The 72089-nt window shown below is 44.6% G+C and overlaps 3 protein-coding genes across 3 annotated transcripts; all 3 read right to left on the reverse strand.

Annotated features, from left to right (window-relative positions):
• Nucleotides 1–4604: 4604 nt before the first annotated feature.
• LOC123449259 (wall-associated receptor kinase-like 14) lies at nucleotides 4605–13661 on the reverse strand. The gene is made up of 3 exons (XM_045126405.1): nucleotides 12251–13661; nucleotides 8322–8402; nucleotides 4605–6168 (listed from the first exon to the last, which is right to left on the reverse strand). Exons 1-3 carry the CDS (start codon nucleotides 13035–13037, stop codon nucleotides 4871–4873), a joined length of 2166 nt encoding a protein of 721 aa, XP_044982340.1. The 5' UTR covers nucleotides 13038–13661; the 3' UTR covers nucleotides 4605–4870.
• Nucleotides 13662–14828: 1167 nt separating this feature from the next.
• On the reverse strand, nucleotides 14829–20596 carry LOC123449260 (conserved oligomeric Golgi complex subunit 6). The gene is made up of 11 exons (XM_045126406.1): nucleotides 20217–20596; nucleotides 20058–20110; nucleotides 19605–19752; nucleotides 19368–19475; nucleotides 18655–18722; nucleotides 18108–18231; nucleotides 17854–18000; nucleotides 17429–17689; nucleotides 17065–17349; nucleotides 16208–16351; nucleotides 14829–15486 (listed from the first exon to the last, which is right to left on the reverse strand). Exons 1-11 carry the CDS (start codon nucleotides 20430–20432, stop codon nucleotides 14971–14973), a joined length of 2070 nt encoding a protein of 689 aa, XP_044982341.1. The 5' UTR covers nucleotides 20433–20596; the 3' UTR covers nucleotides 14829–14970.
• Nucleotides 20597–21439: 843 nt separating this feature from the next.
• On the reverse strand, nucleotides 21440–28106 carry LOC123449261 (nuclear pore complex protein NUP133). Its single transcript, XM_045126407.1, has 8 exons — nucleotides 27818–28106; nucleotides 27485–27609; nucleotides 25608–27386; nucleotides 24519–25234; nucleotides 23494–23652; nucleotides 23034–23352; nucleotides 22523–22590; nucleotides 21440–22222 (listed from the first exon to the last, which is right to left on the reverse strand). The coding sequence occupies exons 1-8, from the start codon at nucleotides 27991–27993 to the stop codon at nucleotides 21677–21679; spliced, it is 3888 nt and encodes a 1295-aa protein (XP_044982342.1). The 5' UTR covers nucleotides 27994–28106; the 3' UTR covers nucleotides 21440–21676.
• Between the last annotated feature and the right edge of the window lie 43983 nt (nucleotides 28107–72089).

Raw genomic sequence — 72089 nt, forward strand, 5'->3', positions numbered from 1 at the left:
CTGACTCGCGACCAAGTGAACGAGAACATAAGGGGTCGTGCGCTTAAAGGAAGGAACTTGTGGGCTTTAGGATCCATGCAAGGCCCAAGAGTTGAGACCACGATGAATGCCTACATATAGTGGAGATGCGGCATACTCATTCAGTGGATCGCTTTAGCATCGTCATTAGGGCTTTGCAAGTGTTCCAAGTAGCCACCTCTACTCGTTGCCGACTGTGTGATCGGACCTAGCAGTTCGCCGCATGGTGACCCTCCTGCACGCATGGATATCGTTAGAGGTGGTGCACTTGCGCCGCTTTGGCGAACATGTATGCAGGATCCGGCGACCGGTTGTTCGAGGGAGATCATACGAGGAGGAGACGACTCTGGACGCGTTGCCCCAACTCTTCTTTCGCTGCACAGCACTGCATGTCTAGTGGTAATAATCCATGATACACCTCCGTAGCATGTTCCTGGATGTACTGTAGGTAGGGTATTTTGATTTGCAGTCGATGCACCCTACCGTAGAACCCAAGAAGTCTCCGTGTCTCAAGGCTTGTGACAAGGTGACCCACTATCCCCTTTTTGTTCCTCTTTGTAGTTGATGTGTTATCTGCCCTATTACATATTGTTGTTGAAGTAAGAGGCTTGGAGGCTATCAAGATTTGTAGAAGGGCGTCGACTACCTCACACCTATTATTTGCGGATGATTCCCTACTCTTCTTTCGGGCTACTACGGCTTAAGCTTCGATTGTCAAGGATGTGTTGAACACTTACACTTTATATATGGGTCAACTTATAGACCCCTCGAAGTGTTCCATCCTGATTTCCGACAGTTGTCCGGGTCCAGCTGCCGAAGAAGTTAAACAAGTCTTGGGGTGACACAACAAGAGTTTGAACCGAAGTATTTGGGCCTTCCGGTTCCGGAAGGAAGAATGCATAAAAGGTGGTTTGAATCATTACAATCAAGGATGTGCAAAAGACTTCTTCAATGGAGTGAAAGGTATGCCTCTTATGCAAGTAAGGAGGTTTTAATTAAGTCTATCGCGCAAGCCATTCCAGTGTATGTCATGAGTATCTTCAAGCTACCTTTCTTTGTTTGTGACGATCTTTCTAAAATGATGAGACAATATTGGTGGGAGTGGATAGCGGATGAAGGAAGATGGCATGGACGTCCTGGGATAAATTATTGTTGCCAAAATCTAAAGGAGGTATTGACTTTTGCGATATGAGGGCGTATGATCAGGCTTTGCTAGCCAAGAAAGCATGGAGGCTCAAAACAGCCCCTGAGTCTCATTGTGCATGGCTCCTACATGCAAAGTACTACCTATATGGGAGTATAGTAGACATAGTCTTCCCTAGCAATGGTTCGGCCGTATGGAAAGGAATTGAGCATGGTTTGGCTTTAGTGAAAAAGGGTATGCTTTGGCGGGTGGGAAGTGGTGAACACATACGGGTTTGAAGTGACCACTGGATTCCTCGAGGTCCGCCATACAAGCCCATTGTACCGAGAAGAAATTGTCGTTTGGCTAGGGTAGTTGAATTCCTTGATGATCATGGTAATTGGTGGGCTCGTCTTCTGCACCAGTACTTCTGTCAGGAGGATGTAGATTCAATCTTGAGGACCAGAACATCCCCTCGGAAACGAGGATTTTGGTTCTTGGCCTTGGCATAGGTCTGGTCAGCTCACAGTGAAGAGTGCATATTGTAAGCCCTGAAATGGAACCACCACAGTCCGGCGATCACCGGAGACAAAGGTGGGAGAGGTGAAGGGGAATCACATAGGAATTTCACGCGCACAAACACCTCCGCCGCACAGACGGCGTTTCTCTATATTTCTTTAAGCACGAACTCAACTACCTCGGTCGATACACAAGGGGCGGGGTTCTTATACGCGCGCACAGACGCGCCGCGCCGTGCTCCCGACGCATGATCCCACGTTCCCACGCCCCACAATCCGCGCGCCCGGTGCGCACGCACGCACCCGCATGACTGGGTCTGGCGCTACTGACGTGGTCACTCCTCCGCTCCGGTCGCTCTAGCACAACTAACACACGCACGCACCCCCTAGGACGCACACACACACACCCTAGTAAGCCCAGCTGGGCTCTGTCACGCCCTTGGCACGCGCACGCACACGCACTCGCGATGCAACACTCCGACGCCCGAACGCCTCACACCAGCTGCGGCTTATTTGCTCCAACATTCACCTGTTGAGCCGCGGCTCGGAGGAGCCCTGGACCGTCGAAGTCGTGGCCGACATCTGCCACCAGTGCATGCTCCTCTGCTGGCGCCTTCCACGGCTTGGGACAGTCCGCTTGAAGTGGCCGCGCTGGCCGCAGTTGTAGCAGCGGCAGTGCCTCTTCTTCCAGCCGCCCGAAACCGTGTTGTTGTCGTCGTCTCGTCGTGGTAGCCACCACCGTCCGTCTACCTCCGCCGCGCCGCCCATTGCTTCATAGTGAGCATCAGTTGTCCTTTCGCGCGCTCGCCGCCGACCTGTGCTCGCCGACGTGTTCGCTCCTAGAACGCCTTCAGGCGGCCGAGCGCCTCGTCGAAAGCCATCGCCTCGACATCGCAAAACTGCTCGATGCCAGCAACCGCGGCGTACATCCGGTCTGGCACGGTGTCCAGCAGTTTCTTCACCATCGCCGCATCATCCAACGAAGCCCCGAGCATCGCGTACCTCGTCGCTATCCCGTAGACCTTGTCGGCGCACGCATCAAGCTCGTCGCTGTCATCCATCCGCAGGCGATCAAACTCGCCGCGCAGCGTCGCCAACCGCGCGGCCCTCACCCGATCGGCACCGACGAAACGGACTTTGAGGGAGTCCATACCCCCCTCGACGTCTGCTTCGGTGCTACCTGCATCAACACCTCCTCCGACAGGGCCCCGAGCAGCATCGCCTGCGCCGTCTTGCTCATGCCGGAGTTCACCGCCACACCATCCGCTCGCGCCACCGCACCCCACAGCCCTTGGCATCAAGGATCGCCTCCACCTTGATCGCCCACGATGTTTAGTTCGTCACCATCACCTCCAACAAGGCTCTGATTCCAAGTGTAAGCCCTGAAATGGAACCGTCGCAGTCCGACGATCACCGAAGACAAGGTGGGAGAGGCGCGGGGGGCGGGGGCGAGTGGGGGGAAAGGATCACACAGGAATTTCAGGCGCACAAACACCTCCGTCGCACAAACGGCGTTTCTATGTATTTCTCTGAGCACGAACTCAACTGCCTCGCTCGATACACACGGGGTCGGGCTTCTTATACGCGCGCGCATAGACGCGCCGTGTCGTGCTCCCGACGCACGATCCCACGTCCCCACGCCCCGCAGTCCGCGCGCCCGGAGCGCACGCACGCACCCGCGTGCGACTGGGTCTGGCGCTACTGACGCGGTCACCCCTCCGCTCTGATCGCTCTAGGCCAACTAAGACACGCACGCACGCACCCCCTAGGACACACACACACCCTAGTCCCGGTTGGGCTCTGTCACGCCCTTGGCGCATGTACACGCGCACGCACTCGCGACGCAACACTCCGGCACCCGAACGCCTCGCACCAGCCGCGGCTTATTTGCTCCAAAACATATAACTTTGCCATGTTAGACCATTATGATCAATTCAGCCCTAGAGCATCAAGTTCGGCATCGTGTGGTGCAAGATCCTCATGGAAATTAGTGTGGGGTGCAGCATAGATGAGCTGAAGAACAGAAGACATATGGGGACAACAGGACATTGCAGGTTGTGTGATCGTGAAAAGGAATCTTCATTTCGTGTGATGTTGGAATGCTCTAATGCAGCGAGGTTATGGGACACTATGAATAGACACTGGCCGCTACCAAATCGTACAGATATTACTTGCACAGGTGACCAATGGATCTTCCATCTCCTAGCTGAATCTCAGGAACATGTTAGTAGCAGAATTATCATGATGTTGTGGCGAACTTGGTTCCTTCGGAAACGAACTGGAGCACGGTAAAACCATCCCGCCTCTTGAGGTGTCATGCTCCTTCTTTTATCAGCTACTATAATACTTTCAATCAGATTTTCTTAAGTGTGGAAGAGATTACCAAGGGTAAAGCTCCGGTGTCGGTTGACAGTCGGAGAGTTGGAGTGCATCCAAGCCTAACCAAGATCCTGAACAGTGACCAAGACTTCCCGTGGGCTCTTTAGCCCTATCGGTGGATGGCTCCTTTAACATTTCAGATGGTTCGGAGGGCTCCGGTATGATTCTCCGTGATGATAACGGGGGTGTGATCTTCGCTGCATATTGTAAAATTTTCCAGTGCAATGAAGCTCTGGAGGTTGAGGTTGAACTACAAGCAATGGAGGAAGTGGGCTCTTTAGCCCTATCGGTGGATGGCTCCTTTAACATTTCAGATGGTTCGGAGGGCTCCGGTATGATTCTCCGTGATGATAACGGGGGTGTGATCTTCGCTGCATATTGTAAAATTTTCCAGTTCAATGAAGCTCTGGAGGTTGAGGTTGAACTACAAGCAATGGAGGAAGGGCTCAAGCTGGCAACTGAGCATTCATCCTCTACAATTAGTCAATCTAATTGTTCACTCGCACTGAGAGTGCTGTCTGGTGATTCTTTTGATAGGTCTGCGTACGGCCATTTGGTTAGAGATATTAAAAGTTACTTGAATGATAGGGTTGTTATTCCAGTTAAGATTTCCCGTGAACAAAAGAGTTACAGATTTTGTGACGAACTATGATAGGAGGGGATAGCACAGCAGGTTGGCTGGGACATCCCCTTTAGTCGCCCAAGATTGTAGGTGTGTTATTTTGAAATAAAACCCTGTGATTCTTCGCAAAAAATAAGAAAAATTACAGCTAAACTAACAAGGATGGCATGGATGTCAGGAGGAGCATGTCATGCCATGTTTCAGTTGAGTTCAGTGAAGCGAGCTACAGTTCCCGAGCAGGCTATTGGAGGAAGGGGAGCTCCTGTCGCTGAACCACCTCTCCTGGACGGACACAGGGGAGGACCCCACCGCGCCCTTCTCCGTTTCCCGCGCTGCCACCGCCATCGTCGGGGCAGACGTCGACAATGCCTCGCCCCTGCTTTTCTCCGGCCCCAACGACTTGTCCGTGCCGCGCGACGGCGCCGACGAGCAGAGCGACGACGTGGTCGACATGAACGCGGCGTCGTCCGTCGACGGCGCCCACCCGCTGACCTGTATCTGCTCCAGCTCGTCGGCGACCTCGGCCATGGACGGCCTGATCTCGCTGTGGAACGCCAGGCACCTGAACGCCAGCTCCGCCACCTTGTGGATGGACGTGAGGGTCCACGCGTCCCGGTGCAGGTCCAGGAAAGGGTCGACGATGTCGTCCACGCAGCCCCTGGCGATCTTCTCGACGGCGAGCTGCGCCAGGTTGACCTCGCTGGGGCCCCGGCTGAAGTCGACGGCCTTCATGGCCGTGATGATCTCCACCAGCACCACGCCGAAGCTGTACACGTCGCTCTTGTCGGAGAGGTGGAAGTTCTGGTGGTACTGCGGGTCCACGTAGCCCGGGGTGCCCTGCGGCGCCGTGGAGATGTGCGACGAGTCGACGGAGGTCATGCCCATCCGCGACAGCCCGAAGTCGGCCACCTTGGAGTTGTACTCGTGGTCCAGCAGGATGTTGCTGGACTTGATGTCGCGGTGGTAGATGGGCGGGTGCACATCCGAGTGCAGGTACGCGATGGCCTTGGCCGTCTCGGCGGCCATGCGGAGGCGCACCGTCCACGGCACGGCGGGCCGGCCGCGCTCCCGCTGCAGGTGCTGCGCCAGCGTGCCGTTGGGCATGAACTCGTAGACCAGGATCTGCTGGCCCTGCTCGATGCAGCAGCCCAGGAGGCGGACCAGGTGGCGGTGGCTCACCGAGGAGACCAGCTTCACCTCGTTCATGACGGAGTCCAGGCCGCCGTCGGCGTTGTCGCGGTGCTTGATCCGCTTCACGGCCACCAGGCGATTGTCGCTGAGGCGGCCCGCGTAGACCGTGCCGTAGGCGCCCGTGCCGAGCCGATGGTCCTCGGAGAAGCCGCTGGTGGCGCGCTCGATCTCGCGGTACGAGTAGAGTGGCACCGCGCAGTCCGCCTCCGACAGGAGCCGCTTCGTGCTCTGCTGCGACCGGATGGACGCCGAACGGCGCTTTAGAATGTGGCACACCACGCAGCTGATGCCCATCACCATGGCTCCAAAAATTATTCCTACAGTACGTGCAGAAATGTCAGCAAAAACCCATAAACTTGACAGAACTAAGAGCGCGGTACCGCGGCGCGTTAAAAAAAATTACAGCGTTGAAATAACGTTTTAGCGTGTTGAACTGCTGTTTTGTTTTATCAGAAACACTATAATATTGTGCATCGCGCTATCGCTCGTCTGTTGAAGAAGAGAACGACGGCACCAGGGAAGTTTCAGATCTGGCGATTGGTGAGAGTCACGCGCACGATTTGCTTGTCCAATGCACTGGAACGGACGCATCAAATACCCAGTGTGCAAATCAACTTTTTTCCAACGCACTAGCGCTGCTTATCGTGCATGGGATTATATACCAACCGTTGAAACGCAACTTTCAACGGCGTGCATGTTATATAGCCTTCTTTTTTAGCATGCGGTTTATTTAACGCATCTGTTGAAGATGCTGTAATACAAGTACAAAATAAAGGACTGCAGTTTTGCAGAAAAGTTACAGAAAAGGTGCATGGAACGCAAACTATTAGGGCGAATGTTGGAATTATTATGAAATTTCATGATAGGTTAAAACGAATCCTTAGGAATTTAACAACGTACCCCTGATCAAAATACTTCTCTTCTAAATTTTCTTTTCTTTTGAGATGTCTGTACGGATTTGTTTGGTCTACACAATTTATTTATACAATCCAGGGAGGTTTTATTCTAAATAAATCCAAAGAGGGCCTCGGGAGAATTTTGTCTTTTTAAATCACACCAAGGGAGTATTGGGCTATGTTCAAAGCCCATAAATGAACGAACGGCCCAACCTTGCTAGAGTGAAGTACGACCCATCTTCAGAAAACATATTTTAAACAGTATGGTATGCACGCATGATACCCGAAATACTCCCCCCTGTTTCTAAATTAGGGATGAAAATGGAGTGGAAACTTTCCGCTTTTCCGTAGGAAAAATGAAAACGGAAAGGAAATATGAAAGCGGAAATGGAAATTTGCAAAACGAAAATGGAAATGGAATTTTTAATGTGAAAACGGAAACGAAAACAAAAGAGTGTTTTCCGGTGGAACATATGTGGAAATGGAACTTTCTGTTTCCGTGAATATGAAATTTCCCATTTTTACTATAGGCCTACGGCTGCTTTGTAGCCCAACCATCAAATAACACACAATGACACAATGAGCATAATGTATCATTTGAGGCCCAACTTATACTACCATATATGTACTCAGCTAGACCCTATACACAATTGTCATGTAGTAATACAATACTGGGATATGTTGCTAACATAATCAAATTATTTTGTAGACATGTTAGCAATTCATTAATTCTTGTTGTTGTCTGTATTACTCTATGATTCAAGGGGTTTTAAAGTTCCGGTCGACGCCCACTTCCATTTCTGTATCTGTTTTGTATTCGCTCCGTGTCTGTTTCCGGTAGTATTTGTTTCCGTATTCATTTCATGGGTTTCTGTATTCGTTTCCACTTCTGCAAAACAATATGAAAACAAATGTGATAGCACTCAGTTTCGTCCGTTTCCGCTCCGTTTTCATCCCTATTCTAAATATAGGTTTTTTAGGAATTTTATTAGAAAACTACATACGGAGCAAAATGAGTGAAACTACACTCTAAAGTATAGCTATATACATCCGTATGTAGTATCCTAATGAAACATTTACAAAGACTTATATTTAGAAACGGAGGGGTAGTATTTACGGGCGGGAGAGACTAATAAGCCCACAGAAATGGAAAGACTGTCCTTTGCTCGGCCTACATACATGTACTCGCAACAACGGGCTGGAAATCCCTCCAAAAAAAAAAAATGGGCTGGAAACATGCACAGATATGCGAGTGGGTGCCATTTGTTTTGCCTGATAATTCTCAACAAAAAAAATATTGCTTTGCCTAATAATTCTCAACAACAACAAAATTGTTTTGCCCGATGGTAACCACTGGTACACCTTTTTTTAATATAGTTGGAACAACAACTTTTCTTTTTTTGAGAACGCAGTACAGATGCAGTCGCTCAAAAATTTCAACCGGTCAGACATTTCCGAGGATGGTATTGTGACAGTGCAGTAAAAGGGCAGCGCTAAAAAATAAATAATGCAGCTTTTGGACGAGTACATAGAGTAACTTTTGTATCTGCTTATGAGATGCATGAGCAAATTACCTGCCATTATAAGAGCAACGAGGATGATCTTGCCACAATCTCTTGATAGGTATTTTGAGGGGTTGCACTTGGACTTGGAAACTGTGTAACCATTGAACACACAAGTGTAAGATTGACGAAAAGAGGGGGAAAGGGGACTGGCAACAATATCAAGGGTTTGGCTTCACATACTAATATTTATCAATTTCAACATAATTTAAGAGCCAATTTGAAGAGCTCTTCTTTCACAAGATTACATTTGGCATGCATGAAAAAAAAATCCAAGACCAAGCGCCTACCAACGAGCTACCTAGTTAGGTACTCTCGCCGGCGAATTTCAAATATCAGACGATGTCACACTTCATGCAATTTTATCCGGCAATCAAAAGGCATCTCGACTATCAATAGAATACTTGCTAGTCAACAAAGATTAATATTTTGCAAAGAAAAAATATTGGCCAATTTCACTGTCTGTATTTCACGAGAGGATCTCCGGAAAATTTAGTGATGCATGATTTTTACAGTATGAATGCAAGATGATTCTTCTCATTGAAAAGAAAAAAAAGAATGGCCAGCGCCATGAATCAGACGGGTGATATTCCTCCACCACCATCCTGCTCTAAGTGGCAGATCTAGGAATAGAAATTATACACATACGCAACATCATTGCAACATTAACCACCACACTCCCAGAAAAATTCATTCGAGAATATTGCAGCATTTCAAATACGCCCACAGAACAAAAGTTCTATGTAAGCAACAAATCTCCATTCATTGAGACAAAAGCAATGATATGTGCTACCATACTCGCAATATGAAAAAATAAACATAGGCAACATATGTGAACAACACAAACAACAAAAATGGAAAACATTTGCAACATCAGAACAATATGTTCCTTTGTCAAGATGACCGTGTGTGTACGCAACAAACAATATATGTGATTGCAGCGGTCGAAGCAATATAGGCAACATGATAAAGTCTCGCATTCACTAACCTCTCACCATTAACAATGAAAACACCGTCACTCGTACATCCAAGATTGCCGGAGCCGCGAGAGCTAAATCACACAACCTGGTACCCACTCCCCATACTCACAGTGTCTTCCCGATGTTGGTGGTGCAAACTAAAGTTGCAGCATGGCCATCCATGAAGTGTTGGAGGCACTCAAGTGAAGGAAATTCTAGAAGGAGATGCATTGTCGGCGATAGAGGCACTCGGAGGAGATAACGACGACAGACTCGAAGAGAGGGCAAAGAGATCTATATTCTGGATTGAAAAAGAATGAGGACAACGCGATGGGGGAGAAGGAACTGGAAGAGAAGTACCTCTCGAGAGAGTACACTCAGAGAAAAGACACTAGACCAAGGTAAAGTCGATTGATGGTCAATTTGATCGATCATTTCCTAAAAAAAATTGACATGGGAAGTCGGCTGAGAAACAAGTGCAATCCACGCGCATTGACAATGCAATAAGATGCAACAAAAAGAAGCACCATCTAAACACGCAAAAGTGAAGATTCCCGCTATCACCAACAACCGTTCTGCCCTCCATGCAAAGGCCGAGGGTTATCCTTCTTTTGAACCAGCGCATCACGAGGTCCTCGTGTCACTTGTGATGCTTAAAAGCAACTCCAACCGGATGACCCATTTCGTCTGTTCGTGTACATTTGGGTCGGCGCGTTTGGGTTGTCGTGGACACAAAACATAGCCAACTTCTCGATCCAAAACGACGCATGTCCGCTTTTTATCTGTCCGTAACCCATTCCAGACACAAATTTGGACCAGATTTGCGTCCGCGCGGACCAGGGGATGGACGGGCGTGATGCCCGCGGGATGCATGCCCTTCTCCTCCCCTGGCCCGTCCATCGGTGGCACACATCCACCATTTCCACCAAAAAAATCCCAACCACCTCTCCCCGCGCGCGCCATGGACGACGACACGCCAACCCTCGACGCCGCCGCCGGCCTTGCCTCCCTCGCCTTCGTCGGGAGCCCCAGCCGGCGAAAAGGGTTGGCATCGGACAAGAAGAAGAAGGTGTTGACACCCAAGGAGCGCGCCAAACAATCATTGAGGAGGAAGAACCGCCGGAATCTGCAAGAAGCCAGGAACGAGGCCGTGGCCTCGTCCTCCCTCGCCACCGCCTTGGAGAAAGAGGCCAACATCGTGAAAAATAGTCAGCTCGTCCACGAGGCTACAAGGCAGACCCTGCTGATGCTAGGGTTAAACCTTGGGCAGCACGGGCTCGTCGCGGCCAGCACCGGCTCGTCGCCCCTTCTCCACCAACTTCCAGACTCGTCGTGCATGTCCTTCACGCCGGCGGCGCACGGCTTTCAGCGGCACCACCCGCGGACCTCTCGTTTGTCCTACTCTATGGGTTGTGGTTCACCGGAGGTGAGTGGTCGCACCTGGCACTCCAGCCCCCGCGAACATCGACCTCAAAGAGTGCATCGCGAGTTCCACGAACGCAGGAAGTTTAAACCATACCAAATGTAGATCAAGCGTGGGTGGGTATCTCTCGACAAGCGTTGGAGGGTGATACAACAAGAGTGCAACAAGTTTTGTTCCACTCTTGAGAGCATCAAGGCCCGTCCCGTGAGCGGCATCGTCATGAAAGACATGGTATGCCGACATGTTTGTTTATATTGATTGTCCCGTATCTTGACTACTTTGGTATATTGACATGCTTGCTCATTTGTAGGTCTTTCAATCTTTGGAAGCATTCAAGGTCCACTATGAGGGCAAGTCTTTCAACCTCACTCATTGTTGGATGATCATCAATAGAGAAGAAAAGTTCAAAACACGATACGCTTCCATCAAGGCGCGTGGAGGAAAGGAAGCTGTTGAAGAGCATGGTGAGGGGGAGAAGCCGCGGCCACGTGGGAAGACCGACTCCGAGAAAGAGGACAAGCGTGAGGCGACGTCCCTTGCCTTGCAAGCTACTTTGCAAGGCATGATCGTCAACAAAGACTCAAGGGAGGAGAAACGTCGGCAAGACAAGGAGGAGCAAATTAGGGATTTCATGAAGATACAAAACAAGAAGCTCGCGTTAGAGGCGGAGAAGCAAGCAAAGATGGTAGAGATCGAGACCACCAAAGCAGCCACCAAAGCAAGAAAAGTCCGGCTAGCTGGCATGATGAAGGGGGTCGAGATCATGAAGGTGGACTTGAGCACGGTCTCTTCGAGGAAGCGGTCTTGATTCGAAAAGATGCATGCCGACATGTTCAGCCTCGAAGATGACTGATCCATGCCGCAGTGTGCGGGCATGACCACGATCGAGATGACGTGATCAAACTACATTCTCATTTTGTGTGTTTCATGTGTGTTGGCCCGCTGGCAAATGCGCCCAGCTGAAAAAAAAGTATTCTTTTTGTAGGCTGGCATATATATGTCGGGCGCTGGCATATGGCCGGCGTGAACTCTTAACGTTGACATGGCCGCGGGCCAATTTAACGTCAAAAATTGTATAATGAAAAATGAATCATCTCACATACGGTCGATCCATTTACAAATGAAGACGGATGAGCCGACCTAAACGAACAAAACAAGCGTCCGTCGGGAGTTGCTTTGACACGTCGCCGGTTAACGGGTCGGGAGAAACGTGAGATTCAGCAATGTGCGTTTTAGTCAACGGTGTGAAACGTAATGGCTACCAAGAAAGCGGGCGGAGCCACCTTATCCGTGAGATATATTTTTTCAGAGAAGTCGGTGGGTAGAGCCGTTCGCGGTTTCACTGAACTTGTGGGGATATGATAAATTCTTTCCCGTCTTCAAGGCGCCAATGGTCCACAATTCTAGGTACGCAGCCGACGCCGCGGATTATTAGATGCGTGGTCAACGAGAGCGAAGGAGCAGAGTAATGGCTAGTCTGTCTAGCTCGCACAATTTGACTCGCCAAATGCAGAAGGAAAATAAAGAAAGATGTAATACCGTCCAGCCATTGTACTGACCTTCCCGGCAACCGGTGCCGTCGACGAAGCCGTCGCCATGGAGTCCCTCTGGGCAGTCGCACTGGAACCCTTCCGGCCGCGTCTTTGTCGCCGGGAACTGGGTGCAGTTGGCTCTGCGGTCGCACTGGCAACGCCCCGGCACCCACCAGTCCAGCTCCAGCGCGCCGAGCAGCAGCGACGGCCCCTGCGCTTCGGAGTAGCTCACCGCCGACACCAGCCCGGTGCAGTTGTACCTGAGAATCTCGCTTCTGTTGAGAAGATGGTGGCCGATGGTGTTGTTTGTACGAAGAGGAAGGCCGCTGGCGTTGCTGGGACGTTGAGGCAGGATGCAGCGGATGGACTCGTTGGCGGTGCAGTGGGACGAGGGCATGTCCATGTAGGGGTCCGGCGGCTCGCTGCTGCAGTTTTTGATGTGGTCGGCCTCGGAGCTGCTGCAGGAGCTGACGACGAGCGTGTTCCCCGAGGCGGGCGCGTAGCTGTCGGAGAAGAGCGCCTCGATGGACGCATTGAACGACCGAGAGCAGTCGGGATGCAGGTTGAGGATGAGCGCGCGCGGCGTGACGTTGCGCACGAGCAAGCCCAGCTCCCGCGCGCCGCCGAGCCACGCGGCGCCGACGCCGTCGATGCCGACGTCGCAGCTGAGGCGTATCGTGCAGCCGCTGGAGAAGCCGAACGGGTACGGCAGCGTCATGGCCCCGCAGCTCCGCACGCAGCTCCCGTTGCCTTCGCCGGTCGCGGCCGCCGCGTGCAGCAACACGGCGGCCAGAAGCAGCGCCGCGCCCCGCATCTCCGTAGCTGGCTAGCTATCTACCTAAGCTTATTTTGCTTCCGAGCTCCGAGCACGCCGTCCCTCTCATCATAGATTTGTTACTAGCTAGTGAAGCAAGCGAGCGACGCTCGCTCTTGCTGCTCTGTGCTGTGCTGCTGCGGCGCGGGAAAGGGAAGCAAGCGAAGCAGGCTTGCGGGAGCCGGGCGAAGGGAGGGGGGGTGATGATCGATCGACGGTGTATGTATGTGGTGGTGCGTGCGCTTGCGTCCCCGCCGCGTCGGCTGTCAATTTTGCTCCTTCATTGCAGTGGAATTCCCGCATTAAAACCCGAGACCAGCGACCAACCTACTCCTACTGCTCCCCATCCCGCACTGCACACACAAACACACTGGCACGCAGCTCATCGCTGCTACTACTACTACCCCGGCCGTCTCGTCTAGCTAGCTAGGCCCCAGCTGAGAATCCAAGTAATCACTCCGCCAGCAGTTCATCCTCTCCTCTCGTCTCGCCGTCATGGGGAGGATGCGGGGCCGTACGTCGTCGTCTGCGTCCGCCCGCAGCTCACGGGCACCCGTTCCCACTGCCACGGTCACGGCCAGCTTATTACTCTGTGCGTTCTCCGTAGATGATCCCTCCACCGTGGACCGGAGACCTCGGCCTCGGGTGGCCGCCAGCTAGAGCCCGGCCCACCCTCTCCACACGCTGCGCCCACTTGCCGTGCGCCGCATGCCAACGGACTAGAAAAATCCCGGGCCAAACGACGACCCGCGAGGTCAGGCGACGCAACTGGTCGTTTTCTTTCCCCGGAAACCGTGTAGTGGAACCACGCACGTATGCTCATGCGGTCATGCCCTTAGATTATACTGTACTGTACTACTCCTATAAGAGGTGACAAGTGACATAATCTAGTAACAAGGTTTTCAGGATTAGAAGAAACTAAGTTTTAGTACTCTAGGGGCGGCTAGATGCACCCAACGTGGTACGTAAGATGGTGGAGACACCTAACCATGCAACTATCTGCTTAATACCACGATCTAATACGTTCGTGGGGAAATAATTAATTAAGGTCAACCTACTCTGCGGCACTGATGAGCAGCTAATGGATGGGCTGTGCGGTGTTCAACCAAGCTGATGCTGCTAGTAGTATTAATTACAAGCCACGCTACTCCAAAGTTGATTTGACTGGTACATATGCTATCATATTTTCAGCTGCCGAAAATGATAAAAATTAAGGAAAACAAACAAATGTACTACACTGCCGACAAGCTTGAACAGCTTTTCAACCATACCTGGATAACCTGTCCCTGATAGTATTAGCTATTCCAAGAAGCAGCCTTGGATCCTGATTACCGGCGGCTGCTGCTTCCACTTTCCACACCCGCCAAAGTTCCGAGTTCCGCTCGTCGCCGCAGTCAACCGCCACAGCTTGCATACGCCAAATCAGCGCGAAAAAAGGACATCAGATAGGAGGGGCCACAGAAAAAAGTTGCTTCAAAACCAGCAGATAGCGTTGAAAGTAACAGAGAAGGATACAATTAACTCCGACGTTTTGCGGAGGGTTACAGCGGAAAAGGAAAACAGTGGCATTTTCTACCAATTTGCTCCTGAGAAGCCTCTGAGACGACAATTGCTTGACTCTGCCCAGTTGGCAAGCTGGATTGCGGTTTTTCGTCGTCGCTTTCAACACTACAGAGGCAAAGAATCGGAAATACTGGAATGCTGCTTCTCTTCTCTGGTAACACGACTGGCGTCATTAATCTGACAATGGTTCATGTGGTTTTACAACGACAACAAAAACTGTACGCGATGTCATACAACAGTTCGCCACTTTAATATTTCTTCAAGAAGAAACTGCAACCTCAGTCAGATTTTAGTAGGTAATATACATCACAGTGATTCAGAACATGAATCTCCTCTCGTTACATGTATCAAAAGGTATGCTGTGTGGACCTCAGATTTCGAGTATGGTTCTTATCTGCTCCGGCGAATGCTTGACCAACGATCTTGGGTCAGGATAACAGTTCTTTGGATCCATCACCGCCTTGTAGATGAGCTCGTAAGCTTCTGCTAGAGCTCTCGCCAAACCGTAGCAAGCGTCTGATCGTAACCTTGGAACCTGGAGCTGCTCGAATTCTGGCAAGGAGCCTTCTGTCCCAGTCACAAGACCATAGAATGCCTTCAAACACTCCAGAAGCATTTGTGCCGATGTCTCCACGACATCTGCCAGAGGTCTTGCATCATCCTTGCCATCAGTAGAGCTGTAGTTCTTTATGTATGGCATCTTACTTGACAATCCACATTTACTGAGAATGCTGTCAGCTTCTTTATCTACTAAGGCACGTGTGTGCGTTTCGATCATAGAGCGAAGGTTTTTAACATAGCTTGTAGCAACCTCCTGATCCATCAATGGTTCCTCAATAGCTGATAAGCAGTTGATGAGGTAAACCTTGGACGAAGATTCACCACTCTGTACATTGCATGGCATCATGTAAGGAAAAGTATTAAAATTACTTGGATGTAAGCAAATGTCTACAAGTTGATCTGCACAGCTAAAACAAGCTAAGTCTACCTAATCAAAGGCTTAAAGCAAAAAGGTTTCTGATCCGAGCATAAAAAAATAGTTGCTTTAATCTGATCAGGGCCAAAAAGGTTATGAAATAAAATTGAACAAAAAGGCAATCATGAAATCCACAACACCGGCTGTTTCTCATAAAATCAGTTATACTTTTATTCTGGGACCATAAAGCGAGTATTATGGAATGCAAATTGTAAGTGCATGCTTATCAGTATATGTAGGATCAGTTTAATAATTACTCAATCATAAGTGTTTCCCATGTCGAATAGTGCTAGCCGCAAAATGATTGGAGGTGTTTGATCTTATCCATCTCTGCCCCGCTAGTTGTCTCCTCTTTTTTCTCTACAGTTTGCACTAACAAAGGCGCCAGTTTCACTGTTGCAGCTACAGGAAACTTTTTGAAATTTCTTGACTTGTACCATCTGTATTTTACTAGCCTAATAGCTGTATGGCGTGTGGTGGTGACTGCCAACAGAAAGAAAAAAGGCTGACTATTTTACTAGTTCAGTTCATGACCAGAACATAAGTACAAAGGTAGCTCTCACAACAGTCACCGGTTCAAGGGATTCACATTACGATGCACATGGTAAACAAAAAGAATTATGCTACTAACCAGGACCGATGTAGATGATTTCTTTGATAGAATAGCATCAACTGAGATTGAATCTCTCTTACTTCCGATAGGTTCAGAACTAGTTCTACCACGCCGTGCAAGTGCACCTTTTGATTTTTGTGCCTCTGCGGATTGCTCACACATCTGAAGAGTAGGTCAGGAAGTCAGGATTAGTACTAACAGTATCACATGTAAATGAGGACTCCCTAAAAACCATAATGCAGATAACATCACATTCTGTGGTAACAAGAATAAAGGTATAACAAAACTACTTGTAAAAGAGAAGAACAGCAAATATGGAACATCTTTTGCACCGATAGCGCATGTCATCTGTAGTAACTGGCTCCACTAGAACATACTAATATATTAGTTTCTACAAATCACAAGTACTGATGCAAAATGAGTAAACGTACACACTTGTTACTTCATATTAGGTGCAATCTAGCGTTACTTTATACTATATGAAAACATACACATGGAACAGCACCAAAACCTTAGAATGAAATGAAATATTTTGGAAGTGACACTAAAACACATAATAACTTTGGAGATATTAAGCATAATATTCATAGCTTGCTTGAACTGGAGATAACTTGATGGCGAATACAGACACTGAAATACTGCTATAGTTTCAAGAATTGTCCCATGACATCACAGTAGACATAGAGGATAGGAAGATAAATCTTATTATTACAAAAATAATAATATAGAGTGCTCAGTGGATACTGGTTAGGATAACAATTCAAAATTGCACCAAGGATAAAAATTAGTCAGATCGAGCAACAAAATTTCAGCTTGCCAGACATGCTTTTTAGACATCTGTACAAACTAAAGTACATCGAATGCAGAAAGCTCACCTGAATTATAGGATCCAGTATTGCAGAAATGACTGGATCAAAGTTTAACCCTTTTCCAGAGGCAGAAACCATCATGCTATTGTAGGTACTTATGAGCTCAAGCAACAGAGAAACTCCCTCCCGCACTGCTGGTGGGGGAGAGAGGTCAACCGCAACAAGTGGAGGATATCGCAATAACTTTTCTCCACGGCTCTTCAGGATGTTGAAGAATGTCCGCTGTGTTGCATCTCTAAGTGACCATATTGTATTGCACAATGCCGTGTCTACACCCAGCAGTTCTGATATCTAGAATAGAGAAGGACCATGTGTGAACTGAATAAATCTTAGCTTTGTTAAATAGCCAGAACTAGAATTTCAGACTCACCGTGTAACCATAAAACTCCAGGGTATTACTAAGTTTGTAAGAAACTATCAGACTTGGTTGTGACTGCAGAACTTGCTCAACTCGAACTTTAAACGGTCGGCATGCCCCTTCAAATATTCTATTGAGAACGAAAGTGAAATCAGATTCTCCTTTGGATGAATCACCTTCTCTTACAGAATGACGATGATTAGCTGGACCACTGTCACTTATTGCATCCGGATCAAGCAGCGCAGCTATAAGCTCTCTTTCAGATGCAAGTGCCTTCAAACATTAAAGCCAGAAGTTTAGAAAGGCTAAAGGAATATCTTTCAGTTGCAGATGAATGATGCATATGTATGCATGTTATTTGGAAGGGATTTTATTTAACAAACAGTAATTAGCTCATTGCATACTGACTATTAACAAGGACAGACCAAGGAAATCACCTGATGTAGCCATCCCAGCATATCGCCTACATAACGAAGAGGATCATGAGCATGCACTTCTATTGGTCTTGGGAGCCCTCCGGGTCCACCTCTAGTAAGAGCACTTATAAACCGCCTGAATAAGGCATGATGCCTCATATTGGCAACCTATGGACGTGGATAACTAAACTATCAGACACTATTCGAATTAACTGCAACTTTACTATGTAGAAGGTAAACCCAGGTATCATAACTATTTACAAGGTATGACATACCTCTTCTGCGCAGTACTTGAACAGAACAGGCCTTTCCTTCAGGCACCGAACAGCCTTCTTCAAAAGTTCACTTACTTCAGGATTATCAGTATCACCTAGCTTTTTACATTCAACTTGAACCCACCTGACGACAGGGAAATTTGAATTACAACACTTGAACATCAAATGTCAATTGATCATGTTATATAGAACACAGCACAATAGCAAATTTGAGCACGGTATTCGGCAACAGTTTATTCAGCAGTACTTATCATGAGAACTTATTTTTCAGTAGTGCCTAGTGAATCAAGTCAAGTATAGATGAACGTTGAACAGTAGCTTTGGAACAGTAGGTATAGTCAAATTAGAGCATAAAACAAGAACTAAAAAGTTAAAAAAAGAACAGCCAAAAGAAATGTTAGGGTACCATATTGTCAGTAGCAGTAAAAGCAATCAAAAGTGGGTGAGCGGAAATATATCTCCAATTATTGAGGAAAAAAACAAAGACATCCAATGTAAGGAAAAGGAACAGCAAAAGATTAGATGACTATAGAACGATGGCCAGTACCTGCATAATCTTTCATAAGCTCCTTCTTGGTACACGGACATCATATCCATAAGTTCCAAACCAGCACGCTGAATAAATGAAAAATAGAGCATTAACACAAATATTCTGTGGAATCAGCTATTAGAAGTAGGTTCCCAATGTCAAAGCGTCTAGTTCTTGGTAGGGTGTAGGGTCATATCCTTATGGGCTCATTCAGTTTGCAGTTTTTTTCAGGATTCCAATAGGATTTTTTTCCTATATATGGTATTCGTTTCATAGGAATGGAGGAACTAAGATTTCTTAGGATTGTGTTCATATTGGCCTAATTCCTGAGGATTCTTAGCATTATGTGAGACCTCATGGAAAATTCCTAAAGATTGGAGTACACTGGGCATCCTAATCCTTTACTTTTCCTATCCCTGTCATCTGGAAATGTCGTAAACCAAATGATCCCTATATTATTTGAGCAGACCATGTACATGCCACTAAATGGATTAATAGAATTCCATACTTCCGAAAATACAAAGCTATAAAAATCAAACTAAGATATCCCATTAACTGCTTGCCTTGTAGGAATGTAGTCCTTTTTTTCTTCCCTAGGAAGAGCCTATTTATGACAGAAATGAAAAAACATTCTTCTAATTGGGTTGAAAGACTGGCATGAGAAAATGTTAATGTTGTTGTGATCTAGAAAATTAAGACAAAAAAAAATCTCAAGGACAAAGTGAAAGTACCTGGTGGTGTGTTCGCAGCAGAACCTTGCAGTTCGAATGGATTTCTTGGACATGCAATAGTGCCTTAAAGAATTTCTCATCTATATCTTCTTCCCGGAGTGCATGTATCTATCAAACATAAGGTTATGTGAATAAACATACTCCAGATTGTCGTGCCACTAAATGGGTAAGACATCACACCGCAGCAACCAAAGAATCATTGGAACAACTGATTTCATATAAAGTAGGGAGGAGTACCTCTTCATTTGAAAGTTGGTAATCCCGTAGGAAACATGATACTATTTCTTGGCGCTGAGTGATGACCTCAAGTTCTTGTTGCAACCTCTCCGTTGTACTGATGATATCCCCTGTACTTGCACTACAGCTGCTCAATGCTTCCTCAATCCTAACACAATGGCAGCGAATAGCATTCAAGTTAAACTGGTTGCTCGTGGTAGAAAACTTTTGCATCTATAGCTTAACATTATCTATATTTACTCCAATGTCTTAGTTAGGACCAACAATAAAATACGAACTGTAGGTTATAGCTAAACTTCACAGAGACTGAGAGAAAACATGTGTTCCTACAATGTGACAATTCCCCTAAATTGACAGGTTTCAGCTCAACCTAGTGCGAAAAGTATCAGAAAATAAGCTAAAGTTATACCAAACGACCAGAAGAACAAATGCAGGAATGGACAGCGCACTCACTTCTTCCAGGAATCGTCCAGCGCGTGCACTTCCCCCTCGACGCGATCCAACGCCTGCACGCGAACAAAAGAAATAAACCAAGCAATCACATACCAAACGACCAACGGACCTTGTGGGGGAGGAGAGGTGGGCAGCAGCAAATGCGGCAACGGCGCGCACCTTCTGGGCGGGGAGGGAGGCGTCGAGGAAGTGGCGGTTGATGGCGAGCGCGCGCTGCTCGACGGAGGACTTGAGGTTGCGCCGCGCCTGCGGGGTGTTGTGCTCGTAGAAGGTGGAGAGCGCGCCCAGCGAGGCCAGCAGATCTGGGCTGTCGGTCCGCGTCTCGAGCACCTTTTTCAGCTTCCGGGACACCCCCGGAGCCAGAGCCGCCGCCATCCTGCCCCGCTTGGCCGCCGCCCCGCCGCTGCACGCAACGCCGACGAGCTCGCGACCTCAATTCGGACGTGATCTTCCCCTCCTCCGGTCCCCTTCGGCTGACGAGTTTGGTGATGACTGTCTGGGATCTGGGGGAGGTGAGGCTTCCGCCGTGCCGCCGTGAGTCAGTGTTGGGTTCAAAGGCAGGCTCACTTAAAGCCCACAAGAAGCCCGGCAAGTAAGTGGGCTTGCACCACCCACAGATGTGCCACAATTCTCGGTTCCCACATTTTCCTACCACTGTCCGTCTATATTTTACCTAAATACTCCCTCCGTTTTTAAATATAAGATCTTGTAGAGATTGTACTATGAACTACATATGGATGTATATAGACATATTTAAAGTGTAGATTCATTAATTTTGCTTCGTATGTAGTCTATAGTGAAATCTCTACAAGATCTTATATTTAGGAACGAAGCATATGGCACGATGCAACATGATCCACATGTTTTTATAACTATTTATCTTACCATATCAAATATATGACATCAGTAAAATTATTTTGGTTTTATAGACTTAAAAAAATATCTTTTAAATAAAAAAATCAATTACAAATCTGTTTTCATCATTAAATCCGTCTCGACAAGATCTTCAAAACTAGATCCTATATTAATATATTTCGATGATCTTTTTTTGGGCCAAAAGTTGTCATAATGTTTACACTAAAATTGCCATGATGTTTCGAAGATCTCATCGCGGCAAATTTAACGATGAAAACGGTTTTTCAATTAGATTTTTTATTTAAGAGATAAAATATTTTAAAAACTAAAAAACGAAATATTCTTACTAAATTCGTCAATTTCATCACTTACGCATGCATGCAATGACATGGTCCAATCTGTGTTGCTCCCATCATGTGCGTGGTGATTATCGAAATCCATTTTTTAAGCAACAAAACGCCAACTAGTTGCAGTATCAGAATTTCTCGAAAAAAAAGTTGTAGTATCAGAAAAAATATTGACGCATATTTCAATTTTCAAAACACAGCTCGAGCTAAAAGAAAAAAGGCAAGAGCTGACAACGTTGCAGTCTCTACAAAGGTTTACAGCCGACAATGGACATCAGTACATCATAGAGTAAAAATTACTATTGCATGGCCATCACAAGAGTAAAAACTACTATTCCAGTCAACCAAATAACTCCGATTGCATGGCCATCACGATGATTCAGCCAGCCTACATAAACGCCTCCCTCTCCGACATGATCACGAGTCCATGTCCACAGGCTCATCTGCCGGGGCAGCATAGGATAGCTCCTTGCCCATCACCACCGCCGTCATCATCAGCTTACCGGCGTCCGGAAAAGTGTCGTGCTGCATCAGCACCTCCTCCACCGAGAAGCACTTAGCCTCCAGGCCTCTCGCGTGCACGTCCTCTTTCCTCACGGGCAGCACCTCCTCGAACGTGCCGTCGAACACCACCGCGTCCGGGCTGTAGCACAGCCTCGAAGCATTGAAGAGGACCATTCCTTGGAGAGATTCTTGGATGACTTCGTCGCTCCAGCCCTCTGAAACTGATGCCTGTGAGAGCTCGACCCAGTCATCCTGGTCGGCCGCGTTCGTCCAGCATGCCTCTAGGAGGCCCTTGTTGGAGCTTCGGAACGAGGAGCCTGTCCAGGCGAATACTTCGAAGGCTTTGAGAGAGAGCTCGCGGCCTCTCTTCATGCACATCTCGATCAGTTCTGATGGCCTAAGAAGCTTGCTTGTATGTTTGCCCTGTGCATATTCTGGATCATGCTGAACAATCTCTTCCTGTAAAGAAAAGGTAAAAATTATTTCGTCAGCTATGCATTCTGACTTTCCTTAGAAATGATAAGCCATCCACCTAGATGTCATCAAGCAAGTTATCGTAAATATGGAATGCTTCAAGACATGAGGGGCAGAGAGGTAGATCCATCTCTGGGTAGATTTTGGGTTACTAGCCCTACCAACAACGGAATTGCATGTAAAGGCGAGACAATGCAAGAACAGGGCTGGTTAACACTAACGTAGGCAGATGATTAATTAAAATACAGAAGTACAGCATCATCTTTTCTGTTCAAGACAATTCACCTGAAGTTTCAGAATCCGGATATCAGCATCTATCTGTGCAACCTTCACTTCATAATCAACATCCTTACCTACATGTTAAGAACTGCAACATGTCAGGGGTCCATTTACCACAAAAAACAAAACATATCATCAATGAAACAAGAATTAATACAAAAGAATGATGCAAAATTATGTTCCTTAACAAAAATACTCTCCTAGAAAATAAGGCATTTCCTGTGCTGCAGAAAGTCCAGCAGAATCATGAATTAATCTTTTACCATACATAATAAAATGTTAAGTGGAACGCCACATAAGACTACGCAACAGCTACAAGTCCTAAGTATGTGAAAATTTCGTGATGGAGAGAATCATAGAATTCGTCGCATTTATTTAGCACTTGATAAACTACTGTTGTCCATCTTAAAAACGATACTGGAAGCCAGTTTTACATAAACCTGTATAATATGTGGTTACATCAAACATGACATGGCTGGAGGTATAGAAGGAAAGTATAACAGAAGAAATAGTTAACCTGCGGTTGCAGCAATTTTAGAGAGATAGAGGAGACGTCTTCTTTCAACAAAGGACATCGACTTTCTGGTGCTTGTTAGGTCAACATCTTCTCCCGGACTTGAAAGCAGAGCACAGGTATGAAGAGTCTCTGAAGCAGTTGAGAACTGATTTAAACATATCTCGTGAAGCCACAAAAGATCGCTGCGGTCTTTCAGAAAATTAGCTAGCTCTTCCTGAAATTCTTCTCCCAGCCTTAACAACTTTGCGTAATGCCGGCTGTTGATTAGTTGTTTAAAAACGTAGAAACTGAATCCCCCATGAGGTCCTACACTATCATGCTGCAACACAAGATCAACATAAGAACCGTGTTGCATAACACTTTTTTGGTTGAAAGTGAATAATTATATGCTAGGTCACTGAAAAAATATACAACAAGGCATATTCCAAGAAAAATTGGGGATATGATCATGGGATTTTACCATAAGATTGCGGAGGAGAACCGTATCACTGATATCATAGCAAATCTGCCACAAAGTTTGGTACCCTTCATGCCGTTTAGCTGTTGCCAAAATAGGAGAAGTGACCTCTCTAAATATAGATTCTTTCAGATTAGGATTGTCATTGCCTTCTCTTGACTCCTGGTAGATATGGGCATGTATTAGGTAATACCATATTAAAATCAAGTAAAACCATAGAGCCAACATTGACAATGTTTATAAAATGATACTCCCTCCGTGCAGAATTACTTGTCGCTCAAATGGATGTATCTAGAGGTATTTCAGTGCTAGATACATCCATTTGAGCGACATGTAATTCCAGATGGAGGGAGTACATGTTAAGTATGAACGCATTATGTCAAGAAACTGTCAACAGCAGATGGGCAATCCAGAAAAATGTTGAGTTAATTTAATTTAATTGTGCAAATAGAGCTTTGCCATGGTTCTTTTTTATTTGGAATGTCATTCTAGCTGAAACTGCCCTTTGTTACTTGATGTCAAGCTATCAGCCACTATGTTGAAGTATACAAACTTACATTAATGTCAGATGACCAAAACATACACGTGCTATGATCAGAGAATACTATTCAATGCATGTATAGTCCATATTCACTTCAATGAAAATGCCACTAGGGAAAATCAACGGAAGAGACAACCAAGCAGCAAACTACTAAAATTCATCTGAATGTCAATGTCGCAGATTCCGTACTGAAAGGGTGAGTTGCTACATAAATAACAAAGTGCTCTAGAACTACTATTGCATACATACAAGTATAACACAAGTTTGAACCTCAGCAGTCTGCAAATTGGTATGAGACAGCTTATAATCATATAAAATAAGCTATGGACCTAACCACACCATTTTCTGAGGGAATAAAGGTTAACTGAATTCTAAGATAGAACAATAAGATAAAGAGTACAAGGAAATAAAGAGACATCATGAACTTGCAAATTATAAAAGCGCAAGAAGAACATTAAGAAAATAGTGGCGTAGAATTAGACCAAACCTGATATTTTGCTTCTATAATTTGCTTTGCAAGGTCATAAAGGGATCCAAGAAGTTCATCTCTCCGTTCACAGTATTCTTGGGCTAGCACACCATGGTCCTCCCCACGTTCAAATTTGGCAGTTAATAGACCAATATATCCCTCCAGTAGCATATCTGTGAGTCCTTCCAGCTGAGACCATAGATTAGATTTCATTGGCATGCCTGCAGATCCTGATTCTCTCAAAAGCTCCATCACAGATGATGCCAGACTCCAAATTCCAGACCGCACTACAGGCTGACTGTTCCATGTTGTCAGTCCTTCAGGAGAAGGATACCAGTCCTTGTACTCTGCTCTGTAGTGCAATGCTGCCTGAACTAAGGTCACACAAGCATTTGATAACTCAAGTGCACGTTGCATCTGAACAGATGGGTGTTCTTCTCCGGTTATAATATACCGAAGTTGATGCGACAAACAATAAAATAGATCCTCTATATCAGAAACTCTACTGTAGAAAACTTCAGCATTGTCACGGTCCATTAATAGAACAGTGTTCCGTCGAGCTTTCTCACCGACCAGCTGAATGAGATTCCACAGTGCACCAGCAGTTGGGGTTTTAGACTGAGGTGATAAACGTGTGCTTGAACTCTGCTGGCTAAGCGCATTTTGTAATTCTCTCAGATGGATCATTCCAGAGAGTTTTTCTCCATGTTCCATGACACTTAGCATTGCAGCTCCTATGGAATAAAAGCATAATGAAAATTACTCGGTCAGAAAATGAACTCATAGCACAGTATCAGTTACCCATATGTCTACAAATCGATATTGTGGTCTCTAGGTCCTATCACATTGTTACAATTACAAATTTAATGATTTCAAGAGAAGGGGGAGGGGTGTTCAAAGACAAATGCCTAATGATGAACAGATACTATAGCGTACACAAGATACCATAATAGAAAGATCGCATCAGTTTTGAAACAATGTGTAATATAGATAGCAGGCAGGCAAGAACAATTAGTAACATAACCAATGGGCCTGTTCGATTATTTGTAACAGGGATAATACAGGTCCAAAATAAAAAAGATAATAATGGCAAGAGAAGATCCATACTTTGTTTTGAAGAGAGTTCTTCATGGCACTTGGACAAGACAAGAAATTGAAGGAATTTCTCGTGTTTTTGACGTTTCTCAGCAAGGGATGAAACAATTGTTGAAGCAAGAAATTCAGCTTCTCTAGTTGTTGTCCAGTGCTTAGATAATGTGTTTACGATAGATTTGCTTACTCGAACAAACACATTCATCTCACCCTCTTTCTCAAATGCCCCTGCTACTCTAAGCTTTTGAAGTGCCTCATGAACAGCACCAGACAAAATAAAATCATGAAACAGCCGATTAAGTAACATCTCAGCCTCTTCATCAACCACAGCCTGCTGAGCTACGCCAGTTAATGTTGGTCTTTGCCTGTCTCCAGCACTCCAAGCCTCAGAGCTAACTCTTCTGGGAACAATACTGGCACTGAATGCCTGACTTCTCCTTTTCTCTTCAGCGACCGCTTCATTACAGCTACCTTTTCGTGATAAGCTGCGTTCTGGAGGCTCAACCCCACCAACTAATACAGCCTTTTCAGGTATTGCCCAGATGCCTGCCTTTTCTGTCAGAACAACCCAAGCTCCTTCATCTCTGTCCTCAGAAGATGGGATAATGGAAGCATCAAAAACCTTTCCAGCATCCCAAGGCAGATCAAATTGATACAGTCGGGTAGAGCCCCTCCAATAGATGGCCACCGTTGCTTTTCCATCACCTGATAAGATGATCACTGAGCCAGAAGGCTTGCCGCCAGTTTTTAGCCTCATAGAGAACAAAACTTCTTCATCTTCCACTCGAGCTTTCGGGATTATTACCTGAGCAGGAGCTTTTTTCTCCAAAAACCTTTCACATTTAACCACGTTGTTTTCGGATGGAAATTTTTGGTTTGATTTGTACAGCATTGTCAGAAGTGAATACTGAGTGTAGTTTGACCCACTCACCCGATCTTTGCAGAAGGTAGCAACAAGAATATTAAATTCCTTCCCACGCTCATCTATCTGCATGTCCAAAAGCCAAATGTTCTTTTGACCAGCTATGTCCTTTTTTATGCCCAACTCACCATCACTACCAACAATTTCCTGAGACCCTAATATTTTTACATTGATGCCATGCAAGAGTGAGATGCCCCAACATTGTATCCCATGGCTGGTCAACAAAAAGAACTTCCATTCAGCAGCCTCGGATGATTCATTACTTGGTAGCCAAACCAAGGATCTTCCACCATTATTTTTCTGAGAATGATCAGTACCATTATCTTCTAATGTATCATGATGGACTTTTCTTCGGTGAATACCCAGTGGTGAACACTGAAACAACCATAAAGCACCTGTTGGCTCAGAAGCAACCGCAATACATTCATGAGCGGCTCCTGGAACGGAAGCTGCAATTAGCGAGTTAAACCTGTAACATCCAGATATGGCATCACTTGCAGACGTGCCAGTCTGGCCAAATAAACTAAGAACTGGACCCTTGCTACTACTTTCATCATAGATATCAGGCCAATACGCAATAGCTTGTGTTCTTCCGTTGCACAGGATGACACCAGTCGAACTTCTTCGGTGCAACATATCTCCACTGTTCCTTGTTGATGGACCACTACTATGCCATCTCATGATGCAAACCGTCCACTGGTTACCAGAGAGGGGTTTTCCGTCTTTGTCTCCCACAAGCGAAGACGGGATCTCAAGTGCAAGACAATCTTTTGCAACAGCAGCCAAGTAGCTCCAGACAAAAAGCTCATTTCCACATATCATCCATGCAAGGGATGTTTCTTTGTCAATGCCGCCTACAAGCATACTCTTGCCTACAAGAGATACATAAACGGCATCTACAGTTCAGTATGGTAGAAGCAAACTAGTAGCGAAAGAAAAATTGTGCAGGGACCCAATAGAAACCAGTTACCTGCAAAATTCTTCTGCAGAAGGTTGGCTTGTGCATTCCTCACAACTTGGGGAAACTCTGCTACGTGCACTGGTTGGATCTGGCCAGAATCGCCAGCCCTGTCTGTCTGCTTTGATGTCGAAATCCTGAAAAATTTCAGAGAAAAACATAATTTAGAAACATCAGAGATCAGCGAACTGTGTCAAACTGTAGCCCGCTAGCCTAATACAGTGACGATGGCAAAGGGGTTCCTGGCTTCCTGCGCATCGCTTCCGGTGCTTCAACTGGATACAAGCATACGGTGAAATGCGGCGATTCTGGTGAAATCGAAGACAGGTGAGCCGGAATGGTCACCTGGCAAGGAGGGAGGAGGAGGTCCATGGGGCCGGGGTGCCAGTGGCGGGGCGGTCGGAGAGGGCGAATCCACCGGGCGAAGGGGAGTGGACGGGAGCAGGAGGAGGGGGTGAAGGGGTCGCCTCCTCCTTCTCCCTGCGGTGGAGGTGGGGCTTCCTGATCGCCGGCGAGAACATCTTTGGCGGCGGACGAGCTGTGCTGCAGCCACCTCAAGCTCTCCGACTAGCCGGCCTTTTTTCGGCGCTCCCTCCGGTGGGCTAGGGTTTTACTAGTGTTTTGAGTTTCTTCCTTTTCCTCTCTTCTTTGCGTTTTGCCCCTCCTTAGAGACAGAAATACGGATACGTAACTTGGAGCTCAGGATCTCTTTGTAATACACGATTTTAGAAACAGGGAAATGAAAAAAGTTAGGGGAACGCTACGCGTCCGTCGGATGATTTTAAAAATTATCCGTCACCTAGCTAGCTGTCGGATTCCGATCTAACGTCCCGCATCGCCGTCGCATGGTCAGTAGTTATTTCCTGAAATGACGCTCGAGTTGCGGAAACTTTCGCTTTGTTGCAAGAAATAAACTTTGGATTCGTTAATTCCTGAAACAACGTCGAGTTTCAGAAACAATTTGCTTGTTGTAGATTTTATTTTCTTCGTCTTTCTGTAACATAGGTATTTTTACAAAGAATTTTTTGCAACAACGGTCGAGTTTCAGGAATTTTTGCAACGAAAGTCACGTTGCAGCCGGGATCCATGCTCAACGGAGAGTCGGGCGCGCGAGCAGGGACGCATCTCCAGCGAGGCAAAGAAGCTCCCCGTCGGCGGGGGGTCGCCGGCGTCCGCGCCGCACACCTCCCCGTTCGCCGCGCGAGGTGGGGATCCGGCGATCCGGCGAGGGGCTGGATCTCGTCGGCGAGGTGGGGATCCGGCGAGCTGGCGAGGACTGACGGCGGCGGCGGTTCGGCGGACTCCGGCAGGCTCGTCCCCGGTAGCAGAGGAGCCACGACGTGGAACCTGGAGTGCTCCAGCTTCAGCCCCCGTTCCTGAAACAACGCTCCAGTTTCTGAAACAACGAGCCAGTTTCGAGAAATGATTCATGATCGAGGCGAGATCCAACGGACGAGCGGGCGGTGGATGGATCAACCAGATCAGCCGGTGGAATGTAATTTTTCCCAAAAAGTTACTTCCTGCTGTATGATACTCCTGACTCTTCCTGCGATCCAAATGCACTATATAAATTTTAATTTAATTTAATTTTTTATTTATATATAAACATCTAATATGAATAATCATAACTTAATTTCAATTTTGAAGTTGCTTGCCACCCATGCCATCTGATAAAAAGTTATTTCTTAGCGATACATGAGAGGTGCATGTGTATTCATTAGGGATCATCAAAACAAGACATAATACCACTTGAAAGAAGGCAATCCACAACTGTTAAGACAACCAAACCCGGCATAGGATAGAGCAAGGATACTACACGAGGCGTTAAAGTAAGAAATATCCACTCGGCACTCGCACACCATGAACCTTAGTCAAACTATAACACGACCTACCACGACGACCGTGAGTGGAATACAAACACCACATGAGCAAACCTCTTGTCTGTTCCGCAACTTTTATCGATGAGTCCGATCCAAGGTTGTAAAATGGAGCAACACACAATCACGCAAGAGGTAGAAGAACACATGAAGTAGAGAGGAAAATGCTATTTTTTTTAATATTGCATTTTTTTATTCTTTTTAAAAAATAATGCACCGAATTCAAAAATTTCAAAAGTATACCTGCCTCGGCCACCCTGTAGCCGACTGGAGGCTGTCGGCGTTGCTGCGGCCGACAGGAGACTGTCGGCCTCGCCAAAGCCGACACAGGGCTCTCGGACACGTTGAAGCCGATTAGTGGCCGGCCACTGCCACTCGGCCTTGGGGAAGCCGATAGGGCATTCGGCCTAGCCGTGGCCAAGTAGTGGCCACGAGCCAGCCCCAGCCCCTTCCCCCCCTCTCTCTTTGTTATTCCTTCCTTGTCCTTTCTCTATTTCTTATCTCCCTCCTTCTCCCATTCTACCTTATCTCCTTTCTCTATTTCTTCTCCTTATTTCTCCCCGCACACAAAAAATATTCCATTTCCACGTTTATGTAACTTTGGTTTGTTGCATGTGCATTCGCACGTTGGCCACAATTCATTTTCAATTTTCACCTCGTGTGTTCTCATCTCATTTGCACATCCGAATTTGTTGTTAGCTAAGCGAACCTCGAACCTTCGCTCTAGATTTCCAATGGCGACAACACTGTGTGATCGGGCTTTCTTCATCTTTTCATCCATGTACTTCATAACCCTTTCACGGTAACGTGTGCTCGGATTGTTTGTCATATGCTCCGTAGCAATTTGACGTCTTTCCCTGAAATACTTCACTGTGCCATAGAAAATGCCCTCAACGATCGCTGTAAGGGGCAAAGCTCTGTTTCCTCTTAGGACAAAATTATATGTTTCAGCCAGGTTGGTAGTCATGACACCGTACCTGGCTCTATGTGTGTCATGCAAGAGAGACCACCTCTCCAATGGCTCATGCTCTATCCACTGATTGAAGGTTTTAATCGTCCTCGCTAGCCTTCTCCTTGTACCAGGAGGGTCAAATCCTGGCAAGTCACAAAGCCCAACCGGCTCTTCCTCCACGGTAGCAGCTCCAGTTGCTAATTGTGCAGCTACTGCTTCAACATGTGCCCTGACAGCAGCATCTCTTGCAGCTCTCCTGTCCCTAACATGTCTCTGTGTGCAAACATTTAGTCTGTTACGTATGAGCTCATATTTCCATTATTGGTTCTGCTTGCAGAGTTTCTTGAATAGATTCATGAGGTTCTTATTTCTAAACTGTGAGAAGAAATTTTCCCCTAGATGGCGCATGCACCAACGACTCTGAATGTCCTGCCAAGGAGTTTGTTCACCGGGAGCAGGGTTTGACAATGTCTTGATCGCGCTGAGTATACCTGCATGCCTATCATGAAGGATGCACACATTCTTCTTATCTTGCACAACAACTATATTCAACTGCCAGAAGAACCATGTCCAATTATCGATGTTCTCACTCTCCACAAAAGCAAATGCAAGTGGGACGACTTGATTTTGCCCATCTTGACCTATGGCTGTGAGGATCTGACCCGTGTACTTGCCAGTGAGAAATGTGCCATCAACACATATTACCGGTCGACAATGTCTGAAAGCTTCAATGCAGGCACCGAAAGAGAAGAACATCCGATGCAACACCCTAACCGTTGGGAACTCTGGCAGGTACAACTCTTGGATGTCAACATACGTGCCAGGATTCCGATTCTGCAGTGTCTGCACGAGCCGAACAACAGAGTCATATGCATCAAAATATGAACCAAATCTGGTCTCCAGTGCCTTCTGCTTAGCCCTCCAAGCCTTGCCATATGATATGTTGTACTTTAACCTCACGAAGACTTTTTTCTAGATAGCCTTCACTTCCATTGCCTTGCACTCCACAATCTCGCTGTAAAGCAAGCGAGCTATCACAGTGGAAGTAAGGTTGGGATGATCTTGAGGGATGCATGGAATAACACAATTATGACTAACTAAGTCACTTATGACCCAGCTTGTGTCGTACTTAGGGAGATATCCATGCACCCTTGCTGGACAACCCTGGTTTCTACAAACCATTGTCAACTTATCCGGACAGGAAACTTGAGCTACAAATACCCTTTGAGTGGACATTGCCCAATTAAGGATGGCATCCTTCAGAGCTTGTTTGTTCGGGTAGAGGGCACCTGTCGCAATGTTGTTGTGGTGATACTGCCAGGCAGAATAATGACCGTCGTTCACCAACATTGCAGATGAGAAGTCCTGATTCCATGATGCAGGAATAGGCACTTCATGTGCGCGCTCTTCTCCATCTGATTCAGTGGATTCATCGGAAATATCACCCGCTATATATTCTTCATGCATCTCGTTTTGCATGTGCCCATCTATCTCGTTGGCATCCGCCTCACCGCTGAGATAATCATCTGCATCTCCCCCTTCGGCCTGACTACTCTGGCCTGCTTCGTACAAATCATCTCCAACATGGGACGCATGAATTGACTGTGAATCATGTATCCCTACACTGCTCTCACCATATTCAGAGCTACGTTCCACTTCAGGTTCAGTAACCGGCTTTAGCACGGGGAGAAGTAAGGCCACAGGATGACATCCCCTACGCTCGCAAGATTGTAACAAGCGCACCCACTGGTCATCCCGCTCTATATGCTTCAAATACCAGAAAATATTACCAGTGGATCGGGTCCATAATGCATGAACACCGACGGTGTGTGTTTCGGTATTGAACCCTAAACATCGCGCAAGCCATTCTGTCAACTGACTAACAGACCATGTTTTAGGGGAAGACACCTGCACCTCTATGTACTGAAATTCACTAAGATCAGCTCCCATCTCATTTGTTTGAACGGTACCACGACCATAGTGCAAACATAACGTCACTAAATCAGACATCTCTGCTGACCTAACATATTATTTAACAAGGAAAAAAATTAGAAGAACGACAAACCGAAATACATTTTCCAAATCTATCGGAGAACCTAAAAATATTTAAACTACTTCATTTACTAAACTAAATTTATACTAATCTACCGGAGCACCTAAAACTAGTTAAATAACTAAATTTATATTAATCTACCGGAGCACCTAAAACTAGTTAAACAACTAAATTTATACTAATCTACTGGAGCACCTACAACCAGTTAAACAACTAAATTTATACTAATCTACCGGAGCACCTAAAACTATTTAAACAACAAAAATATTTTACCCTTGAAGCGTGCGCAGAAACGATGAACGACGAACGACTCTTGACGAACACCGAGATTAATCCCACACCACCACCTCCAACTCCACCAAAACAACCAACTTCACCCACACCACCACCACCACCACCACCACCACTACAACTTCCGCCTCAACCTCCACCACCACCACCAAAAATAGCTTCAAAACAAGCACCACAAACTACCCCATCGCGAGTTAGACGGATAGTTCGGATGCCCTCCTCCTTACACAACAAATGTACGGTTCAAAAAGTGGAAATGGAAGATTTTTTGTGTGGGGGGAGAAGGTAGGAGGAGAAAGAGAGAAAGGAGATAAGGTAGAATGGGAGAAGGGAGAAGGAAGAAAGAGGAAGGAGGAAGAAAGGAGGACGGAGGAAGAGAGGGGGAAGGGCTGCCTCGGCTGGCTGGCCACTAGTCGGCCTCCCCCAGGCCGATAGCCTTATCGGCTACGCCAGGGCCGACAGGCAGAGCCGACTGGGCTATCGACGTGGCATGGCCACTAGTCGACCGCCACATGGCCGAGAGCCACTAATCGGCCGGGCCTAGGCCGACTAGCCTCCTGTCGGCCACGCCGACGCCGACAGCCTCCTGTCGGTCACGCCAGGGCCGAGGCAGGCCTACTTTTGAAAATATTCAAATCAGTGCATTATTTTTCAAAAAGAATAAAAAAAATACAATATTAAAAAAAATAGCGAGGAAAATATGATGATCTCTCTTACAATGATTGTTCCTCCTCTCTTTATATAGGGGTAGGGGATCAAGGGATAAGTACTCACTTAACGAAAAGAGGGGAAACGAGAGGGGTTGGCTTCGTGCCTCGCACGAAAGCCGTCGTCGCCCCATCGCTTCAGGGTCCGGTTTCCCAACACCCCCTTGGGTAATTATCCGTATATCCATGTCCCAAAACTCCAAAAAAACAGTGAAAAAATTTATGGAAAAAAGAACGCATAGTATACGTTGTTGTAGTACACGAATTGCCTCGTCAAAAACCTTAGGTGAGAAACCTCACGAAAACTCACTCAAGGGAAAAAGAGTATAATCCACTCAACCATCAGGTTGAGTACTCAATCATCGGGATCGAGATTTTAGCGATGAGTTTGTGAAGTTTCTCCCTCTCAACCTTGCATCTATCTAAGTCTCATCATACCGATTCCACGCACACACCTCTCAAAGGATGATGCCGGTAATGATTTAGTGAACATATCAGCAAGACTGTCACACGACTTAGTATGCAAATTCTCACCTCGTTCAACTGTTGCAGTTCGTGTGCATAGAAGGACTTGGGACTAATATGCTTTGGGAGGTTACTCTTCACATAATCCATGTGAACTTGTGCAACACAAGCAGCATTATCTTCATAGATAATGGTAGGGGTTTGTACGGTGTTCAGCCCACACGTCTGCTGAATGTGGCTGATCATTCGTCGAAGCGATACACATTCCTTTGACGCTTCCAATAGCGCCATGATTTCCGAGTGGTTCGGGGAGGTCGACACAAGAGTTTGCTTGGTCAATCTCCAGGAAAACACTGTTCCACCATAAAGGAAAACATATCCATTTTGTGATTTGCAATCATGCGGGTCCGATAGGTATCGAGGATCGGCATAGCCTATAAGAGATAGGTCTTGATTCCATTTATAAAATAGGCCAAGATCTTTGGTCCCTTGCAGATAACGAAAGAAGCAAAATCGACAAATCTGACCCCTGGGTCCAAAAAAATCACAAACTGGACCGCCTTTGAATTTTTTTCGCCGGGCTGACCATTTTGTGTGGCGTCCGACACGTAGGCGCCACACTACACTGTGTGGCGCCTAAGTCGTGGGCGTCACACCCCCGTCCATGTTGGCGCTGCAGGCCCCACCCCCCGACAGTGTGACGCATAAGGCTCAAGTGTTGCACATGCGACAGTGTGGCGCCGAGCGCTTAGGCGCCGCACATTGAGTTATGCGGCCGCGGGCCGACCCCCCTCCCCACCCCCTCCTCACTCATTTTATTTCTCCCAGGCCGAAGGCGGCAGCTACCTCATCTCTTCCTCCCAATCCTCTCTCCTAAATCCTTCAGATCTATGAATTTCTTCCGTGGATTTACACCCCAAATCGGTCTAGAAGGTAATCTCTTCTGTTTCCCATCTTTCTATCCAAATAATATTGCAATTTTTTCGGATTTGTATTAGTTTGGATGGGAGCCATGTTTTTCTTGGATTTGAAATATATATGAGGATTTAGAGGTATTTTGTGAATCCTAGATGAGTATTATGAGTAGATTATTATGTAGGTTTCGTAGATGACTATTCCTATATGAGTAGATGGTGTGGATTTTGAAGTTAGTTGTATTTTTTAGTAATATGTAGATGAGTGGATGAGTAGATGACAATTCCTATATGTAGATGAGTACATGACTATTCCTATATGAGTAGGATGAGCAGATGAATATTCCTATTCCTATATGTAGATGACTAGATTCATATTCCTATATTAGTAGATGAATATATATGAGAAGTTAGTTGAATTTTTTTTTGTGATATGTAGGATGGTGTGGCTTTTGAATGATGCCTATGACATTAAACATCGGGCCTACTTGATGTCAAAGAAGCGGATGGTAAGTACAACATGTTATTATGTTCAAAAATCATGTACTTATTTAAGAAGATCAAGCCGTAATCATATCACTCATCTATGTTTGCACAAGCTTATGCCCTTGAAGATTCGGTCTCACGGGGCATCAACTGTCATGTCGTACTATGAGCGGTACACACCATACATCAAGATGACAGGGCTCCTTTCATTCATTCAGCTTGTTAGTCGGTCAACGCCCAACCTGAACATTGCGGCATTCAATACACTTACTGATCGGTGGAGGCCGGAGACCCATAGTTTTCACCTCCGGACCGGAGAGATGACAGTGACTCTTCAAGATGTTTCCATGATCACTGCACTCCCGATCGAGGGGAAGCCTCTTTGTATGAGCACTGATTCCGAGGGATGCCGGCAACAAATGGAGGCCCTTATTGGTATGTCACCTCCACAACCGGAGGTAGAAGATGGAGGGAAGAAAGATAGAGTCCCGACTGGTGCTCCTTTCACTTGGATTGCAGCCAACTTTGCTCATTGTCATGAGGACGCCAATGACGATGTGATCCAGACTTATGCTCGCATGTACATGTGGTATGTTATCTCTGGGACTATATTCGCTGATGGCACTAGCAAGAATGCTCAATGGATGTGGCTGAAGGCATTGACGGTTTTCGACAACAAGTTCAGCCGGGGGTCGGCCGCACTAGCCTACTTGTACCGGCAGGTAATAAATTGTTAATAATAAGTTTTTGTTTGTCTTATACTTTTGCGCTTAATTGATCCATGTTTGTCTTTACTTGTAGTTGGACGAAGCTTGTCGTAGGTGCACAAGAGACAATGGAATTGGTAGTTGTATGCTCCTACTTTCGGTATGGAGCTGGGAACACCTTCTTGTTGGACGCCCTAGAGAGGCAACGTTCAAGCCCTGGGATGACCACGACAACCATGTACGACTTCCCACCTGGGCTTACAAGTGGGGCGTGGTATCAGAGGTGACGAGCGATGTGAATCTCTTGTACAAGCAATACACGAACGAGATGGATTCGCTTACCGCCGAGCAGGTAAACATCACAGAGCTGACTCCCTAAATGTAAGGAAAAATGAATTGTGCAATTTTTTTGTGTCGTAGGTGGAATGGCAGCCATATGGTGTCGGGCCAAGCTTTGGTGATGCACACACATTCCAGCTCAATCCAATATGCTTGCAGGAAAGAGATCTTTGGCTAATATGTTGTCCACTGATATGCAATTGGGTGGTTGAGTTTCTTCTCCCGCATTGTGTGCTGCATAAATTTGGGTTGTTTCAGCAACGTCCATCAGAGTGGGTGTACACGGACGCACAACTTTACAGGTAACAAAGCATGCACAATAAAGAACTATGTTTGAGTTAAGTGTTGAGCGAGCTAATAATGAGGTATGTAAAAAAGCAGGTTGGATAGGAGGAGGCAGCGAAAGATCATGGATTGGAATAAGCATCATAAGAAGTATGTCACCATGTTTGAGCAAAGTGTGGAGGCAGCTATGAGTACGCAAGGAGCCCAGGCCTGCGAGCATTGTCCGCTTGCGTTCAACAACTACGTAAGACGATTTCAGGAGAATAGTCGAGTGGAGATCTGTTCACCAGCTTATGAGGAGGACGTATTGGAAGATCCCACTTCATTCGATGCACTTGCCCATGGCGAATACAACAGGCTAATTCGCGAAGGGTACCAAACTTCTTTCGCTCCGGTTCTGAACTTTGTGGTAAGTGTACTCCCCTATGTTATGTATGAACATTACTACACATCTTTTCTTGCCTTACATGTCATTTTCGTGTGATCATAGCGCAAAGAGATCAAGAAACAAGCTGATGAAACCGAAGCTATTCTAGACACAACACATAGAGAAAAAAGGGAGAATCCGCACTTCGACTTTTCATCAAGGTGTTGTGTCATAATTTAGAATTTGCCGACGAATGCAATATTTGGTACCTTCTATATCTCATTTATCTTTCAATCCAACAGAAACAGGGCCAGAAGTTGCGGCGCCTATCCAACATTTTAGGTTGTCGTGACCACGAATATTCTGAACCTTCGAGATCCGGTTCATCCCATAGAAATACTTTAGATGATTCAAATACATCGGAAGCTCATATGGACGATGGTGACATTACCTCAGCGGCTCATTTAGAGGATGATGTGTTCTCTCTAGAGGTATGACATACCCATCATACATTATGCACTTTCAACTCTTCATAGGTATGACGATACCGTTTTTATATTGAAGGTTCGGGACGAAATGACGTTGAAGGCTTTCCAATGCTCCGCTTACATGTTGAAGCCTAGGAGGGGATTTAAGCGGTTCACACCAGAGGACTATGCGAACAAAGGAAAGAACCCGGTCGCCGAGGGCTCGCGTATGACAGTAGACGTGACAAGGATGAGAGGAATGGACGATGACGATGACGATGTTGATGAGTTGGACGAACCGCAACCTGTTGTGAGAAAGAAGCTACCTTCTAAGAGGGGACGAGGCCACAAGACGTGATGAATGTCATAGCAGTGTTGTTGGTGTTCTAAGATGTTGAACTAGAAGTTGTCGGTGTTTTAAGTTGTTGAACTAGTAGATGTCGGTGTTTTAAGTTGTTGAACTTGTATTACCATGAAGTCAAGCTTACTATTTGCTTCTGTGAATTTATATTAAACTAGTTGTTTTTGTCAAATTACTATTTGAAATTATGTGAACTTATATGTTGAAATTCTGTGAACTTATATGTTGAAACTATGTTAACTAGATGTGCAACGCCTAAGACTCAGGTGCCACACATGTGCAACACCTAAAGGTCAGGGGCCACACATGCATATCTGAAGTTGGTAGTATATGTTACTATGTTTCACTTATGTGATGCCAAAGGGTTAGGCGCCACACCTTCGAGCGTGTGTGACGCCCATGTGAAGGGAGCCACACCTGCAAATCTGAAGTTGCCAGTCTCTGTTACTCTGTTTCACTTGTGTGACGCCTAGGAGTCAGGCGCCACACCTTCTGGCATGCTGAAAACTGCAGCACATATATTAGTTTCATAGTAACAAGTGGAGTTTCATTATCCAGCATAACAATAGGTTCAAAGATACATAATAGGTTCAAAGATACATGAAGATATATAATAGGTTCAAAGATACATAATAGTGGAGTTTCATACTCCCTCCGTCCGAAAATACTTGTCGGAGAAATGGATAAAAATGGATGCATCTAGAACTAAAATACATCTAGATACATCCATTCCTCCTACGAGTATTTCCGGACGGAGGGAGTAGTAACAAAGCGCGCAAGTGGACAAGGTTCAACAACACAATAGGTTCAAAGACGAAAGCGCGCATGACGAATAGAAGCGACCCGCTCTGTTGTGTCGAGCAAGGCCCCTTTCCCTTCTTCTTTTTCCTCTCTTCTTCCTCTTCCTCTTCCCTTTTGCGCATTTTTGAAGCCTCTTTCATCACCCTCTCTGTGAAGCGTTGATGCTCCCGCTCTATCTTTGCTACACTCTCTGTGGTTTCCTTCTTATAGCTAGCTACAAAATCTCTTTGACGTTTCTCCGTCAATTTCTTGTGCTCCTCCTTAATCTGCTTCTCATAGTAGTAGTGGTCAATCGTTATTTTCAGGTCCTCCTTGATACGTCTCCATCGTATCTACTTTTCCAAACTCTTTTGCCCTTGTTTTGGACTCTAATTTGCATGATTTGAATGGAACTAACCTGGACTAACGCCGTTTTCAGCAGAATTGCCATGGTGTTGTTTTTGCGCAGAAATAAAAGTTCTCGGAATGACCTGGAAATTTACGAGGATTTTTTGTGGAATATATAAAAAATACTGGCGCAAGAATCAACTGGAGGAGTGGAGCGAGGAGCCCACAAGCCCACCAGGAGCGACCCCCCTGGCCGCGCCTAGCAGGCTTGTGGGGCCCTCGGGGCTCCGCCGCCTCCAATTCCAGCTCTATTTAGTCCCATTCGTCCAAAAAAAATCAAAGAGAAGAGTTCATCGTGTTTTACGATACGGAGGCGCCGCCACCACGTGTTCTTCCTGTGGAGGGCAGATCTGGAGTCCGTTCTGGGCTGCGGAGAGGGGAGATCGTCGCCATCGTCATCACCAACCTTCCTTCATCGCCAATTCCATGATGCTCTTCATCGTTCGTGAATAATCTCATCGTAGGCTTGCTGAACGGTGATGGGTTGGATGAGATCTATCATGTAATCGAGTTAGTTTTGATGGAGATTGATCCCTAGTATCCACTATGTTCTGAGATTGATGTTGCTACTACTTTGCCATGCTTAATGCTTGTCACTAGGGCCCGAGTGCCATGATTTCAGATTTGAACCTATTATGTTCTCGTCAATATATGTGTGTTCTTGATCCTATCTTGCAAGTTGTAGTCACCTACTATGTGTTATGACCCGGCAACCCCGGAGTGACAATAGCCGGAACCACTCCCGGAGATGACCATAGTATGAGGACTTCATGTATTCACTAAGTGCTAATGCTTTGTTCCGGTTCTCTATTAAAAGGAGAACCTTAATATCCGGTAGTTTCCATTAGGACCCCGCTGCCATGGGAGGGATGGACAATAGATCTCATGCAAGTTCTTTTCCTTAAGCACGTATGACTACATACAGAATACATGCCTACATTACATTGACGAACTGGAGCTAGTTACATATCTCTGTGTGTTATAACTGTTGCATGATGAATGTCATCCGGCATAATCATCCATCACCGATCCAATGCCTACGAGTTTTTCCTACTGGTCCTTGCTACGTTACTTTGTCGCTACTGCTGTCACTGCTCCTACTGTTACTCTGATACTACTACTGTCACTACTGCTACTATTACTGTTGCTACTGTTGCTATCACACTACTCTGCTACTAATACTTTGCTGCAGATACTAAGTCTTTCAGGTGTGGTTGAATTGACAACTCAACTGCCAATACTCGAGAATATTCTTTGGCTTCCCCTTGTGTCGAATCAACAAATTTGGGTTGAATACTCTACCCTCAAAAACTATTGTGATCCCCTATACTTGCGGGTTATCAAGACTATTTTCTGGCACCGTTGCCGGGGAGGCATAGCTCTATTCTGTGAGTCACTTGGAATTTACGTTTGCTTATCACTATGAGGAATCCGAAGATCCAAAAACTAAAGTCTTGCCCTCAACTACAGGACAGGTAAGGAACTGCCATGTAGCTTTGCACTTGATTCACCTTCAGTTATGAGTAAGTTTGCGACAGCACCTCCTACTAGAAATTTTGATGTGTCACCTGTGCTTGATGATGCTACTTCTGCTATCCATGATGCTTGTGATGATGCTTTGCTTGATACTGCTTTGCCACTAGGTGCATTCCTTGATGCACAAATTGCTAGAGTTGCTGCTGAATGTGATGATACTTCTGAGTCTGCTGAGATTATTGAAGTAGAACCTGCTATTTCGCCTGTTAGAACTAGCTCTCCTAGATATGAATTGCCTGATATACCTGAGGGTTATCTTATGGAGGGAGAGATAGCTGAGGACTTTCTTGCTTGTAAGGATAGCTATGATCTTGAGAAATTACTGCGCAAGTGGAAAGAAAAATATCTGAACGCTAGGATGAAATATGACCCGAAGTTTGCTACTTCGCCTATCTTTGTGACCGATAAGGATTATGAATTCTCTGCCGATCCTGAGTTAATCACTCTGGTCGAATCCGATCCTTTTCATGGTTATGAGTCTGAAACGGTTGTAGCACATCTTACTAAGCTACATGATATAGCCACCCTATTCACGAGTGAGGAAAAGATCCGCCACTACTATATCCTTAAGTTGTTTCCTTTCTCGCTAAAGGATGATGCTAAGACTTGGTTCACTTCTCTTGCTCCTGGCTGTGTGCATAGTCCCCAGGATATGATCTACTACTTCTCTGAAAAATATTTTCCTGCCCATAAGAAGCAAGCTGCCTTGCAGGAAATATATAACTTTGCGCAAGTTGAAGAAGAGAGTCTCCCACAATCTTGGGGGAGGCTTGTCCAGCTGTTGAATGCTTTGCCTGATCACCCTCTTGAAAAGAATGAAATACTTGATATCTTCTATAATGGACTAACAGATGCTTCTAGGGACCACCTAGATAGTTGTGCCGGTTGTGTTTTCAGGGAACGAACTGTGGAACAAGCTAAGATCCTATTGAATAATATCTTGTGCAATGAGAATGCTTGGACTATTCCCGAACCACCTTTGAAGCCAACTCCGAAGAAAAGAGGTATTCTATTCCTCAGCCCTGAAGATATGCAAGAAGCTAAGAAATCTATGAAAGAGAAAGGCATTAAATCTGAAGATGTCAAAAATCTACCACCTATCGAAGAGATCTATGGTATTGATAACCCGACACAGGTAGTAGAGGTAAATTCTCTTTGTAGATTCAATGAGAGTGATATTCCTTTTGATAAACCTGCTAGCTTATGCCTGGATGAATTTGATAACCTTGTTGCCAAACAACAGAGTTTCAATGATTATGTTAGCAGACATTGGAACAGAATGCTCATATGCTTAGTCATTTAAGTGCTTGTGTGGATAGAAATGTCAATGATCTTAAGCTTCTGAGTAAACATGCCTCTATGGTTACTACTCAGGTAGAAGAAGTACTTAAGGCTCAGAATGACTTGCTCAATGAGTTGAATGACAATTCTGTTAGAGTCGTCACTAGAGGTGGTAGAATGACCCAGGATCCTTTGTATCCTGAGGGTAGAATTGAACAAGATTCTCAAGGAGTTAGCACTGATGCACCTAGTCATCCTAGAAAGAAAAAGAAAGATGATAGGAACTTGCATGCTAGCAACCCTGTTGCTGTTACACCTGAGAATTCAAATGATGTCTCTGTTTCTGATGCCGAAACACAATCTGGTGATGAACATGATCCTAGTGATAATATCGATAGTGGTGTTCATGATGATGCTCAATCTAGCAATGATAAGGATGTGGAGATTGAATCTGTTGATCTTGATAACCCACAACCTAAGAATAGGAGATACGATAAGAACGACTTAATTGCTAGGAAGCATGGTAAAGAAAGGGAACCATGGGTTCAGAAACCCATGCCCTTTCCTCCCAAACCATCCAAGAAAAAGGATGATGAGGATTTTGAGCGATTTGTTGAAATGGTTAGACCTATCTTTCTGCAAATGCGTTTGACAGATATGCTCAAAATGTTTCCTTATGCTAAGTACATGAAGGATATTGTGACTAATAAGAGGAGGATACCTGAGGTTGAGATTTCCACCATGCTCGCTAATTACACCTTCAAGGGTGGAACTCCTAAGAAACTAGGTGATCCCGGAGTGCCCACTATACCTTGCTCCGTTAAAGGAAACTATGTTAGAACTGCTTTATGCGACCTTGGAGCCGGTTTTAGTGTTATGCCTCTTTCTATTTATTGTAGACTTGAATTGGACAAATTGACACCCACTGAAATCTCTCTGCAAATCGCCGACAAATCAACTTCTTTCCCTATCGGCATTTGCGAGGATGTGCCTGTTGTGGTTGCTAACGTTACTATCTTAACAGACTTTGTTATCCTGGATATTCCCAAGGATGATGCCATGGCGGTCATCCTTGGAAGACCCTTTTTAAACACTGCAGGGGCTATTATTGATTGCAACAAAGGCAATGTCACTTTCCATGTCAATGGTAATGAGCATACGGTGCACTTTCTGAAGAAACAATATCGAGTACATTGCATCAATGCTATTGAAAAACTTCATCGATTCTTATTGGGAGCTTCGAATGCCCTATACCTACTATTAAGATGAAGTATGATTTGCTTGTCGGGGATATGCACATCCCCATTGAGGTAACCTAATGACTATTCGAAAAGTCTCCGGTTTCATGCGATTTGAAAAAAAGGGGTTTGTCAAGGAGACTTGATCAACCTCATTGACAGATTTCTTCTGATGAACATGAAATGGATGAATCTAAGAGTCACAACCCTTTGTTCCAAACCTTTACCTTCGGTTGGTTAGAAAAAAAATGATAGATTTAGCTTTAGTTTTTCCTATTTTCTGCTTTTTGCATCCCGTAGAAAAGTGTCCCGAAAATAAAAGTTCTTCAAATGCCTTGAAAATCAAGTATGATTTTTTTTGGAATTTTTGAAAAATTCTAAGACAGAGAGCTAGTCAGGGGGATGCACGAGTGGGCCACAAGCCGAGGAGGCGCGAGCACCCCCCTGGGCGCGCCTACCAGGCTTGTGGGGCCCACGTGTCCCCCCTCCACTTATTCCAGCTCCCATCTCCTTCTCATACCTCCAGAAAAATTCATTCTACACCTCAAACCCGTGTTCTTGCTCTTCTTGCTGCGATTTTCGATCTCCTGGTGCAAAGCCCCATTCACCAAACTATTTTGGGGAAATTGTTCCTTGGTATTGTTGGGGAATGATGCATGGGAAACAAAAAAATTCCTACGCACACGCAATACTTATCATGGTGATGTTCATCTATGAGAGGAGATTTCTGATCTACGTACCCTTGTAGATCGGACAGCAGGAAGCGTTAAGAAAACAAAGTTGATGTACTGGAACGTCCTCACGTCCCTCGATCCGCCCCGCGAACCGTCCCACGAACCGTCCCGCGATCCGTCCCACGATCCGCTCCGATATAGTGTCAAACGGACGGCACCTCCGCGTTCAGCACACGTACAACTCGACGATGATCTCGGCCTTCTTGATCCAGCAAGAGAGAGGGAGAGGTAGATGAGTTCTCCGGCAGCGTGACGGCGCTCCGGAGGTTGGTGGTGATCTTAGCTCAGCAGGGCTCCGCCCGAGCTCCGTAGAAACACGATCTAGAGGAAAAACCGTGGAGGTATGTGGTTGGGCTACCGTGGCAAAGTTGTGTCAAATCAGCCCTAATACCTCAATATATATAGGAGGGAGGGGAGGGGCCTTGCCTTGAGGCTCAAGGAGCCCCAAGGGGGTCGGCCGAACCAAAGGGGGAAGTCCTCCCCTTCCAATCCTAGTCCAACTAGGATTGGAAGGTGGAGTCCTTCTCCACTTTCCCACTTCCCCCTTTTTTTTCTCTTTGATTTCTTTCTCTCCTGCGCATAGAGCCTCTTGGCCTGTCTTACCAGCCCACTAAGGGATGGTGTGGCACCCCTAAGGCCTATGGGCTTCCCCCGGGTGGGTTGCCCCCACGGTGAACATCCGGAACCCATTCGTCACTCCCGGTACATTCCCGGTAATGCCGAAAACTTTCCGGTAATCAAATGAGGTCATCCTATCTATCAATATTCGTCTCCGGACCATTCCGAAAACCCTCGTGACGTCCGTGGTCTCATCCGGGACTCCGAACAACATTCGGTAACCAACCATAGAACTCAAATACGCATAAAACAACGTCGAACCTTAAGTGTGCAGACCCTGCGGGTTCGAGAACTATGTAGACATGACCCGAGGGACTCCTCGGTCAATATCCAATAGCGGGACCTGGATGCCCATATTGGATCCTACATATTCTACGAATATATTATCGTTTGAACCTCAGTGCCAAGGATTCATATAATCCCGTATGTCATTACCTTTGTCCTTCGGCATGTTACTTGCCCGAGATTCGATCGTCAGTATCCGTATACCTATTTCAATCTCGTTTACCAGCAAGTGTCTTTACTCGTTCTGTAATACAAGATCCCGTGACATACACTAAGTCACATTGCTTGCAACGCTTGTGTGTGATGTTGTATTACCGAGTGGGCCCCGAGATACCTCTCCGTCACACGGAGTGACAAATCCCAGTCTTGATCCATACTAACTCAACGGACACCTTCGGAGATACCTGTAGAGCACCTTTATAGTCACCCAGTTACGTTGTGACGTTTGGTACACACAAGGCATTCCTCCGGTGCCAGTGAGTTATATGATCTCATGGTCATAGGAATAAATACATGACACACAGAAAAACTGTAGCAACAAAATGACACGATCAACATGCTACGTTCATTAGTTTGGGTCTAGTCCATCACATGATTCTCCTAATGATGTGATCCCGTTATCAAGTAACAACACTTGCCTATGGTCAGGAAACCTTGACCATCTTTGATCAACGAGCTAGTCAACTAGAGGCTTACTAGGGACAGTGTTTTGTCTATGTATCCACACAAGTATTGTGTTTCCAATCAATACAATTATAGCATGGATAATAAACGATTATCATGAACAAAGAAATATAATAATAACTAATTTATTATTGCCTCTAGGGCATATTTCCAACAGTCTCCCACTTGCACTAGAGTCAATAATCTAGTTCACATCACCATGTGATTCTAACGAATCCAACACCCATATAGTTCTGGGGTCTGATCACGTCTTGCTCGTGAGAGAGGTTTTAATCAACGGTTCTGGAACTTTCAGATCTGTGTGTTCTTTACAAATCTTTATTTCATCTTATAGATGCTGCTACTATGTGCTATTCGGAAATACTCCAAATATCTACTCTACTATACGAATCCGTTTCACTACTCATAGTTATTCGGATTAGTGTCAAAGCTTTCATCAACGTAACGCTTTACGAAGAACTCTTTAACCACCTACATAATCGAGAAAAATTCCTTAGTCCATTAGTTACTAAGGATAACTTTGACCGTTGTTCAGTGATTCAATCCTGGATCACTCTCTGTACCTGTTAACAGACTTGTGGCAAGGCACACATCAGGTGCGGTACACAGCATGGCATACTGTAGAGTCTATGGCTAAGGCATAGGGGACGACCTTCGTCCTTTCTCTTTCTTCTGCCGGGGTCGGGTTTTGAGTCTTACTCAAATTCACACCTTACAACACAACCAAGAACTCCTTCTTTGCTGATCTATTTTGAACTCCTTCAAAAACTTGTGAAGGCATGCATCTTGTTGAAACCTCTATTAAGCGTTTCGATCTATCTCCATAGATCTTGATGCTCAACGTTCAAGTAGCGCAATCTAGGTATTCCTTTGAAAAAATCCTTTCAAACAACCTTTTATGCTTTACAGAAATTCTACATTACTTCTGATCCACAATATGTCAACCACATATACTTATCCGAAATTCTATAGTGCTCCCACTCACTTCCTTGGAAATACAAGTTTCTCATAAACCTTGTACAAACCCGAAATATTTGATCATCTCATCAAAGTGTATATTCCAACTCCGAGATGCTTGCACCAGTCCATTGAAGGATCGCTGGAGCTTGCATACTTGCTAGTATCCTTAGGATCGACAAAACCTTCTGGTTGCATCACATACAATCTTTCCTCAAGGAAACCGTCGAGGAAACAATGTTTTGTCTTCCTATGTGCAATATTTCACAAATAATGCAATAAATACTAACATAATTCCAACAGACTTTTAGAATCGCTACGAGTGAGAAAGTCTCATCATAGTCAACTATTTGATCTTGTCGGAAACATCTTTGCGACAAGTCAAGCTTTTCTTAATAGTGACTTATCACCATCATCGTCTATCTTCCTTTTAAAGATCCATCTTTACTTAATAGTCTTACTACCATCAAGTAGTTCTTCCAAAGTCTACACTTTGTTTTGTACATGGATCCTCTCTCAGATATCATGGCCTCCAGCCATTTGTCGGAATCCGGGCCCACCATTGCTTCTCCATAAGTCGTAGGTTCATTGTTGTTGAACAACATGACCTCCAAGACAGGGTTACCATACCACTCTGTAGTAGTATGCTACCTTTGTCGACCTACGAGGTTTGTAGTAGCTTGATCCGAAGCTCTAATGATCACTATCATCAGCTTCCACTTCAATTGGTGTAGGCGCCACAGGAACAACTTCTTGCGCCCTGCTACACACTGGTTGAAGTGATGGTTCAATAACCTCATCAAGTTCCACCACTCTCCCACTCAATTCTTTCGACATAAACCTTTCCTCGAGAAAGGATCCGTTTCTAGAAACAAACACTTTGCTTCCAGATCTGAGATAGGAGATATATCCAACTATTTTGGATATCCTATGAAGATGCATTTATCCGCTTTGGGTTCGAGCTTATCAGACTGAAACCTTTTCACATAAGCATCGCTGCCCCAAACTTTCAAGAAATGACAGCTTAGATTTCTCTAAACCTCAGCCTATACTGTGTCATCTCAACTGAAATACGTGGTGCCCTATTTAAAGTGAATGTGGTTGTCTCTAATGCATAACCCATAAATGATAGTGGTAATTCGATAAGAGACATCATAGTATGCACCATATCAAATAGGGTGTGGCTATGACGTTTAGACACATCATCACACTATGGTGTTCGAGGTGGCATGAACTACGAAACAATTTTCACTTTGTCTTAACTGGATACCAAAACTCGTAACTCAGATATTCACCTCTATGATCATATTGTAGACAGTTTATCCTCTTGTCACGACGAACTTCACTCTCAAACAAAAATGAACTTTTTCAATATTTCAGACTTGTGATTCATTAAGTAAATACTCCTGTATCTACTCAAATCGTCATTGAAGTAAGAACATACTGATATACACTGCGTGCCTCACCACCCATTGGACTGCATACATCAAAATGTATTACTTCCAACAAGTTACTATCTTGCTTCATCTCAATGAAAACAAGGCCTTGCTCATGTGGTATGACTTGCATGTCACAAGTGATTCAAAATCAAGTGAGTATAAAGATCCATCAGCATGGAGCCTCTTCATGCAATTTATACCAACATGACTCAAGCGGCAGTGCCACAAGTAAGTGGTACTATCATCATTACCTTGTATCTTTTGGCACTAATACCATGAACATGTGCAACACTACGATCGAGATTCAATAAACCATTGAAGGTGATTATTCAAGCAAATAGAGTAACCATTATTCTCTTTAAATGAATAATTATTTTGCAATAAATACGATCCAATCATGTTCATGCTTAACACAAGCACCAAATAACAATTATTTAGGTTTAACACCAATCCCGATGGTAGAGGGAGCGTGCGACGTTTGATCATATCAACCTTGGAAACACTTCCAACACGTATCGTCACCTCGCCTTTAGCTAGTCTCAGTTTATTCCGTAGTTTACATTTCGTGTTACTAATCACTTAGCAACCGAATCGGTATCCAATACCCTCGCGCTACTAGGAGTACTAGTAAAGTACACATCAACATCATGTATATCAAATATACTTCTTTTGACTTTGCTAGCCTTCTTATCTACCAAGCATCTAGGGTAGCTCCGCCTCAGTGACCGTTCCCCTCATCACAGAAGCACTTAGTCTTGGGTTTGGGTCTAATCTTGGGTCTCTTCATTAGTGCAACAACTGTTTTACCGTTTCACGAAGTATCCCTTCTAGCCCTTGCCTTTCTTGAAACTTAGTGGTTTTACTAACCATCAACTATTGATGCTCCTTCTTGATTTCTACTTTCGCAGTGTCAAACATCGCGAATCGTTCAAGGATCATTGTATCTATCCTTGATATGTTATAGTTCATCACGAAGTTCTCACAGCTTGGTGGCAGTGACTTTGGGGAACCGTGACTATCTCATCTAGAAGATTAACTCCCACTTGATTCAAGCGATTCTCGTACTCAGACAATCTGAGCACACGCTCAACGATTGAGCTTTTCTCCTTTACTTCATGGACAAAGAATCTTGTCGGAGGTCTCATACCTCTTAACAAGGGCACAAGCATGAAATCACAATTTCATCTCTTTAGAACATCTCTTATGTTCCGTGACGTTTCAAAACATCTTCGGCGCCTTGCTTCTAAGCCATTAAGTATTTTGCACTGAACTATCACGTAGTCATCAGAAACGTGTATGTCGGATCTTCACAACATCCACAGACGACGCTCGAGGTGCAGCACACCGAGTGGTGCATTAAGGACATAAGCCTTCTGCGCAACAACGAGGACAATCCTCAGTTTTACAGACTCAGTCCGCAAAGTTTGCTACTATCAACTTTCAACTAAATTTTCTCTAGGAACATATAAAATAGTAGAACTATAGTGCAAGCTACATCGTAATTCGCAAAGACCATTAGACTATGTTCATGACAATTAGTTCAATTAATAATATTACTTAAGAACTCCCACTCAAAAAGTACATCTCTCTAGTCATTTGAGTGGTACATGATCGAAATCCACTATCTCAAGTCCGATCATCACGTGAGTCGAGAATAGTTTCAGTGGTAAGCATCTCTATGCTAATCATATCAACTATATAATTCATGCACGACCTTTCGGTCTCATGTGTTCCGAGGCCATGTCTGCACATGCTAGGCTCGTCAAGCTTAACCCGAGTGTTCCGCGTGTGCAACTGTTTTGCACCCGTTGTATGTGAACGTTGAGTCTATCACACCCGATCATCACGTGGTGTCTCGAAACGACGAACTGTCGCAATGGTGCACAGTCGGGGAGAACACAATTTCTTCTTGAAATTTTAGTGAGAGATCACCTCATAATGCTACCGTCGTTCTAAGCAAGATAAGGTGCATAAAGGATTAACATCACATGCAATTCATAAGTGACATGATATGGCGATCATCATGTGCTTCTTGATCTCCATCACCAAAGCGCCAGCATGATCTTCTTGTCACCGGAGTCACACCATGATCTCCATCAACGTGTCGCCATCGAGGTTGTCGTGCTACTCATGCTATTACTACTAAAGCTACGTCCTAGCAATATAGTAAACGCATCTGCAAGCACAAACGTTACTTTAAAGACAACCCTATGGCTCCTGCCGGTTGCCGTACCATCGACGTGCAAGTCGATATTAACTATTACAACATGATCATCTCATACATCCAATATATCACATCACGTCGTTTGGCCATATCACATCACAAGCATACCCTGCAAAAACAAGTTAGACGTCCTCTAATTGTTGTTGCATGTTTTACGTGGTTGCCATGGGTATCTTGTAGGATCGCATCTTACTTATGCAAACACCACAACGGAGATGTATGAATTGCTATTTAACCTCTCTCCAAGGACCTCCTCGGTCAAATACGATTCAACTAAAGTTGGAGAAACCGACACTCGCCAGTCATCTTTGAGCAACGGGGTTACTCGTAGCGATGAAACCAGTCTCTCGTAAGCGTACGAGTAATGTCGGTCCGAGCCGCTTCGATCCAACAATACCGCGGAATAAAGAAAAGACTAAGGAGGGCAGCAAATCGCACATCACCGCCCACAAAAACTTTTGTGTTCTACTCGAGATAACATCTACGCATGAACCTAGCTCATGATGCCACTCTTGGGGAACGATGCATGGGAAACAAAAAATTTCCTACGCACACGCAATACCTATCATGGTGATGTTCATCTACGAGAGGAGATTTCCGATCTACGTACCCTTGTAGATCGCACAACAGGAAGCGTTAAGAAAACGTGATTGATGTAGTGGAACGTCCTCACGTCCCTCGATCCGCCCCGCGAACCGTCCCACGAACCGTCCCGCGATCCGTCCCACGGTCCGCTCTGATATAGTGCCGAATGGACGACACCTCCATGTTCAGCACACGTACAACTCGACGATGATCTCGGCCTTCTTGATCCAGCAAGAGAGGCGGATAGGTATATGAGTTCTCCGATAGCGTGACGGCGCTCCGGAGGTTGGCGGTGATCTTATTTCAGCAGGGCTTCGCCCGAGCTCCGCAGAAACGCGATCTAGAGGAAAAACCGTGGAGGTATGTGGTCGGGCTGTCGTGGCAAAGTTGTGTCAAATCAGCCCTAATACCTCAATATATATAGGAGGGAGGGGAGGGGCCTTGCCTTGGGGCTCAAGGAGCCCCAAGGGGGTCGGCCGAACCAAAGGGGGAAGTCCTCCCCTTCCAATCCTAGTCCAACTAGGATTGGAAGCTGGAGTCCTTCTCCAATTTCCCACTTCCCCTTTTTTTCTCTTTCATTTCTTTCTCTCCTGCGCATAGGGCCTCTTGGGCTGTCCTACCAGCCCACTAAGGGATGGTGTGGCACCCCTAAGGCCTATGGGCTTCCCCCGGGTGGGTTGCCTCCCCGGTGAACATCCGGAACCCATTCGTCACTCCCGGTACATTTCCGGTAATGCCGAAAACTTTCCGGTAATCAAATAAGGTCATCCTATATATCAATCTTCGTCTCCGGACCATTCCAGAAACCCTCATGACGTCCGTGATCTCATCCGGGACTCCTAACAACATTCGGTAACCAACCATATAACTCAAATACGCATAAAACAGCGTCGAACCTTAAGTGTGCAGACCCTGCGGGTTCGAGAACTATGTAGACATGACCTGAGGGACTCCTCGGTCAATATCCAATAGCGGGACCTGGATGCCCATATTGGATCCTACATATTCTACAAAGATCTTATCGTTTGAACCTCAGTGCCAAGGATTCATATAATCCCGTATGTCATTCCCTTTGTCCTTCGGTATGTTACTTGCCCGAGATTCGATCGTTAGTATCCGTATACATATTTCAATCTCGTTTACCGACAAGTCTCTTTACTCGTTCGGTAATACAAGATTCCGTGACATACACTAAGTCACATTGCTTGCAAGGCTTGTGTGTGATGTTGTATTACCGAGTGGGCCCCGAAATACCTCTCCGTCACACGGAGTGACAAATCCCAGTCTTGATCCATACTAACTCAACGGACACCTTCGGAGATACCTGTAGAGCACCTTTATAGTCACCCAGTTACGTTGTGACGTTTGGTACACACAAGGCATTCCTCCGGTGCCAGTGAGTTATATGATCTCATGGTCATAGGAATAAATACTTGACACGCAGAAAAACTGTAGCAACGAAATGACATGATCAACTTGCTACGTTCATTAGTTTGGGTCTAGTCCATCACATGATTCTCCTAATGATGTGATCCCGTTATCAAGTAACAACACTTGCCTATGGTCAGGAAACCTTGACCATCTTTGATCAACGAGCTAGTCAACTAGAGGCTTACTAGGGACAGTGTTTTGTCTATGTATCCACACAAGTATTGTGTTTCCAATCAATACAACTATAGCATGGGTAATAAACGATTATCATGAACAAAGAAATATAATAATAACTAATTTATTATTGCCTCTAGGGCATATTTCCAATAGGTATGTGACTCCTCCATTGGTCCAATTAGTTTTTGCTCTAGTGCCTTGTTTGTTGCGTATTTTTGCTGCCTTGGTGACCCTGTTCTTGAGCTTTGCATGCTAATTTTAGCTGGTCCCAAGTAGTTTTGATGCGTGATATGGCCTCTAGGCACTTGTGGGAGTAGTTTCTATGAGTTCCGTTGAGCCTTGTTCACTTTTCCTTTGAGTCACTAAAAATTTCAGAAATTTTCAGAGAAAGAAAAAGGAAAAGATGAGGAGGTTCCTAAGAGGCTCTTCAAGCCGTGACCCCAAGGATGATGAAAATGAGAAGAAGAAACCCAAGTATCCGGTCCCCCGAGTTGCAGAAGTTCGAGCGTGCGAGTGGCCAAGCGATGTGTTCCTATGCACCGCCGGACTTTATGAGGACTTTTACTACTTGGTGGAGAACGCATGCCTTACCGCCTTCGTTGAAGATAAGTGTCCGCAATACCTCCTCCTCACTAATATTTTCGTGCAAAGCTTTAATTTCTATCCAAGGAAGAGTCCTCCTATGGTTGAGTTCAAGTTATATGATATCCCCCAGCGCATGTCACTTTAGAATTTTTGCAATGTTTGCAAATTACCTTATGTTGGGGATATTCATGAACCTCGTCCATGGGACTTGGAGGCTTTCATAGATACTATTGTTGTAGGAGAGGAGAGATGAGTGTCTTGTGCTAGAGCTGCTAGCATACATTTACCCATGCTTCGGTACTTCTCATTATTCATGGGAAAATGTTTGATTGGCCGTGGGAAAGCTGGGGCCCTTAGCTCCCCAGATCTTGCGGTTTTGCGCGAAGCCCTTTATAATGATAAAACTTATAGCTTGGGCGCTATAGTAGCTCAACGGTTCAACACGAACCGTTCTAAAGGCGTCGTTTATGGAGGTATCTATGCTACCCGTCTTGCTAGACATTTTGATATACCCATTAGACTGCACGAGGAAGATGAGATTATTCTTCCTGAGAGATATCTAGATTATGATAGCATGGTTCGCCATGACTTTCTTGATAAAGATATAAATAAGAGGATGATTTATAACTTGGTATTTAGTCAGGGTACTCGTGAGACTATTACTTTGCCTGCTCCTTCTTTGTTCAATCTTCATCTAGGGAGGTACATTATTATGCCCTCGGACATCTACGCATATTGGGGCATAGCCCAACCACAGGCGCCCGTGCCCGAGCTACCAATCGAGTACGAGACGCTAGTTTATCAGTGGGAGCCAGAGGAGCTCACCCAGCAGTGGCACCCTCAGTACACTTCGGAGTACCCCGGAGACGGTTATTTCCCTCCTTGGGAGTAGACCAACTTAGGCCAAAAGCCTAAGCTTGGGGGAGTACGCGTTTCTCACCGACTTTATATTCTTGCTCACACTTTCACTTTGTTAGTCGTTGTTCACACCTTGCCACTGTATCATCCATGCTAGTTTATTTCTTTTTCTCGCTTTCTTCTCGTGTGTTTGTCTAGTTTGAAAAAACCCAAAAAGATTTCTCGTTCTTCTTTTGCTTGTTGGGAGCCTTCCTGTGTAAATAGTTTTCTTTTTCTTTGGGTCAAGGTAGAAGACCATGGTTACAATGTTTAGTGGCTCTCGTATGCATATCTGTTTATCTATCAAAGAGCCATATTACTTTGTCTTCTCCTTTGTGTTTGCTTGCAGATTCCATCTTAGTCCAATGCACGAAAACTCTTATTATTGTTCACATCATTCGGTCGTGCAAGTGAAAGGCAATAATGACGATATATGATGAAGTGACTGAGCCTGGAAAAGCTGGTATGAACTCGATCTATTTTGTTTTTGTAAATATGACTAGCTCATCATTCCTAATTCAGCTTTGTTATGAGAGAAACATGTTTGCAATGACAACTTAGAGATCATAGTTTCTGATGCCATGCTTAATTAGCTAGGAGCTTATAATGGTTTGTCTTGGATGCCAACATGAATTTCAAGATGATCATGATGTAGTATGATAGGATGGTATCCTCCTTTGAATGATTCAAGTTGCTTGACTTGGCGCATGTTTACGCATGTAGTTGAAACAAGATCAACATAGCCTCTATGATATTCATGTTTATGGTGATTTATGTCCTACTCATGCTTGCACTCAATGTTGGTTAATCTCAATGCATTTTGATGACTGTTGTCGCTCTCTAGTTGGTTGCTTCCTAGTCTTTTGCTAGCCTTCACTTGTACTAAGTGGGAATACTGCTTGTGCATCCACTTCCATAAACCCAAAGTTGTTCCATATGAGTCCACCATACCTACCTATATGCGGTATCTACCTGCCGTTCCAAGTAAATTTGCATGTGCCACTCTCTAAACCTTCAAGAAATAATCTGTTTTGCATGCCCGAACCACTCATGTGGTGACAAGGGGTGGTTAGTATCTTCCATGCTAGGCGTGTTATCCTCGATATGTGTTTATTCACTATCACTCACGAGAAAGGGGCCGGTAATTGGGATGCCCAGTTCCATGCTCCAATCAAAAAGATAATTGCAAACAAAACTCCCCCTGGATTGTTGTTGGTATGGACGACACCCGAGTATTCAGCTAGTCGTGGAGTGTGATTGATCGGTGGTGGGGGAGTCAAAACTTTACTTTTTCTGTTTGGGAACCGCCTATAGTATGTTGATACGTCTCCAACGTATCTATAATTTTTGATGGTTTCATGCTATTATCTTGTCAAACTTTGGATGTTTTGCATGCCTTTTATTAATTTTTTGGGACTAACTTATTAACTCAGTGCCAAGTGCCAGTTCCTGATTTTTCCATGTTTTTGACCCCTTTCAGAGGAGATTTTGAAACGGAGTCCAAACAGAAGAAAATCCCCGAAAACATTTTTTTTGGAACGGAAGAAGATCGGAGAACTTGGGAGCCAAGCCAGAAGAGCCCCAGGGCCCCCACATGCCCCCACCCCGCGGCCAGGGGGGCCGCGCCATCCAGGCTTGTGGGCCCCCTAGAGGTCCCCTAACCTAGATCTTGCGCCTATATATTCCCAAATATTCCCAAAAAAAATCAAGAGACGATCACAATTACTTTTCTGCCGCCGCAAGCTTCTGTCTCCGCAAGATCCCATCTGGGGCACGTCCTGGTGCCCTGCCGGAGGGGGGATTCAGATACGGAGGGCTTCTTCATCAACACCATGACCTCTCCGATGATGCGTGAGTAGTTCACCATAGACCTACGGGTCGATAGCTAGAACTAGATGGCTTCTTCTCTCTCTTGGATCTTCAATACAAAGTTCTCCATGATCTTCATGGAGATCTATCCGATGTAATCTTCTTTTGTGGTGTGTTTGTCGGGATCCGATGAATTGTGGATTTATGATCAGATTATCTATGAATCTTATTTGAGTTTCTTCTGATCTCTCTTATGCATGATTTCATATCCTTGTAATTCTCTTCGAGCTGTGGGTTTTGTCTGGCCAACTAGATCTATGATTCTTGCAATGGGAGAAGTGCTTGGTTTTGGGTTCATACCGTGCGGTGACCTCACCCAGTGACGGAAGGGTAGCGAGGCACGTATCGTGTTGTTGCCATCAAGGGTAAAAAGATGGGGTTTCCATCATTGGTTTGAGATTATCCCTCTACATCATGTCATCTTGCTTAAAGTGTTACTCTGTTCGTCATGAACTCAATACACTAGATGCATGCTGGATAGCGGTCGATGTGTGGAGTAATAGTAGTACATGTAGAAAGTATCGGTCTAGTTGTCTCGGACGTGATGCCTATATGCTAGATCATTGCCTTAGATATCGTCATGACTTTGCGAGGTTCTATCAATTGCTCGACAGTAATTTGTTCACGCATCGTGATATTTGCTATTATGAGAGAAGCCTCTAGTGAACACTATGGCCCCCAGGGTCTACTCCACACCATATTTTCAGCCTTACACTTTTTACTCCGTTGCACTTTCCACCTTCAGATCTCACTTTGCAAACAATCTTGAAGGGATTGACAACCCCTTTGAAGCGTTGGGTGCAAGCTTGTTTGTGTTTGCGCAGGTACTTTGGACTTGACGAGGCCCTCCTTCTGGATCGATACCTTGGTTCTCAAACTGAGGGAAATACTTACTCCTCCAGTGCTGTATCACCCTTTCCTCTTCAAGGGAAAAACCGACGCAAACGAGAGAAGTAACAAGAAGAATTCCTAAGCGCCATGGAAGGACTTTTGTTGCCGCAACAGAAGAACTTCTGGCGCCGTTTCCGAGGAGGAAGATCAAGTCAAGAACTCATCCAAGTAGGTGTCGCAAACTCATCTCTTGCATTTACTTTGTTTGCCAGTTGCCTCTCGTTTTCCTCTCCCCCACTCCACCAATTTGCCTTTTTCGTTTGCCCTTTTTCTCTCCCTCTTTTTGTTTGCTTGTGTGCTTGCTTGCTTGCTGAAGTCACCATGAACGAAAACAACAAACTTTGTGACTTCTCGAATACTAATAATAATGATTTTATTAGTACTCCGATTGCTCCCGCCACTAGTGCGGAGTCATACGAAATCAATGCCGCTTTGCTGAATCTTGTTATGAAAGAGCAATTCTCTGGCCTTCCTAGTGAAGATGTCGCATCCCATCTCAATACCTTCATTGAGCTTTGTGATATGCAAAAGAAAAAAGATGTGGATAATGACGTGATTAAATTGAACCTTTTTTACTTTCTCGTTGTGAGATCGCGCAAAAACTTGGTTTTCTTCTTTGCCCAAAAATAGTATCGATTCTTTTGATAAGTGCAAAGATGCTTATATATCCAAGTATTTTCCGCCGGCTAAGATCATCTCTCTCCGTAATGATATCATGAATTTCAAGCAACTTGATCATGAACATGTTGCACAAGCTTGGGAGAGAATGAAATTAATGATTAGAAATTGTGCCGCTCATGGCTTGAGTCTTTGGATGATTATTCAAATCTTTTATGCTGGCTTGAATTTCGCTTCTAGAAATATCTTGGACTCCACCTCAGGTGGAACGTTCATGGAAATCACGTTAGTAGAAGCCACAAAGCTCTTAGACAACATCATGACGAACTACTCTCAGTGGCACACTAAAAGGTCACCTACTAGTAAGAAGGTACACGCTATAGAAGAAATTAACTCATTGAGTGCTAAGATGGATGAGTTAATGAATTTGGTTGCTAGTAGAAGTGCTCCTTTGGATCCTAATGATATGCCTTTGTTTTCTTTGATTGAGAGTAGCAACGCTAGCTTGGACGTTAATTTTGTTGGTAGGAATAACTTTGGCAACAACAACGCTTTTAGAGGAAACTATGTTCCTAGGCCTTTTCCTAGTAACTCCTCTAATAACTTTGGCAACTCCTACAACAATACTCAAGGAAATTACAATAGATTACCCTCTGATCTAGAGAGTAATATCAAAGAGTTCATGAACTCTCAAAAGATTTTCAATTTGTCCATAGAGGAAAAACTACTCAAAATTGACGATTTGGCTAAGAGCGTTGATAGGATTTCTTGTGATGTTGATGCTTTGAAAGTTAGATGTGCTCCTCCCAAAATCAACATGGATGAAACTTTGAAAGCTATGCGTGTTTGCATGATTGAGAGCCAAGAAAGAACCGCCCAAATTCGTGCTAGACATGAATGGCTTAAAAAGGCGTGTTCTCGTGATGAGAATCACGAAGTTCTTAAAGTGCTTGGTGTGACTCCCATTGAATCCTTGTTTTCTTGTGTCAAACCTAATGATTATGGGGCTGTATATGAATCCACTTTGGTCGAAAAGCGCCCCAATGATTCGGAGTCCATCTATCTTGATGCTAAAAGCATTAAAAGTGGAGTAGAATACATTAAAACTTTGAGTAGTAATGAAATTACTACCGTGGATTTCAAGGAATTCAATTATGATAGTTACTCCTTGATTGAATGCATTTCTTTGATGCAATCCATGTTGAACTGTCCACACGCTTATAGCCAAAACAAAGCCTTTACCGATCATATCGTCGAAGCTATGATAAAAGCTCTTGAAGAGAAACTTGAATTGGAAGTCTCTACCCCTAGAAAGCTTCATGATGAGTGGGAACCTACCATCAAAATCAAAATCAAAATCAAAAACTATGAGTGCAATGCTTTGTGTGATTTGGGTGCTAGTGTTTCTGCAATTCCGAAGTCTTTATGTGATGTTCTGGGTTTCAATGAGATTGAAGAGTGTTCTCTTAATTTGCATCTTGGTGATTCTACTATCAAGAAACCCATGGGAAGGATCAATGATGTTCTTATTATTGCAAATAGGAACTATGTACCCATGGATTTCATTGTGCTTGACATTGATTGCAATCCTACATGCCCTATTATTCTTGGTAGACCTTTCCTAAGGACTATTGGTGCTATCATCGATATGAAGGAAGGGTATATTAGATTTCAATTTCCTTTAAGGAAGGGAATGGAACACTTTCCTAGAAATAAAATAAGATTGCCTTATGAATCCATGATGAGGGCCACTTATGGTTTGAGCACCATAGACGACGATACGTGATTCTATCGCCCCTATGCCTAGCTAAGGGCGTTAAAACAATAGCGCTTGTTGGGAGGCAACCCAATGAATTTATCTTTTTCTTTATGTTTTGTTGCGTCCACACTTTCATAATTCTGTTGTGATCGTGTTTTTTGTGTTTATTTTTGTGTTTGAGCCAAGCAAAACCTTTATGACTAGTCTTGGAAATGGTTGTTTGATCCTGCTGGAAAAAGACAGAAACTTTTCGCTCACGAGATGATTTTTCGTTTTTAATCAGGAAGAGCTTTTGAGTTGATTTGTTTTGCTGATGATTTATATGCTTTTTCCCCAGACCGTCGTAATTTTTCAGATTTTTTGAGGTACCATAAGTATACGAAGTATACAGATTGCTACAGACTGGTCTGTTTTTGACAAATTCTATTTTTGTTGAGTTGGTTGCTTGTTTTGATGAAACTATGGTTAGTATAGGGGGGTACTAGCCATGTAAAAGTGAGAATATAGTACCCCATCATCAAGATAGATGGAATTCAAGTTTGATACAGTACCAAAAGAAGTGGTAGTTTGTTTTCTTGTACTAATGTTATCACAAGTTTCTGTTTAAGTTTTGTGTTGTGAAGTTTTCAAGTTGTGGGTGACGTTCTCATGGACAAAGAGATAAGGAGTGGAAAGATCTCAAGCTTGGGGATTCCCAAGACATACCAAGCCAAATTCAAGGACACCAAAAAAGCCTAAGCTTGGGGATGCCCCGGGAAGGCATCCCCTCTTTCGTCTTCAATCCATCGGTAACATTACTTCGAGCTATATTTTTATTCACCACATGATATGTGTTTTTCTTGGAGCGTCTTGTATCTTAGGAGTCTTTTCTTTTTGTTGTGTCACAATCATCCTTGCTGCACACCTCTTTGAGAGAGACACATGCACTCATCGTGATTTTGCTAGAATGCTCACAGTGCTTCACTTATATCTTTTGAGCTAGATACTTTTGCTCTTGTGCTTCACTTATATCTTTAGAGCACGGCGGTGCGTCATTTGGTAGTTGTCTTATGCTATGAAAGTAGTCCTAAAGGTGCTAGGTACCCAAAGAGGATGCAAAAACCTCCATCTTCATGTGCATTGAATAGAAAGAGAAGTTTTGATTCCTCTCAATTAGTTTTGAGACGTGGATTCGGTAATATTGAGAGTTATGTTAGTAGGGTGTTGTGAATCTAGAAATACTTGTGTTTGAGTTAGTGATTCCCGTAGCATCCACATATGGTGAACCGCTATGTTAGGAAGTTGGAGCATAATTGATCTATTGATTGTCATCCTTTCTGTGGAGGTCGGGAATGCGTGATGGTTTACACCTGCCAACCCTTCCCCTTGGAGTATGCGTTTAGCACTTTGTTTCGATTACTAATACAAACTTTCGCAATACGTATGTGAGTTCTTCATGACTAATGTGAGCCCATGGTATAGATGCACTTTCACCTTCCACCATTGCTAGCCTCTCTAGTGCCGCGCAATTCTCGCCGATGCACAAACCCACCAAATTCCTTCCTCAAAACAGCCACCATACCTACCTACTATGGCATTTTCATAGCCATTCCAAGATATATTGCCATGCAACTCCCACCGTTCCGTCTCATGACTTGTGTCGTCACTCTCATATTGCCATTGCATGATCATACTAGATCGTTGCACATCCCGGTACATTGCTAGAGGCATTTGAGTCATTATCGTTGTGATCTTTGAGCTTTGAGTAACTAAAATGTGTGATGATCATCATTATTAGAGCATTGTCCCATGTGAGGAAATAATAAAAAAAGAGGCCAAAGATCCCAAAAACAAAAAATAAAGAGAGATAAAAGAAAAAAGAGGCCTAAGAGCCCCCCCCAAAAAAAGAGAAATGAGAGAAAAAGAGAGAAGGGACAATGCTACAATCTGTTTCCACACTTGTGCTTCATGTTAGCACCATGTTCTTCATGATTGAGGGCTTCTTGCTTTGTCACTACCATATGCTAGTGGGAATCTTCGTTTCATAACTTGGCTTGTATATTCCAATGATGGGATTCCTCAAAATTGCCCTAGGTATTCGTGAGCAAGCAAGTTGGATGCACACCCACTAGTTTTCCTCTTGAGCTTTCACATACTTATATCTCTAGTGCATCTCTTGTATGGCAATCCCTACTCATTCACATTGATATCTATTAATGGACATATTCATAGCCTATTGATATGCCGAGTCAGTGTGACTATCTCCTCCTTTTTGTTTCACAACCACCACCTCACTCTATTCCACCTATAGTGCTATATCCATGGCTCGCGGTCATGTATTGCGTGATAGTTATAAAAAGTTTGGAGTGCGAAAACAATTACTTGGCCAATTCCGGGGTTGTGCATGATTTACATTAGTTGTGTGAGGATGATGGAGCATAGCCAGACTATATGATTTTGTAGGGATAACATTCTTTGGCCTTGTTGTTTTGAAAGTTCATGATTACTTTGCTAGTTTGCTTGAAGTATTATTGTTTTCATGTCAATAGCAAACTATTGTTTTGAATCTTACGGATCTGAACATTCATGCCACGTGAAAGAAGTTGCAAAGGACAACTATGCTAGGTAGCATTCCACATCAAAAATTCATTCTTTATCACTTCCCTACTCGAGGACGAGCAGGAGTTAAGTTTGGGGATGCTTGATACGTCTCCAACGTATCTATAATTTTTGATGGTTTCATGCTATTATCTTGTCAAACTTTGGATGTTTTGCATGCCTTTTATTAATTTTTTGGGACTAACTTATTAACTCAGTGCCAAGTGCGAGTTCCTGTTTTTTCCATGTTTTTGACCCCTTTCAAAGGAGATTTTGAAACGGAGTCCAAACAGAAGAAAATCCCCAAAAATATTTTTTTTGGAATGGAAGAAGATCGGAGAACTTGGGAGCCAAGCCAGAAGAGCCCCAGGGGCCCCACAAGCCCCCACCCCGCGGCCAGTGGGGCCGCGCCATCCAGGCTTGTGGGCCCCCTGGAGGTCCCCTGACCTATATCTTGCGCCTATATATTCCCAAATATTACCAAAACAATCAAGAGACGATCGCAATTACTTTTCGGCCGCTGCAAACTTTTGTCTCCGCAAGATCCCTTCTGGGGCACGTCATGATGCCCTGCTGGAGGGGGGATTCGGATACGGAGGGCTTCTTCATCAACACCATGACCTCTCCGATGATGCGTGAGTAGTTCACCATAGACCTACGGCTCCATAGCTAGTAACTAGATGGCTTTTTCTCTCTCTTGGATCTTCAATACAAAGTTCTCCATGATCTTCATGGAGATCTATCCGATGTAATCTTCCTTTGCGGTGTGTTTGTCGAGATCCGATGAATTGTGGATTTATGATCAGATTATCTATGAATCTTATTTGAGTTTCTTCTGATCTCTCTTATGCATGATTTCATATCCTTGTAATTCTCTTCGAGTTGTCAGTTTTGTCTGGCCAACTAGATCTATGATTCTTGCAATGGGAGAAGTGCTTGGTTTTGGGTTCATACCATGCGGTGACCTCACCCAGTGACAGAAGGGGTAGCGAGGCATGTATCGTGTTGTTGCCATCAAGGGTAAAAAGATGGGGTTCTCATCATTGGTTTGAGATTATCCCTCTACATCATGTCATCTTGCTTAAAGCGTTACTCTGTTCGTCATGAACTCAATACACTAGATGCATGCTGGATAGCGGTCGGTGTGTGGAGTAATAGTAGTAGATGCAGAAAGTTTTGGTCTACTTGTCTCGGACATGATGCCTATATGCTAGATCATTGCCTTAGATATCGTCATGACTTTGCGCGGTTCTATCAATTGCTCAATGATACGTCTCAAACGTATCTATAATTTTTGATGGTTTCACGCTGTTATCTTGCCTTCTTTGTATGTTTTATGTACCTTTTTATATCTTTTTTGGGACTAACTTATTGATTCAGTGCCAAGTGCCAGTTCCTGTTTTTCCATGTTTTTGACTCTTTTCGGATCTGATTTTGGAACGGAGTCCAAACAGAAGAAAAACCCCGAAATGATTTTTTCCCGAACGGAAGAAGTCGTGTTGGCTTTTGGGCCAAGCCAGGTGGGCTCCAGGGAGCCCACAAGCCCCCACTCCGCCACCAGGGGAGGCGGCGGTGGGCAGGCTTCTGGCCTCCCTGGCCGCCCCCTAACCTAGGTCTTGCGCCTATATGTTCGCAAATATTCCGCAAAAAATCAGGGGAGCCTCGAAAGTACTTTTCCGCCGCCGCAAGCTTCTGTTCCACGAGATCTCATGTGGAGACCCTTCCCGGCGCCCTGCCGGAGGGGACTTTGGAGTTGGAGGGCTTCTTCATCATCATGATCGCCCCTCCAATGACTCGTGAGTAGTTCACTTCAGACCTACGGGTCCGTAGTTAGTAGCTAGATGGCTTCTTCTCTCTCTTGGATCTTCAATATAAAGTTCTCCATGATCTTCATGGAGATCTATCCGATGTAATCTTCTTTGGCGGTGTGTTTGTCGAGATCCGATGAATTGTGGACTTGTGATCAGATTATCTATGATATATATTTGCGTCTTTGCTGATTTCTTATATGCATGATTTGATATCCTTGTAAGTCTCTCCGAGTCTTGGGTTTTGTTTGGCCAACTAGATCTATGATTCTTGCAATGGGAAAAGTGCTTGGTTTTGGGTTCTGCCATGTGGTGACCTTTACCAGTGACAGTAGGGGCAGCAAGGCACACATCAAGCAGTTGCCATCAAGGGTAAAAGATGGGTTTTTTTATCATTGGTTTGAGATTATCCCTCTACATCATGTCATCTTGCTTAAGGCGTTACTCTGTTCTTATGGACTTAATACACTAGATGCATGCTGGATAGCGGTCGACGTGTGGAGTAATAGTAGTATATGTAGAAAGTATCGGTCTACTTGCAGTTGCCATCAAGGGTAAAAGATGGGTTTTTTTATCATTGGTTTGAGATTATCCCTCTACATCATGTCATCTTGCTTAAGGCGTTACTCTGTTCTTATGGACTTAATACACTAGATGCATGCTGGATAGCGGTCGACGTGTGGAGTAATAGTAGTATATGTAGAAAGTATCGGTCTACTTGTTTCGGACGTGATGCCTATAGAAATAATCATTGCATAGATATCGTCACGACTCTATACAGTTCTATCAATTGCTCGACAGTAATGTTCACCCACCGTCTACTTGCTTTCAGTAGAGAAGCCACTAGTAAACACTACGGCCCCCGGGTCTATTCACATCCATCATTTACAACTCCGCTTTTACTTTGCTTTGTTACTTTGTTGCTTTCAGTTCTCACTTGGCAAACAATCTATAAGGGATTGACAACTCCTTCATAGTGTTGGGTGCAAGCTTTTTGTGTTTGTGTAGGATCTTGAGATACTCTTCCGCCGGATTGATACCTTGGTTCTCAAACTGAGGGAAATACTTACCGTCGCTGTGCTACATCACCCTTTCCACTTCGAGGGAACACCAACGCAAGGCTCCAAGGCCATGGGGGAAATCCTTTGCATACTTGCCTAGGAAGTCCCTTAAGGCGTAGCCGCAACTGAAGGATTCCTGGTGCCGTTGACACAACTATTTCTCGCGCCGTTGCAAGGGATACACAACAGCCATCAGAAGTATTTCTGGCGCCGTTGCCAGGGAGGAGAAATCAGGATCTATCCAAGTAGGTCTCACAAACTCTTCTCTTGCATTTACTTTTGTTGCCAGTTGCCTCTCGTTTTCCTTTCCCCCACTTCACATTTGCCGTTTTCATTCGCCTTTCGCCTTCGCCGTTTTCTTTTGCCTTTTTGCTACTTTTGCCCGTTTTACTCTCTCTTCCTTCTCGTTTGTGTGTGAGATAGTCCACCAAAGGCTAGACCCACCACTCCAAACGACACCCCTGAAATGAAGTTCTCAATTTCAGGCAGAATGAGGAAGAAAATTTGAAGGACACTTGGTACAGGATTTGCAATGCTCAAAGTAGATCTACTCGTAAGCAATCCACTACCGTCCTCCTTCGCAGTTTCTATGTTGGAATTTCCCTTTGGAATAGGTATATCCTTGATACCATTGTAGGCGGGAACTTTTTGGGGAGCCATATTGTTGACTCCTATAGAGCTATCATTAATTTGGTAGGCTCACCCCCGCTCATGGTTAATGGAACTATCTTGACCTTGGAACACGTGATGCAAAGGCTTGACGCTATTGAAAACAAAATTGCCACAGTTGAACTTATTGAGGGTTTGGATAGAAAGATCCACAATCAAATTACTCTGTACGGATCCAAAGTGGGAAACTTTTTGAAAAATTTAAAGGAGAAGGAACTTATAGTTAATGATTCTTCTAGAATTGGCAAATTAGAAGATGCCATAACCAACTTGGGTTCCGCTTTTGCCGCTATGCAAAATACTCCAAACCTTACTCTCAAAAAGACCGTCAAGCCTGTTTTTGTTCCTAGAGTTAGTGGTGAGTCATCTAATAAATATGAAAATCTTAAGATGATAAATGATCATGCTACCTATGGTTTGAGCACCAAAGATGACTATACGTGATTCCGTCACTTTCGCCTAGCTAAGGGCGTTAAACAAAAGCGCTTGTTGGGAGGCAACCCAACGAATCTATCCTTTTTCTTTCTGTTTTGTGTTTTCCACACTTTGATAATTCTGTTATGATTGTGTTTTTGTGTTTCTTTTTTGTGTTTGTGCCAAGCAAAACCGTTATGCTTAGTCTTGGGGATGATCGTTTGGTCATGCTGGAAAATACAGAAACTTTCTGCTCACGAAAAGAATTTTCATTTTTTTTCTGTAAGAGCTTTTGAGTTTATTCTTTTTGTTGCTGATTGCTATGCAAATTCTGCGGACTGTCGTAATTGTTCAGAAGTTTTGAAGTACCAGAGGTATACGAAACATACAGATTGCTACAGACTGGTCTGCTGTTAACAGATTCTGTTTTTGTTGTGTTGGTTGCTTATTTTGATGAAACTATGGATAATATCGGGGGGTATTAGCCATATAAGATTGAAAGTATAGTAACTCAACATCAGCACAAGTAGAATTTAAGTTTGCTACAGTACCTAGGGAAGTGGTGGTTTGCTTTCTTGTACTAATGTTATCACGAGTTTCTGTTTAAGTTTCGTGTTGTGAAGTTTTCAAGTTTTGGGTGAAGTTCTTATGGACAAAGAGATAAAGAGTGGCAAGAGCTCAAGCTTGGGGATGCCCAAGGCACCCCAAGAGATTCAACGATGCTGTAAAAGCCTAAGCTTGGGGATGCCCCGGGAAGGCATCCCCTCTCTCGTCTTCAATCCATCGGTAACGTTACTTGGGGCTATATTTTTATTCACCACATGTTATGTGTTTTTGCTTGGAGCGTCTTGTATCGTAGGAGTCTTTTATTTTTGTTGTGTCACAACCATCCTTTCTGCACACCTAGAGAGAGAGACATGCACACACCGTGATTTTGTCGAGCTTCACTTATATCTTTTGGTAGACAATCCAGCTCACATGTGCTTCACTTAGATCTTTTGAGCTAGATACTTTTGCTCTATGTGCTTCACTTATATCTTTTAGAGCGCAGCGGTGCGTGGCTTGGTAGTTGATCTATGCTTTGAAAGTAGTCTCAAAAGGGGTAGTTATCCAAAGGGATATGAAAACTTCCACCTTCATGTGCATTGAATAGTTAGAGAAGTTTGATTCATCTCAATTAGTTTTGAGTTGTGGTTATGGTAATATTGAAGTCATGCTAGTAAGGTGTTGTGGATCTAGAAATACTTGTGTTGAAGTTAGTGATTCCCATAGCATGCACGTATGGTGAACTGCTATGTGATGAAGTCTGAGCATGATTAGTATATTGATTGTCATCCTTTGCGTGGCGGTCGGGATCGCGCGATGGTTTATACCTGCCAACCCTTCCCCTAGGAGTATGCGTTGAATGCTTAGTTTCGATTACTAATAAAACTTTTGCAACAATTATATGAGTTCTTCATGACTAATGTTGAGTCCATGGTTTAGATGCACTTTGACCTTTCACCATCACTATCTTCTTAGTGTCGTGCAACTCTGGCCGGTGCACAAAACCCACCATTAGCCTTCCTCAAAACAGCCACCATACCTACCTACTATGGATTTTTCAAAGTCATTCTGAGATATATTGCCATGCAACTACCACCATGATATGTGCCACCACATCTACATTGCCTTTGCACGATTGTAAGATAGCTAGCATGATGTTTCCGTTGATGTCTATGCCATGCTAGATCATTGCCACGGTACACTACCGAAGGCATTCCATATAGAGTCATAATTGCTCTAAGTTTTGAGTTGAAAGTGTGATGATCATCATTATTGGAGCATTTCCCATGTGAGGAAATAAAAGAGGCCAAAGAAGCCCATAAAAAAGAGGCCAAAGAGCCCACCAAAATAAAAAAAATGAGAGAAAAAGAGAGAAGGGACAATGCTACCACTTTTTCCACAGTTGTGCATTTTGAGCACCATGATCTTCATGATTGAGAGTCTCTCATTTTGTCACCACCATATAGCTAGTGGGAAATTCTCATTATATAACTTGGCTTGTATATTCCAATGATAGGCTTCTTCAAAATTGCCTTAGGTCTTCGTGAGCAAGCAAGTTGGATGCACACCCACTAGTTTTCTTTAAGAGCTTTCACATACTTGTAGCTCTAGTGCATCATTTGTATGGCAATCCCTACTCATTCACATTGATATCTATTGATGAACATCTCCACATCTCATTGATATGCCTAGTTAATGTGACTATCTTCTCCTTTTTGTCTTGCAACCCCCACCACATTCCACACCATCTATAGTGCTATAACCATGGTTCACGCTCATGTATTGCGTGAGAGTTGAAAATGTTTGAGAAAGTAAAGGTGTGAAACAATTACTTGGCCAATACCGGGGTTGTGCATGATTTGAATTCGTTGTGCAATGATGATAGAGCATAGCCAGACTATATGCTTTTGTAGGGATAACTTTCTTTTGTCCTTGTTATTTTGAAAGTTCATGATTACTTTACTAGTTTGCTTGAATTATTATTGTTTCCACGTCAATAGCAAACTATTGTTTTGAATCTAATGGATCTAAACATTCACGTCATATAAGATGAATTACAAAGGACACCTATGCTAGGTAGCATGAAAGCATCAAAAATTCATTCTTATCACTTCCCTACTCGAGGACGAGCAGGAGTTAAGCTTGGGGATTCTTGATACGCCTCAAACGCATCTATAATTTTTGATGGTTCCACACTGTTATCTTGCCTTCTTCGTATGTTTTATGTACCTTTTTATATCTTTTTTGGGACTAACTTATTGATTCAGTGCCAAGTGCCACTTCCTGTTTTTCCGTGTTTTTGATTCTTTTCAGATCTGATTTTGGAACGGAGTCCAAATGGAAGAAAAACCCCGAAATGATTTTTCCCGAACGGAAGAAGTCCATGGGGCTTTTGGGCCAAGCCAGGTGGGCTCCAGGGAGCCCACAAGCCCCCATTCCGCCACCAGGGGGGAGGCGGCGGTGGGCAGGCTTGTGGCCTCCCTGGCTATATTCCCAAATATTTCGCAAAAAATCAGGGGAGCCTCGAAAATACTTTTCTGCCGCCGCAAGCTTCCGTTTCCGCGAGATCTCATCTGGAGACCCTTCCCGGCGCCCTGCCGGAGGGGACTTTGGAGTTGGAGGGCTTCTTCTTCATCATCATCGCCCCTCCAATGACTCGTGAGTAGTTCACTTCAGACCTACGGGTCCGTAGTTAGTAGCTAGATGGCTTCTTCTCTCTCTTGGATCTTCAATACAAAGTTCTCCATGATCTTCATGGAGATCTATCCGATGTAATCTTCTTTGGCGGTGTGTTTGTCGAGATCCGATGAATTCTGGACTTGTGATCAGATTATCTATGATATATATTTGAGTCTTTGCTGATTTCTTATATGCATGATTTAATATCCTTGTAAGTCTCTCTGAGTCTTGGGTTTTGTTTGGCCAACTAGATCTATGATTCTTGCAATGGGAGAAGTGCTTGGTTTTGGGTTCTGCCATGTGGTGACCTTTCCCAGTGACAGTACGGGCAACAAGGCACACATCAAGCAAGTTGCCATCAAGGGTAAAAAGATGGGGTTTTTTTATCATTGGTTTGAGATTATCCCTCTACATCATGTCATCTTGCTTAAGGCGTTACTCTGTTCTTATGGACTTAATACACTAAATGCATGCTGGATAGCGGTCGACGTGTGGAGTAATAGTAGTAGATGCAGAAAGTATCAGTCTACTTGTTTCGGACGTGATGCCTATAGAAATAATCATTGCATATATATCGTCACGACTCTGCACAGTTCTATCAATTGCTCGATAGTAATTTGTTCACCCACCGTCTACTTTCTTTCATGAGAGAAGCCACTAGTAAACACTACGGCCCCCGGGTCTATTCACATCCATCATTTACAACTCCACTTTTACTTTGCTTTGTTACTTTGTTGCTTCCAGTTCTCACTTGGCAAACAATCTATAAGGGATTGACAACCCCTTCATAGCATTGGGTGCAAGCTTTTTGTGTTTGTGCAGGATCTTGAGATACTCTTCCGCCGGATTGATACATTGGTTCTCAAACTGAGGGAAATACTTACCATCGCTGTGCTACATCACCCTTTTCGCTTCAAGGGAACACCAACGCAAGGCTCCAAGGCCACGGGGGAAATCCTTTGCATACTTGCCTAGGAAGTCCCTTAAGGCGTAGCCGCAGCTAAAGGTTTCCTGGTGCCATCGACACAAGTATTTCTGGCGCCGTTGCAAGGGATACACAACAGCCATCACTCGACAGTAATTTGTTCACCCACCGTGATATTTCCTATTATGTGAGAAGCCTCTAGTGAATACTATGGCCCCCAGGGTCTACTCCACACCATATTTTCAGCCTTACACTTTTTACTTCGTTGCACTTTCCGCCTTCAGATCTCACTTTGCAAACAATCTTGAAGGGATTAACAACCCCTTTGAAGCGTTGGGTGCAAGCTTGTTTGTGTTTGCGCATGTACTTTGGACTTGACGATGCCCTCCTTCTGGATCGATACCTTGGTTCTCAAACTGAGGGAAATACTTACTGCTCCTGTGCTGCATCACCTTTTCCTCTTCAATGGAAAAACTGACGCAAACCAGAGAAGTAACAAGAAGAATTCCTAAGCGCCAGGGAAGGACTTTTGTTGCCGCAACATATGTGTAGCATGGAAGATGGTGAAAACTCTTGGTCATTGCGTTGACAATGAAAGCATGCCACCCAAAATTATTTATCTCTGTTTTGAAAGATTGAGCTCTGGCACCTCTACAAATCAATGCTTCCCTCTGCGAAGGGCCTATCTATTTATGTTTCTGTTCAGTCATCCTGTTCTTCCAAAAAGCACCAATTAGAGAGCACCTCTGTCATTTCTATGCTTTGCTTTTAATTGTTATTGAGTATGACTGTGACTGGATCTTCTTTGCCATGAATTACAATGTTCAGTCAACCCTTGGTCTTTGAAGGTGCTCTGCATTTATGTTTTGCGGTCTTAGAAAGAGCTAGCAAGATACCATCTGTTCATATTGCTTCATGATTGTTTTGATTGAAGTGTTGACATTTGAAACTCATTATTATTGCCCGCTAGTTGATTATGCCATTGATATGAGTTCCTCTTGAGACCTAAATGTCATTGCTTATGTGGTTAGCTTATGATCTTGCTGGAAATCTGAATATGAGTTAGACATAATTGCAACAACAAGATCAAACAGAGTTCGTAAAAGTTTTTCTTTTGTCTCTTTTAGTTTGCCAACTGAATTGCTTGAGGACAAGCAAGGCTTTAAGCTTGGGGGAGTTGATACGTCTGCATCATATCTACTTTTCCAAACTCTTTTGCCCTTGTTTTGGACTCTAATTTGCATGATTTGAATGGAACTAACCCGGACTAACGTTGTTTTCAGCAGAATTGCCATGGCGTTGTTTTTGCGTAGAAATAAAAGTTCTCGGAATGATCTGGAAATTTACGAGGATTTTTTGTGGAATATATAAAAATACTGGCGCAAGAATCAACCGAAGGAGTGGAGCGAGGAGCCCACAAGCCCACCAGGCGCGGGCCCCCCTGGCCGCGCCTAGCAGGCTTGTGGGGCCCTCGGGGCTCCGCCGCCTCCAATTCCAGCTCTATTTAGTCCCTTTCGTCTGAAAAAAATTAAGGAGAAGAGTTCATCGCGTTTTACGATACGGAGGCGCCACCACCACCTGTTCTTACTCTGGAGGGCAGATGTGGAGTCCGTTCTGGGCTCTGGAGAGGGGAATCGTTGCCATCGTCATCACCAACCTTCCTTCATCGCCAATTCCATGATGCTCTTCATTGTTCGTGAGTAATCTCATCGTAGGCTTGTTGGACGGTGATGGGTTGGATGAGATCTATCATGTAATCGAGTTAGTTTTGATGGGGATTGATCCCTAGTATCCACTATGTTCTGAGATTGATGTTGCTACTACTTTGCCATGCTTAATGCTTTTCACTAGGGCCCGAGTGCCATGATTTCAGATCTGAACCTATTATGTTCTCGTCAATATATGTGTGTTCTTGATCCTATCTTGCAAGTTGTAGTCACCTACTATGTGTTATGACCCGGCAACCCCGGAGTGACAATAGCCGGAACCACTCTCGGAGATGACCATAGTATGAGGACTTCATGTATTCACTAAGTGCTAATGCTTTGTTCCGGTTCTCTATTAAAAGGAGAACCTTAATATCCCGTAGTTTCCATTAGGACCCCGCTGCCACAGGAGGGATGGACAATAGATGTCATGCAAGTTCTTTTCCCTAAGCACGTATGACTACATACGGAATACATGCCTACATTACATTGACGAACTGGAGCTAGTTACATATCTCTCCGTGTTATAACTGTTGCATGATGAATGTCATCCGGCATAATCATCCATCACCGATCCAATGCCTACGAGTTTTTCCTATTGGTCCTTGCTACGTTACTTTGTCGCTACTGCTGTCACTGCTGCTACTGTTACTCTGTTACTACTGTTGTCACTGCTGCTACCATTACTGTTGCTACTGTTGCTATCACACTACTCCGCTACTGATACTTTGCTGCAGATACTAAGTCTTTCAGGTGCGGTTGAATTGACAACTCAACTGCTAATACTCGAGAATATTCTTTGGCTTCCCCTTGTGTCGAATCAACAAATTTGGGTTGAATGCTCTACCCTCGAAAACTGTTGCGATCCCCTATACTTGTGGGTTATCACTCCTTCATCCTTGCTTCATACTCCTCTTCCTTCTTCTTTTGCACCTTGGCTGCGTGCTCCTCTCTCAACTTCTTTG

This window comes from Hordeum vulgare, chromosome 4H (assembly GCF_904849725.1).
Source record: "Hordeum vulgare subsp. vulgare chromosome 4H, MorexV3_pseudomolecules_assembly, whole genome shotgun sequence".
Lineage (NCBI taxonomy): Eukaryota > Viridiplantae > Streptophyta > Magnoliopsida > Poales > Poaceae > Hordeum > Hordeum vulgare.

Coding starts and splice junctions, on each gene's coding strand:
- LOC123449259 (XM_045126405.1), bottom strand. CDS start 13,037: ATGCGGGGCGCGGCGCTGCTTCTGGCCGCCGTGTTGCTGCACGCGGCG. Junction 8,403..12,250: donor CGGCACCGGTTGCCGGGAAG/GTCAGTACAATG, acceptor ATGGTTACACAG/TTTCCAAGTCCAAGTGCAAC. Junction 6,169..8,321: donor CGTTGCTCTTATAATGGCAG/GTAATTTGCTCA, acceptor CACGTACTGTAG/GAATAATTTTTGGAGCCATG.
- LOC123449260 (XM_045126406.1), bottom strand. CDS start 20,432: ATGGCGGCGGCTCTGGCTCCGGGGGTGTCCCGGAAGCTGAAAAAGGTG. Junction 19,753..20,057: donor CTGGACGATTCCTGGAAGAA/GTGAGTGCGCTG, acceptor CCATTGTGTTAG/GATTGAGGAAGCATTGAGCA. Junction 18,232..18,654: donor GCTTATGAAAGATTATGCAG/GTACTGGCCATC, acceptor CCCTGTCGTCAG/GTGGGTTCAAGTTGAATGTA.
- LOC123449261 (XM_045126407.1), bottom strand. CDS start 27,993: ATGTTCTCGCCGGCGATCAGGAAGCCCCACCTCCACCGCAGGGAGAAG. Junction 27,610..27,817: donor TCCTCCTCCCTCCTTGCCAG/GTGACCATTCCG, acceptor GAAATTTTTCAG/GATTTCGACATCAAAGCAGA. Junction 22,223..22,522: donor TCCGGATTCTGAAACTTCAG/GTGAATTGTCTT, acceptor TTTTCTTTACAG/GAAGAGATTGTTCAGCATGA.